The sequence below is a fragment of the Peromyscus leucopus genome, chromosome 13 (assembly GCF_004664715.2).
Source record: "Peromyscus leucopus breed LL Stock chromosome 13, UCI_PerLeu_2.1, whole genome shotgun sequence".
In the NCBI taxonomy this organism is placed as follows: Eukaryota; Metazoa; Chordata; class Mammalia; order Rodentia; family Cricetidae; genus Peromyscus; species Peromyscus leucopus.
This window is the reverse complement of record NC_051074.1, coordinates 1,062,232-1,132,450: the sequence shown is the minus strand read 5'-3', so window position 1 is coordinate 1,132,450 and position 70,219 is coordinate 1,062,232. Positions and strand designations below refer to the sequence as shown.

Sequence of the window (70,219 nt, the reverse complement as noted above, 5' to 3'; positions counted from 1 at the left end):
TGGGGAGTCTCATGTATTGGCAAAGATGTGAGTTTTTATTAAACAAGTCAGTTGGGAGGCAAATGTCAGTTCATCTGATTGGATGCCTGTCAATGTCACTCTGGAAAAACAGCTGACATTGATGGGGTAGTTATAGTGTATGGATCATGTTCTAAGCATGCACATGCATTAACCCATTGAATCCTGCTTGCAGCCCCACAAGACAGATTGGTAATGTTATCTGTCATGAGCTAGCCAGTGTGGTTTGGTTCTTAAAGGCTTTCTCCCTGCCTTTACTTTGGCTTCTAGCCATGGTGTATGGATGGTGTGGCTTTATCTAAGTCCAGATGCTCAAGTTTGAGAGCCACAGCTCACAACAGCTACAGCATGAATGCTGCTTGCTAGTCATTGCACAGTTCCTAAGCCAGAAACCCAGGGCTGGCTTTAGATTTTTTAAATACTTTTGTGGCCCTATTTATATCCATTTCCCTTAACCTTCCAACTCCTTTCACTGCTTGCTTGATGTCTTCCATCTGCCTTTTGCTGCTCCCCTTTCATGGGCCCTCCCCTATTTCATGATCTTTCTGGAAAGCTCCAAGGATTGACACACACTGAGGTACTCAGTGAGAGCTCTGGATGCAGCTAAAGCTAACCTGGTCTTTATGCCCAGTGTATCTGCTGTTTCATTTGGGATGGGATACCCAGTGACAACCAAGAAGCATCCACTTCCTCAAAGCCACAAGGGCAGACATGTTGGCTTATCTTTATGGCTTTTCAGCTTGGGATCTATCGAGCATGGAGAATGAGAGAATCCATTTGAATCTGGAAAGAAGAAAAGAACAATGACTCTAGTGGTTTAATTAGTTCATCTCAATCGTGCCACAGGTCTGTTGAGCCTGGACAATCTCAAATGGATTTTGGCCAATGATACAGAGATTTCTAGATCCTTCAGTAACAGAGTTGGTGCAGGCAATAGCCTTCAAACAACTAAAACTACCACTGTTCTTTAGTTTGTGGAACAGATCTCGCCTTTATAAATAGCAAAATCATTAAGCAGATGTATCCTGAACATGTATGTTCTTCAATTATTCTTCTATCCTTGACCTTTAGCTCACAATGGCCTTACTAAGCAAGAAAAATATAGTTGCATTTAAAAGCCTACCAACGTCCCTGAAAATTCTAAGGCTGCGATGTTAACTTTTTCCATGTAGTTTCCATACATTTTCATTGTTGTTGTCCATATTGTTGTTCCAAAATCGCAGCATGTCTTCAGAAGCCCTGTATCAAACTCCTCATTCAGAACACATACCTGACTCTACCTCTATAGTATAAAAGAAAATTCTTATGTGTAAAATCTTCAAATATACCCAGTCACCCTTTCCTACCTCCCCTCCCCTGCTGTGAGCCATGACTCTCACACTTGAGTTCACATCAGCTTCTGCCAGCAGGTTGTTATAGATCACTGCACCTTAACTTTCCAGCTTTTTAATTCAAGGCTTAAAGCGGGGCCCAAGACTTTGCCTTTCTGGTACATTCTCAGGAGTACCTTTGCGAACTCCTCCCTATAAGTGTATCTGAAATGACAGTTGCTGGAATGTCGTTCTGTCCCATGTTAGCTGGCCATGCTTCATCCTGCTTGAGTTCAATGCTTGCCTGTGTGCTCTGAGTTAGGAGCTTCTGTCCATCTGAGAAGTTCCCCCTAATTACTTGCTGTTTGTACATCTGCAGTGTTGAACATTTCTTTTACCGTATAAATAAATGCATCTCCTAGTGTAAGACAGTGAAGATTCTAGAAAGAGAGCAGCTGAAGCCCAAATTCAATGTCCTTGATCCCTTGAGGGAAAAGGTAATAGGAAGATGAAGTTCTCAAGGGATGCTATAGGAGCTGAGGAGTCCAACTTCTAGTCAGAAAGAAGGTTCAATTCCTGGAGAGCTGAGAACTTAAGGAACTGATAAGTGAGGGGTGCAAAAGACCCCAAGTTCATGGAGTTGAAGGGTATACTGTGAACATACCATACATGACCTCAGGAGGCTGCATCGTCACCTCATTTTGTAGACACTGGCTGCTCTTCAAGGGAGTTGCATAGTCTGGAGGCCCTAATCCTTTCTTGTGTGTCTGGAAGAGAATGGTTTTATCCTTCTCACACCAGTGGGCTCTGAGAAATCCAGACTGAGAGGCCTCTCTACTCTAGGCCACAGAAGACAGGACCCACCTGGCTGTTAATCCTGTCAATTTAAAAAGTGATGTGTCTTACTTAGAATGGAATTTGAATCTGGAGAGCACAAAGGTAGACCCTTTTCTGATAGACATAAACATGTGAGGAGATGGAGGTTATTGGAGGAAAGATGGTTGTTATGGAGAAAAGATCCAAGGGTTCTGAGGCAGATGCTCCAGAAGGAGAAGGGTCAGGCCAAAACAAGGCTGGCACCAAGTGACTATACAGGACCTCAGTAAGAGGAAGAAACCTGGCTTGCAAATGGGATAGATTCAGGGTGCCCAGTAAACACAATGTGCGAGTTGTCATTTCCTGGTAGACGTTCTAACTCCTAGCCTAAACCGAACGTTCTATAAGATTTTTTCATGGATTGTGCAGGTTGTTTACAAAACAGAGAGAGGACTGGGAGACTGGCAGCATGCAGCCATATTTGGAATGGTAAAGGACGGGGGTTAGAGGACCACCTAAATTTGAGGACAAAGGAAGGATAGTTCAGTTGGTGCATAAAAAACAAGAAATTGCCGTACACTCAATAATTCAGAAACCATGATATTACGTACCCTCTTTGGGACTGTGTTTGTAAGAAGTGTCCTCAGAAGACATTTAGATAGTGAAGGGGAAGAACAGGAGGGATGTGGGAAGACTAATTTAAGTGCAGGGAGTGACCCAGATGGATGAGAGCAATGTGACTGTGATAATTTAATGGTGAAGAGAGTCTCTTAGAATAGGCACAACTGCTATATTAGCTAGCTGCTGCCACGCAGAGGCTTACAATACACCAGTGGCTTAGGACACAGCTTTGAATATATATTAGTTCTGTCAGTTCAGGCACAGCTTAAGCAGTGCCTTGCCAGGGTCCTCAGGCCACTGTGCATGGAATAGACTGAGCTCTAAGCTAAGGCTGGAATCCCAAAGGATAAGCTCATGAAGACCCCAGGGCTGGACAGAATTCACATTCTTCCTTCGGGCTGTAGAATTCATGACAGCTTGCTTCATTTCTATAGCTCCAAATTTTCAGTGTCAGCAAAGGCCTGGGCCCTTAATGGCTTCCCAGTCAGGGTAGGCCCACTAGGATTTGCTTTCCAAGTAAGCCGATTAGGAACTTTAAATATGTCTTAAAAAGCTCTGAACTTTCCTGTATGCTCTGATTAGAAGGTCATATTCAGGGGGAGAGAATTACATGGGGACAGATCACAAGGGCTCATGGGGGAGGATTTAAATAGCCAAAGTAAAGTTCTATATCATTTTAATCAAGTCTCTATGAGGCGAAGGAGTCACACACACCTGTTAAAGACCTCCTCCTAAGAGCAGATAGCGCATTAATTATCTTTTTTGTTGCTGGAGCAAAATACCTCACAATCTCAATTTAGGCTGCACCTTCACAGCTTCATGCACTGGCCTCTCAGACCCTCCTCTCAGGAACTCCAACCCTGTCATATATTGCCTCGTGTTAGTGGCTCTCTGGGACTTCTGTCCCAAACTCCATGAACTCCTCAATCTTGCATTATCCATGCTTCAGAACCAGTACTATGCAGTTGATGAAGTGTGCTGTCAGTTTAGAATGAAGCCTGGCCCCTTGGACTGCAGTTATACGCATATCTTACCTAGGCAGTGGTTTTTGATCAAAGAATCTTCCCTTCCATGCTATTCACAGTTTAGTTCATGTCTTTCAACCAGATTTGCATTTTCACAAGGCACAGCTTTCCATGGGTGGGATGAGAGGAGTAGCCATAGCCATACCACAGCCCGGATGCTCTCCTATCTTGAATTTCTTCTGCCAAACAAATGAATCCACTACCTTAGAAATTAGTCTCCCAAAAGTCCTCAGGGCACAGAGAGAATGCAGCCAGATTGTTTACCAGAATATAACATGGTTTGGGAACCAGTGTTCCTGGCAGTCTTTGTTTCTCTCTGAAATCTCTAAACTCCTGGTGGAATGGCCTGACAAACTCTGTCCATAGCCTTCCCCAGCTTTTTTAGTCCCCAATTCCAAACTCTTTCATGTTCATCTTGCAAACTAACCTCAAAAGCCTAAGAACTGCCTGGTCAGATTTATCACAGAGACTACTCTATTTGCTTGGTACCAGTTTTCTATGTTAATCACTTTCCTCTTGGATGTGACAAGAGCAATTTAAGGAAGAAAGGAGTGGTTCTGGCTCGCAGTTTGAGGATGCAGTCCATCACGGCAAAGAAAGTATGGTGACAAAAAGATGAGGTAGCTGGTACATTGCATATGTACTTAAGCAGAGAGAAAATAAAATTCAAGCAACACTTTTAAATGGACTGGCAAGATGGCTCAACAGGAAAAGGTGCTTGCCACACAAGCCTGGAAGCCAGTGAATTTAAAAATTAAGGATGCTAGAAACATGGCTGGCTGAACAGAAAACAAATGTTTGGACACATCTCAATGCGTTCTACGGGAACAGTGACAATGAGAGCTCCGCTCTTCCCTGACTCTGCACGCTCCTCCACTTAGAGTTTCTTTTCTCGCTCTTCCCTGACTTTGCACGCTCCTCCACTTAGAGTTTCTTTTCTCACTCTTCCCTGACTCTGCACGCTCCTCCACTTAGAGTTCCTTTTCTCACTCTTCCCTGACTCTGCACGCTCCTCCACTTAGAGTTTCTTTTCTCACTCTCCCCTGACTCTGCACGCTCCTCCACTTAGAGTTTCTTTTCTCACTCTTCCTGATTTGCACGCTCCTCCACTTAGAGTTCCTTTTCTCACTCTTCCCTGACTTTGCACGCTCCTCCACTTAGAGTTCCTTTTCTCACTCTTCCCTGACTTTGCACGCTCCTCCACTTAGAGTTTCTTTTCTCTTCTGCTTTTCTTCCAAGTGTCCCGAGGACCGGTCCAGATAGCACCTTTATGTCCTTCCTTTTTATTTGTTTCTTAATCATTTTCAGCTGGCTCTTGTCCAGGGGAACCCACAGGGAACACATTGAAGGCTTGGCTGTGACATCCATGAGTCTTCCCCTTCACCCCTTTGCTGACTTGGTGTCCTTTGTCCATTGATCACTGACCCACCATGACATTGGCTCTGTCTGCAACTCACTCTTGCTGCCCTCCCTTTTCTCTCCCTGTCTTTATTTAGTCCTGGCTCTTGGGACACCATGGATGCTGTTAGGTTCCAGACCTCCATTCTCAGCTTCCCAGTCTCTCCTCTTTGCCCTCATCCACTCCTGTGTGTGCTTCCTTGTCTGTATCTGAAGTATTGATCTGCAAGCATGTGAGCTGACCTCTCTGATTGTCTTTCTATTTGTCTGGACAATCCCATTCAGCCTTGTGTCCCATTCCTTAATGGTTTCAGACTTCCCTCCTGCCTCTTGACATCACGAGCCCCGATGGCAGTGACTCCTAGGTTCCTTCAGTTCTCTGCAGCCCCCCATTATGGTGATGTGCACAAAGCAAGTCTTCAGAGGCCACATTTACTTAAAACTGTTGCTTAGGCTGGGAGTGTAGCTCAGAGGGAGAGTGCTCTCCTAGTGTTCCCCTAGCATGTGCAGGATCCTGGGGTCAATCAATGCTATGACAAACCCCAAAACAGACGAGCAAAAGAACCTGTTGTTAATCACATTAATTGAATAAAGAAAGCCAATTAGAACAGGTAAGATGTAAGTTTTTCCTGTGTTGCCTCACCCACATCAAGAGGAATGGAAGGGAGAGAGAAAGGGTGGGAAATGATGTAAATATAGTGTATTCATGTATGAAATTATCAACAAATAAAATATATCAAGGTAGCAAAAGAAAATGTAAGTTTCTACTATGGGCATGATGCTGTTAGATGACGTTTATACATTGATGGACTCAAGCAGCCTCCTTTCAGTCACAAATATTGTGATTCTTCCTTCATAATTTTAAAGCTAGTTAATGATGGATCTAAAATGACTTTTGTTTAGTGTTCATAGCCTCAGAAGTGTCAGAAAATCAAGGTATAGCTTCATGTTGGATTCATTTTTATTTCTTTACAGCAGAATAAACTTAATGATTAACCAATACTTATTTGGGATTTTTGTGACAAAGATTATTTATTGCTTTTGTGTGATGTAAAACTATGAGCATTTTAATCATTGGTATACTATTTTCATAATTAAAAACTGAAGTGTTTTCTTTCTAACCTTTGTCACCAAGAATCCAAAACTTATTTAAATTTTATATTAAATTTATTCTGCTATAAAGAAAATGGACAAAAACATTCATGGTAGACATATTTATCACAGTCCATTTAATTTTTATATTTCCTGGATTTTTTTTGGAGTGGGTAATGTCCCAGAAATTATATCACCATGTTAAAGGTGTGATGTGATCACACCTTTACTGTTGAAGCAATGATATTTATTTATTCATTTAGTTTTAGGTAAAACTATATCTTTTGTTCCATGCTACTTAAAGAGTGAAAAGAGAATTCTGGGCATTTTGTGTGCTTTTCCTGCACTGTGATCCATGCAGAAGTGAGTTAAATCCAAGTTTTCCCAGCTCTGTCCATCACTTCACTAGGAGAACAGGCTGCGGCTGGTGTGTGCAATAAGCTACATAAGGGACAGTAAGTCTATGGTGGAGATGGCAATTGTAATTTCTGAAATGGTCCAGAAGATGGTGAGCTCAGTAACAATTGAAAAACTGGGGAAGTATTCAAGGAGAAAGTAGGATTTGAATACAATAGGATAGCACAAAGTAAAACTGAAGTGCTAAGAACACAGCTGGGGTGGAGGATATAACTCAGGATAGAGTGCTTACCTAACAAGCTCAGGCCCTAGGTTCAATCCTTGGCATTGCAAATCTGTCAGGGACAAGGACAGAATCTCTAGTTAGTGGAAAAATACAGATCCGATAAGATAAGACAGGGAAATAGATCAGCTTACAGTCAGGTTGCCTAGCAACAGGACATTGAGTCAGAGCCTTGACCTTCTCACCCTGTAAACATCCTATACAAACATCCTGTTAGCTTGCCCCACCTCATGCAGATGACAGCTTCTTGCTCCCCCCACCCTGCAGGAACTATATAAACCTTTCTGGAAGGAAATAAAGTTGCACCTTGATCAGAATCTAGACTTGGTGTGTTTTTCTTTGTATCTCCTGTCCCTACATTCCCTCCTTAGGGTGGTCAAGAACCCATTGTAGCCCTGCAGGTGGGCACACATCAATAAAAAAATAGCAATAATCCTCCAAGAATATTTTTAGTTAATTGTCATTACCTAGTTTACTTTTCTGGGAGATAAAAAAAATAAATGATTTTCAGTTTTCAAACACTAATTTGGGACAACAAAGATATATAATTGGCACATTGCTCTTTGTAGTCTAGATCATTTTAAAACTAGATCCAGGAAAGAGCCCTATTGGAATAGAACATTTTCCAGAAACATCATTGTCCATCCCTTAATCTGGGAAGTATGAATTATTATTCATTTTGACTGAATTGTAGTTTATTTTTGCTTGAGACTAAACATGTTTCATAATAGTGTGGGCTTAGTCCCTTGCCAATGGGTGATGCATATGTCAGTCCTCAGACTTTGCTTCAATGTGGACCTGGTTTCCCTGACAAAATAGGATGTTTTTGAGGCCCATTTGGAATTTGGAACGATGTCTCATTCCTCTGGCAATCTCACCTGCATGTCAGCCAAAGTACACTGGCTGTCTGTCATCGTTCTTGTGAGGACAGGGCTTTGGTACTGTAGCTGCAATTTCTTCCATGAACTAAGATATGTGCTCTGCTCTGAAGGCGCTCAAAGATCTGTGGGGGAACCAAGGAGGAGAATGGATACATTGGAATTGGACCCAGGGAGTTCTGTGACAATGGAAATCACAGCAAGTTTTCAGTACACAATGTCTAAACCTGCTTTGCCTGGCAGAGTCAAGATTCCCTTTATAGGGAAAGGACATCTGTCTTGGGAATAGACTGAGGAGTTCAGTTCTGTCAGGCAAAGTCCAGTCCAGGAGGTGATGAAGGTAGGTATGTTTGGTCAGGGAGTCAGGATGCCTATGACAGTACTGGCTGAGCATCCCAAGGAATGGCAGGGAAGGTATGAAGGTGGCCCTAGAGCCCAAGAGGAAGGCTTGAACAGAAGCACCTGGGCATATCATGAGTAACATGGCCATCTACTCTCTATATTTAGTCTCTAGTGCAACGCTACTCTGTTCTAATGACCTACAGGGCAATGTGGCTATCTTTTTAAATAGAAGGATCACCAAGCTTAGACTAGAGAAATGCAAATGACTCAAGTGTGCACCAAGGACAATGAGCTCTTCCCAATTCATAGGAAGCATGTTTCTGCTAAGATGAGCTTTTGTCCAGCCTTGCTGCTAAAAATCTCCCAATAAATGCTCAGGTAACTGGAATGCCTTGTCTATCAAAAAAGAAAAGTAGCAGTGAATAAAATTATTGCCAAAGGAAAAGAAATCCTAATCCATGAAAGATTGCAATTGTATGCTTGTGACTTTGGGTGTTTTTATTAAGTCTATCTTCTTGGAGACTTTTAGGTCTGTGGATGTGGCATTCACAAGTCCCCATGGTTTAATCCCTAGGAACACATATACTGGCTGTGGTACTGTTCACTTGGAATCTCAGTACTTGAGAGGTAGAGGTAGGAGGATCAGAAGTTCAAGGTTATCATAGGCTACATAGTGAGTTTGAAACCAACCTGGGTTATGTGAGATTCTAATAAAAAATTAGATAATAGATAGATAGATTTATGATGTATAAATTTTGGCCTAGAATTTGCTTTGTAACCTTATTTGGCAAATGTAGTTAGTTTTATTGACCTGGCTGGAATGGCTAGCGATTGCTGGGTCCCAGTGAGCATGGCCTTGTTGTAGCTATTCGGGTCTGTTGGACTTCACCCTGAACTTTGGTGGTGGCTTTATTTTACATTACAGCTGGGTCTTTTTGTTGTCTGGTTCCTATTGATCAGCCCAGTGGAAACTTATGATCTTTGAGATAAATATTTTGAAGCAGAGAGGACTCTGCTGCTCCTACTCTTTTAATTGATTTTAAAAATTATTTTGAGATTATAACATAATTACATCCTTTTCCCCTTCCCTCTTCTCCCTCCAATTCCTCCCATGCATTCCCTTTACTCTCTTTCAGATTCTTGACTTCTTTTTTCTTTTACTGTTTATATAACTATATATGTTTATAAACATATATTAACACACATATACACATCTATATAGTTTCAAAATATATAAACACAACCTGCTCAGTTCATATAATGTTACTTGTATGTGGATGTTTTCAGGGCTGGTCATTTTGTGTTGGATATTCAATGGGTGTGTTATTACCTGAGGAAGTCTCTCTCTCTCTCTCTCTCTCTCTCTCTTTCTCTCTCTCTCTCTCTCCCTCTCTCAGAGAGTTCTTGAATTTGATATGGAGCCAAGTATGGCTTTAAACTTTTGTTTCTCTTGCCCCAAAGTTTGGATTACTTGTGTATGCTGCCATGCTTGGTTTCTGTGGTATTGGGGATCAAACACTGGGTGAGTTACATCCCCAGCCTCTAGAAATAGAAACTGAAGGAGAGATCCTGTTCACCCAAATGAATAAGAAAGTTTCACATTCCCCAGACAGGGAGATTACCTTTAAGGCCCTGGACACAGAGAGGGAGTTAGGTCATGTTATAAGTGACTGTTTCCTGCAGGTATGAGAAAGCTGAGATCTGAAAAACACTTAAGAAAAACCCCAGGCATGATGCTGAGCAATCCTTGAATATTCTAAAATGCTCTGCTCAAGTAGGGCATTCGTGTGGATGTAGGCAGGAAGTTCTGCTTTATTTTCTTCTGTTCCCCTTTCTTGAGCCTGGTTTCTTAAGGCAGTGACAAAGAAAGGAGAGGAGAAGGCCAGCAAGATGTCAGAGCCCGCGGGATGAGTCATTGGGTGTGGCAGTCACTTGTGCAACATGAGCTGCTGAGGAAGTGGAGTGCAGGGGAAGTCAGCATCGGATCAGATCGCTGGGATTTGCTTCATGCTGATTTTTCTTGAGGCAGTCAGGGAGAATGAGCATTTCATTGTTTACATTCTCACCTAGATCAGTATGTAATTTCTCTTCTACTCCAAAGGATGTGGGATGAGGAGAGGGAGATGGGAAAAGGGAGAGGGAGAGAGGAAGGAGGGAGAGAGGGAGGGAGGGAGGGAGGGAGGGAGGGAGGGAGGGAGGGGAAGAAATCTGTGCATCCCTCTTGTACTCTGGCCTTCTAGCAGATATCCCACCTCCCAAGTCGTGCTGGGTTTTTCATTTATTAATTAAAAAATAATATATATTGTGAAAAGGGTGGGAGGGGTAAATAAAGCAGAAACACATAGCTGTGAAATGAAAGCAGTCTGTTTTGGAAGTAATCCAACCTTACTCAGACATTTGCAGTACACAGGAAAACATATCCTATTTTTCCTTTTACACAAGCGAAGTCTTCCATTTTCTCCAAGCACTTACTTAAACAATTAATTACATTTATTTATTTGTGTGTGTGGGCATATATGTCACAAGTACATGCAAGGAGGTCAGAGGATATAGCTTGTGGGAATTGAACTCATATGCCCAAGCATGGTGGCAAGCCCCTTTACCTGCTAAGTCATCTCATTGACCCCTTAGATCTTTATGCCTTGTCTTTTGTTCAGGGGGTGCCAAACTCCATGTGCGGCTCTGAGGTAAACTCTCCTGCCAGTGGATACTTTGAACAGGGATCACCTGTGGATCTGAGTACCAGCTCCTTTCCTTTGCTGCCTCAGTTTCCCCTCCATGAGATGGGGAATGAGGGCCTCTGTCTCCTGGGTGTTGCAGTGAGGAATAAATCAGACATAAGGCACACAGAGAGGGCTTGGGACATGTGCTGTCAGGGTGCCTAGAAACTTTAGCATGTGTTGATTTTCTTTTGCATGTGAGGTCCAAGCTTGGAGAGGCCCCCTCTCCCCTCTTCTTGTCTCCAAGTAGAGCTCGAACCCTTGGAACAGCTGGCTCCTAATTTTTACCTTTGTTGTTATTCAGCAATGTTGAAATGATGTGGGATGTCCTCCTGTCTGCTGTGAGTATGTGTTGCTCTCATTGGTTGATGAATAAAGCTGCTTTGGCCTATGGCATGGCAGAAAATAGCTAGGCAGGAAAGCCAAACTGAATATTGGGGAAAAGGGTAGTGTTGAGGGAGACGCCATCCAGTCACCCACCGAGCAAGGTACCAGCAGACCGGTAACACCATGGCCACATGGCAAAATATAGATTAGTAGAAATGGGTTAATTTAAGTTGTGAGAGCTAGTTAGTAATAAGCCAATGGGAAAAACATTTATAATTAATATAAGCCTCTGAGTGATTATTTTATAAGCGGTTACAGGACCGGGTGGGATACAGAAAGTCTCCAGCTACATTGAAATGTTTCTCAGGCTTTTTTTTTTTTTTTTTGAGACTCAGCAGTCGCCATTGAGTTTTTTTTTTTACATTCATTGAGAATTCTATATATACACACAATAATAATTGTGTGTATATATAGAATTATAGAAATAAATATATAGAAATAAACTATTATCATATATACCCCATCTCCTCCCCAATTCCCCCATGTCTGCCCAATACTTCCCTCTAACTTCATGTTTTCCTTTTCTTTCTCTGTTTTTGGGTAACTCATTAAAGTCAATTACTGCTGCCCATATGTGCATGCGTGTGGGGGCCCAGCCATAGAAAAAAATCTTAATTTTCAGGTTTTGGATTTCTATGTCATAGGCTTTGGGATATGCAGAGAAAATGCAGATAAGATTTCTTAGTAGAGCCTATGGGCAGGGGTTAAATTTGTTATTTTCTAATGATACATTTTTATAATATTCTAAAGTGAGGAGTGTACACATACATACTCATGTGCATACAAGAACAGATGTACAAATACACATGCACACATAGACACCCATGCACAAACAAGCACACACATAAACACCCACACATAGACATGCATTCACAGACATGCACACACCCACACAAATACACACACAGGCATACACACACAATACACACATGCACACATAGACATGCACACACAGGCACACACATACATGAGACACACACAGAGGCACATACACATGCACACATATACACCAAGAACCTGTCCTAATACTGTCACATGCTGGTGAAGCACCTTCCTTTTGAAGACTACAGGGATCGGAGAGTACTCCATGGGTCACCCTTTCTTATTTGCTTTTCTGCAGGAACACACTGTGAACTGTACAAGGACCCCTGTGCTAACATCAGCTGTCTGAACGGTGGTACCTGTGACAGCGAGGGCCTGAATGGCACATGCATCTGTGCACCAGGGTTCACAGGTGAGCGATCCATGAGTGTGTTTTCAAACTCACCACATAGTCCCCACTGTTTCCGAGGCCAGACAATCCCAAGCCCTCTGCCATGAGCAATTGCAAAGCAGGGGTGCTGTTGAGAAATGTCAGGAGACATGGCTTCAATGAGATCTATTTTAAAACAATAGACTATGTTGTCATTAAACTAGGTGCTTCTGAAGCCAGCATTTGTTGATTAGATTTGCTGATACTGCCATCTCTGCACACTTGCAGAGTAGGAGCCTTTATGAGAACACTTGGCAGTGTTAGTGTTAATGTAGTATGAAGTGGGCAGGAAGGATCGAGTGTTTTCTGTGTGAACTCCATTCAAACACTGTTTTATTTTTATTGAATGCTGTAGAAGTAAGAGTTTTGAGAACTATAGTCGGTGGGTGGTGTTGGGGAAGGAAGGTTTCAGGATCAAATGGGAATGTGGGGACAGACTGGAGTGCTAGCTAGAGTGGGCTGGGACAGCTGCGGACACAGGAGCTGGGGTCACCCTAGTCTTGATGGCTTCTGAACACTGTCAGGGAGTGGCTTCTATATTGGGGGAATCCAAGCTAACATGGCTTTTGTTTTTGTCCAAGCCCCCACCCTCCTGAGTTCAGGGAGCTTGCAAATCTGTGAATGTAGAAGTAAAATGTTATGTTGGATGTGTGTGCTGAGGAGATGTTCTCAGTTTTTATCAGATTCTCAAAGGAAGTCTGAAACCAAGAGAGTCCAGAGTATTCCAAATATTAACCTTGATTTTCCCCGCAGAACTCAGAAGTCTTGAAAACTAAAGAATAAGATCAGGGCTGGGAACACAGCTTAGTGGATAAAATGCTTCTGTACAAGCACGAGGACCTGAGTGATGTCACTGGGACCCACATACAAAAGCTGAGCAAGGGGCACACTTGTCCTCCCAGAGCTGGGAAGGGGAGACAGGCAAGTCCCCTGAGCTCACTGACGAGCTAACCTAGCCATTTGGCAAGTTCCAGGCCAGTGGTAGATCCTGTCTCAAAGCAGAAAGTGATTGGTGCTTGAAGAACAACATTTAAGGTTGTCCCTTGGGGCCCACATACATGAACACACATGAACATTCATGCACAAACACATGCATGTCCATATGTTCATGCAATACATGATACACACATACATGCACATAAAAGGAACACAAGATGTATTCTTTTGGTATGTTGTTAAGTCACTAAGGTGGAGGATTCCTCCACTATAGGTCTGGGAGAAGACTGCACATGGAAGAAGGCAGATGCTCTGCAGAGAATCACGTGGTGTCCTCTGCTGGGGACTACCTAGCTAGGCTTGACCTTTCCTTCCAGGACACTGTGACCCCCTCGAAACTCTACAGCACTTTGCCGAGTCCACTCTCTAGTCCTTCCTGGGGAAGCCAACAGCTGGGGGAGGATCAACTTCTGAGTTTTCTTCTATTTATCTGTTTCACACCCTGTGTTTTCCTTCCGGATTGTCCCGAGACTGAGAAGTGGGCTTGCTCCAGAAAATGATTTGCAGATGGTTTTGTTTATCTAGTGCTTTGTAAACACAGAGAGACATTTATATATCAGTTAGTGGAGGCAAAAATATATTGGGGGGCAGATTCCTGGGTCTTTTCCAGATTTTTCTGTCTTACCAGTAATAAAAAAATAAAGCATAGAAGAAATTAGGAGATATAAAGCTATTGAAATAACTCACTGGTTAATATCATAATGCTGGGAAATAACATTATTAATATATTGACATCCAAGAGTTTTCCTGAAGGTCTATGAATAGAATATGCATATATGTATGTGTGTACATGTATGGACACAAATGGAATAATAATATCCATGTTACTTTGTAGCCTACTTTTAATGTAGACTAAATAAATAATTAAATAATAAATGTGTTTCCATACCAAGAATTACACCTTTAAAATATTTATTTTATAAGTGTGTGTGTGTGTGTGTGTGCTTGCACATGAGTGCAAGTACCTACAGAGGCCAGAACAGGGGGGGGGGGGGGGGGGGGGCATTGGATCACTGGAGCTAGAGTTATAAGGTGGTTGTGAGCTGCCCAGTGTGGGTGCTGAGAACAGAACAAGGATCTTTTGGAAGGGCATCCCAGGTCTTTATTTTTAAAGCATTTTTATTGGTTGGCTTGTAGTTCATTCTATGAGATGTCATGATTTATTTTTAATTCATTTTCAATTTATTTTTGGGAGTTAAGAATGTTTCCAAATTACAAATAATAATGTGTCTGAGATTTAATAAAACTTGCAATTGGCAAACTAGTGTTTGAGAACCTCTTCATTAATGGAGCAGAGTGAGTTAGATAAATAATAGTCATCTAAGTAAATACTCAATCCAATGTCCCATTTCCCTCCAAACTGAGAGAGCTTCCCTGCTCTTCAAGCCTGGCATTCCGCACAGCTCTCTCCAAAGGACCACAACCCAGCATCCATCCTCTCCATCATTCAGTTATTGGCTTGGCATCCACCCTTTCCTCCAAGGCTTTGTTAATCTGTTAGCTGTATAGTGAGAACTCCCTATGGCCTTAGCTTGAGTTTCTCTATGGCAAAATGATGATAAACATTTTTATGTTTTTTTAAAATTTTTGTTATCTGAATATCTTCCATGGCAAAAGATCTCTTCATGTCTTTTGTACATTTTCCAATCCTGTCACACCATATCAAGGCCTCCTGCTATCAGCATAGTTCATGGTTACTGATGGCTTTTGTCACTAGTTGAGATGGTGTTCATTAGGTTTTCCACCATTTCATGTTCCCTCTTGTACCATGCTGCACTGTGTGGAAGGAAGTGACTTGGCATAGCTAACCCTTAATGAGTAGGGGCTGTGCTCCCCTATGAGGGTGGGGTAGCTAAAGGACTATTTGCAATTCTTCCCCATGAGAGATTTATTTATTCTCTCTCATTTATTAGTTTGTTCAACCATTTATTTATATGAATTAGTGTACTTAGTGTATGATTTGTGTTACAGGACAACACTTTTTAGTTTGTTTTATTGCTTGCAGTGTTCCCACTTTGGGCACTTGGAGGTCTTTCATTTGACTCCTGTGCCCCTTCCACATATCCCTGTGTGTGTGTGGGAGCTGCTGCTTGGTTGTGTTGTGTTTTAGCACTTGCATACTTCCTGATGTTTTAAGACTCTTTGGTCTCATCTCGTCTATTTCCTGCCCTCATCCTGGAGTCATCCATTTCTTCAAGGTCCCCTGGCTCCTTATTGGGGAATGATTGAAATAAACATCTAGGCCCTAAAAGTACTTGATGCTGTAAGATGTTACTGCTTTCAGAGCCTCTTGGCTGACAAACAAGAGAGTCTATGTATATATACTAATGTGGGCATATGGTGCACATACATCTTACTATGCAGCACTCTATACCTATATTAAGTTTAATGGGAATTCATGGTGAGGTTCAAACTCTAATCCTGCATCACTGGGATCATTTTGGTCTTTAATTTATCTATACCCTCCTCAACACACAATAATAACAACATATTAGTAGTTCCCACTATCCATTCACTTCATTATTCAATTCCAACATGCACAGTATCAAAATTGCTACCTCATGTTCTTTTAGAAAATCACTTTTCAAACTAGAATACAGGGTCTGCTTATGGTTCATTTTCATTTAGTTTAGCCAGGCCTAAGCCACTTGAACATAGTGGTTCAAGCCTATATTCACAGCACTCTAGAGGTAGAGGCAGGAGGATCACAAGTTCAAGGTCATCCTTGGCTACATAATGAGTTCAAGGCCAGTCTGGGCTACATGAGACCCTGTCTCAAACAACAACAGCAACGTCCCACTGCAACTCATTTTCAAAGTTACTAGGTCAGCAGCTCCCCTTCTCTTCAGTGAGGCTCCTCTGGTCTAGTTACTTTTCTTCATAGACTGCGTTCCACCATGGACTTTTCCAACTAGATGTTACTTATTTTTTCCTTTTAAATGTTGCTTCATTAGTTAAAAAGGCTATCTGTTTCTTTTTCATTGAACTGTTTTTGAACCTTGGTCAAAAATCAGTTGGCAATATTTGCGTGGGTCTATTTTGAGTTCTTCTTTCTTCTTTGTTTATTGATGTATCTGTTCGATTGCCATGCAGCCTTGATACCTAAAATCTACTGTAGCCACATGGCTTTTGAAAGTGGCTGAAGGACTCCTACCACTTTATCCTCTCTGGCCCCCTTTTCTCCAAATTTGTTTGGATGCTGGCCATTGTATGTTAACATGGTGAGTGACATGACCATATTTTTTTTAAATGCTAATCTTTTTATGTTGATCATTTTTGTTTCGACCCTCTACTGTAGTGATTGTTATGTCCTGCTCTTAAGATGGGACACTTAGTGGCTTCACTGATGCACTGTGTGTAGTGAACCTTGAATTCCTCCTCATCTGATGCAAGTTTGGGAGCTGTTGGTCTCTCACTCTAGTTGCCAGGGTTCTAGAATTCAATGCACACACACTATTTGATAGGAAACTTTAGTGAGATAGCATCATTCTGGGATACAATGTGCTTTAGTATTTCACATGCTTTATTTAGCTGAGGGGCACTGTCTTCTGTAGTAGCATTCCCTACATATGATTGTGGCCTCCATCAGTTCCAATCTTTGTCTCCTTAGCTCAGTGAAACCATTGTGTTTGAGATCTGGCTGCAGGTGGAAGTCCAGGGAGACTGTGGTGCTCAGCTGCCATGTTTTGCTTCTTGCAGCCCAGGACTGCATGGTGTCTAGTTATTAAAAGAGTTTTATTTTTCATATATTTCGTTCAGTCTTCTAGTTTATAGGTGTAGTGAAGACAGGTTCCAGTTTTTTCACTGTGATAGGAAAAGTTCTAAATAATGTTTTTGAATCTTGCTTCATCTACAATAAAATTCTATTAAAGTATGAAGGAACAAGCTAAAGAGTCTGCCTAGAGCCTGGCATGTGTTTAATGTAGATATTGTGGTTGCAGGGATTGTCATCTATACCTTTGAGCATAGACTCTGCTAACTCAAAGCTTTACTAACCATAATGACTTTGGATAGTATTTGGTTGTTTTACATTTCCTAATTTACCCAAGGAAAGCATTATAAATGAATCAAATGATTATAGCCTTCTCTAAGTACTACCCAGTATACATATTATCCACATTGCATCTTAGAAAACAGTATATTGAGAGTTTGGCAAGTGGCTCAGCTTTTCAAGTGCCTGCCATGCAAGTGTCTGAGTTTGGATCTTCAGCACCAGTGTGAAAAGTGGGGCACTGGCAAGGGGAAGGCAGAGAAAGCAGGGGAGTCCCCATGGCTTACTAACTATCTAGCCAGTCTAGCTAGTTAGTGAGTTCTGGGTTCAGTGAGAGACCTCGTCTCAAAGAATAAGATGGAGGCTGGAGAAATGGCTCAGCAGATAACAGCACTGACTGTTTTCCCAGAGGACCTGAGTTTGCTGTCCAGAGCCCACATGGTGGTTCACAAACATTTATAACTTCATTTCCAGGGAACCCGATACCTTCTTCTGGCCGCTTCTGGCACCAGGTATGCATGTGGTACAGACATATATGAAGGCAAAACACTTATGCACATTAAGAAAAATGGACAATGATAGAGAAAGATGCTAAACTTCAACCTCTGGCTTCCACATATATGTAAACCTACATGCATCTACATGCACATGTGTGTATACAGGAGTGCAGAAAGAGATACTGGGAGGGAAGGGAGGAGAGAGAGAGGAGAAGAGAGAGAGAGAAAACAATAGATTGAGAGGAAATTGTAAAAGACTTGTTCAGGTCTAATTTGCTATTCTTAGTCAAGGAGAAAAGTTGTTTTGCACCTCTTCACAAATGCTATTCAAGAATAGCAGTCATTTAAGAGCATTGCATTTTTTTTTCTAATTTAGGTGAAAGAAAATAATAAGCAAGTCAGCTAGAAAAACAACTGTCTCAGACCCACAAAATCTCAGACTCATTAAACTAACAATTAGAAAATACACACACAACCAGCACTAAGAGCCCTTCTAGTGAAATAAGACAAAATGCATGTTGACTGGAAATAATGTCAGTGTTAAAATGCATGGAAAGATTGATGCTTGCCTGGGTGTGGTGGGGCCGTGCTTGCAATCTCAACACTTGGGAAGCTGAAGCTTGAGGCCTGCCATGAGTTTAAGGTCATGTGGTGCACAGAGGGTGTGGCATTGACCTTGGGCTTGCTGGAGCAGAGTAGGGCTTTGGGGTGTGCCCAACCGTGACTGTGAAGGTTGGGAAGAGCCAGGCTGTTTCTATCACCATTGCTGTTCAGGTCATGGGTGTCTCATTTCAGAATTTTCAATGTCTGGATTCCCAGCTGAAGCAAGCTATTGTTCAGTAAATATCTCCATTAAGGCTGGTTTCCTAAATGGGTGGAAAGTGGCACTGATGTATTTATCTGTCAGAGCTTTGATTTTTGTCCTTCAGTCTTTCTCAATTGATGTGTTTTTCAACCAGTCTACCATGTGATGCCATCTGTAATGGTGTAGTCAGTCAATGCCTTCTCCTCTTAGAGTGATCACCCCACCGAGACACAGAGATCACATTTTAAACAGGTTAAAACAGGTTAGCGTGAGGCAACCAAATTTTGTCCTTTCTATTGATATAAATTACTATCTTTATTGCAAGAAACAAATTTACCCGATGTGACTGGATTGTGATCATTTTAGGATGACCCAGAGACAGTGAGTGTTGTTCAACAGATTTGATTTGCAATAGTGGAATGCCAGGTACACAAAGAGTGTGAAACAGAACAGACATGAAATCTTTCAGTGTGAAATTCTTCCTCTGAAATAATATGTGAGTAACATGTGGCAGTTTTATAACGTGAAGTAAACCGACAGTAGATAGAAAAGCAATTTAATGCTAAATAAGCCTGGAAGTAATTACCTGCAGACACCGAAATGTTGCCTTCTGAAGATGGGAACAAAATATTTGGTTTTGCTGTTAGTTGATTGTGATGATTAGAGTAGTGTTGTTGTTTTTTCTTTTCTTTTTTGCTTTCCTTTCTGTATGTATCTAAGCAAATGAGGGCTTGTTTTTAAAAATCATCTTTTCCATTTTTTTCCTTTTAAGAGAGATTGCCTTAGTGTAAAGTATCCTCTTCAGCTTTGATGAGAGGCCCTTAGGTTTAAAGAGTGTATTCATCTTGTATCTCTTCCTTGTGATGGCTCTAAAATTGTTCAAGGATGTCTTTTGTTTATGAAATTTTTGCCAGCAAGATACTTCCTATATGGGGATGTTTGAATCACAGTGATATTGGATTGTATGCTAGTTTGGCATGTTACAGCAGGTTCTGTAGGCAGATCAGAAAGTCTAGGATGTTGGGTCTCAGCAGGGTCTGGCCATTTTTGTTGGGGAAGAACAGACCAGAGTGGATGTTAACACCCTTTGGACCACCAGGAAGGAGTGTGTCAGATTTAGGCTAATCTCATGTTTGTAATTGTCACTCTAATCAGGCCTGAGGCTCCCCCTGAAATTTTCAGTCCCCTCCCTGCAGAATCCAAGCATATAGAGGGATTAAGAAAGGAGAATCAGTTTTCACAAAGGACTGGAACTGAGTATACAACTGTGTTCACTAAAGAGCAAGTGTCCAAACCAGCACACTCAAATACTTGGCTACAAAATAATAAACTGTGAGTGTTTTGCTTCCTGGAACTTCAGAAAATAGCATGAAATTCAGCTACTGACTCCAAAGTAGAGTAGACTCATCAACATTGGGGACCTATGTGTGCTTTTCAGGTCAACCTCCAAAGGTTTATTCAGATGTGAGAATAACTTTACTTCCTCATGGACTTAAGGAGAAAGTCTTCTTAGCAATGCCTTCGCTTTATTCAGTTTTACTTAAGTGAAAAATTTCTTGTCTGGAATTTTCAGAGTCCTTTACTTTGTACAAATAATAGGAAGGGCTCTGTGGCTAGAGGTCATGATCATCAGCCTGTGTTTTTGTCTCCTTCTCTTTCTTTTTCTTTCTTTCTTTCTTTCTTTCTTTCTTTCTTTCTTTCTTTCTTTCTTTCTTTCTTTCTTTCTTTCTTTCTTCCTTCCTTCCTTCCTTCCTTCCTTCCTTTCTTCTTTCTTTCTTTCTTTCTTTCTTTCTTTCTTTCTTTCTTTCTTTCTTTCTTTCTTTCTCTCTCTCTCTCTCTCTCTCTTTCTCTCTCTCTCTCTCTCTCTCTTTCTTCTTTTTTTTCAAGGAACTCATGGGGAATATGGGTACAGCCAATCACTGTACTTTTCTTTATCCTTTAGGTGAAGAGTGTGACATTGACATCAATGAATGTGACAGTCACCCTTGTCATCATGCTGGAACCTGCTTGGATCAGCCCAATGGTTATACCTGCCACTGCCCTCATGGCTGGGTGGGAGCAAACTGTGAAATCCGTAAGTATTTCAGCTGTGGGCTATTTAGTGTGGGTTTTTCCTTCAGCAAGAAGAGGATACTAACTATGACCATAAAGCCCCCATATCACTGACAGTTAAGCCATGAGACTCAGAAGGACCACTTCAGTCGTCCCTGTCTCCAGAGTCCAAGTAGTACTTTTGTCTCTTGCTGTCCAACATGCCTGCTCCTTGAGATTGTATCCAGCCTTTCCACTGGTGATGAACATCTTCAGATGTCATCAAAGTTCACTGCTACTCAGCCAAAAATGTGCTTAACAGACAAGTATTAAAATATTAAAAAAAATGCACCCTCTGCTCTGGAAAGTCTAAAAAGCAACACAGGATTTGAATTCATGTTGCCTCTTATTTTCAAATGTCTTTGAATATAGCAGGTTCCTTCAGTTGCTTGAAGAAAGAAAAGTCCAGTAAGGATGAACATGGAAAGAAGAGCTGAAAAGCAATGGGCTGTGGGTGAATAAACTGAACTTTGGATATGTCAGAATCAGGGTTTGATGTACTAGAATAGTGTCGCACCCTGATGGAGGTGACAATGACTGACATGGGATTTTGTTTTTATCTGCTTTGAAAACTGACCAATATTCACCATTGAGAGGCATTTTCTTATTTACTCAGGGCAGAAAAGTTTCATCTTATTCAGCCAGGCTGGCTTGGGGAGTGCTGCCTCCCAGTTCCAGACGACTCTCTTCATTGGAACGGTGTTCAGCGAGTGTTTCTTCCTGAACTTCTCACTGCTGACTGTACTCTCTGAGGGATAACAGGGCTTGGGGGGTGGCTCAGTCAGGAAAGTGCTTTCTAGACAAGTATGCAGACCTGAGTTTAGGTCCTACATAAGAAGCCATATATGTATAACCCTAATGCTTTGAGGCAAACATACAAGGATCCTTCAGGTTTCCTCACCAGTTAATTTAGCCAAATCTGTAGATGTAACCAACCATCTTATTAAATAAGAAACACAGAAAACAATGTAAAAGAGAAAGCCAAGAGGTCAGAACTCAGAGCTAAAATCTTACCCTTCCTCCTGCTGTGTCCCAGCTTCTTGAAAAGAGAGCTATTTTCTGTGTGTAAATCGTTTTTTCTAGTCATTCTGCCTTCTCATTGGTTGTAAACCCAAACACGTGACTGCCTCGTCACTATCTGTATGTACAGCCCCCCAGGTCTTAAAGGCATATGTCTCCAATGCTGGCTGTATCCCTGAACACACAGAGATCTATGGGATTAAAGGCATGTGCCACCACCGCCACACTCTGTCTATGGCTCTAATAGCTCTGACCCCCAGGCAACTTTATTTATTAACATACAATCAAAATCACATTTCAGTACAATTAGAATACCACCACACAAATCCATGACCCACAAGTTCCAATCATAGACCCTGTCTCAAAAACAAACAAACAACAAAACAAATCAAAGTGGGTGGCTCCTGAGGAACACCACCTGAGGTTGAGCTCTCCTGGTCAAGTGTGGTCCCTTCCATCTTTGACATCAGTGTCTCAGCTCCAGTCCATTCTGTAAGATGGTCTGACAAGGTGGCAAAACTGTGTGCGATCTTTTCTTGATAGACAAGTTCCTCTTCTGGCCATAGCAGGACTTTGGGCATTCCCTTCAACCAGAAAGAGATTCCTGGGCAAATTACAGTTTGTTGGAGTCTACTGTTATAATAGTATGACAGCCAAAAAGAGAGACACAATTATCTCTCTTTAGTGTACTTTCTTTCTTAACAAAATGGTTACAATTTGTTTTAAGACCTCCATCTTGAGGGATTTGATGAGAAAATTCTTGAAATATGCCCATGCCTGAGACAACTGTTATAAAAAGAAGAGCCAAGATTAGAAGATAGTATCTGGTAGCCATCCATAAGAACCACCTCACCATAGAATCTTGGCTTTAGTTACTTTTGAAAGGGTTGGCACAAGTGACTCCATTTTTGTTGGCTGTAAGAGATGGTCTTACTATGAAATCCAGACCATCCTTAGACTCATAATCTTTCTTCATTAGCCTCTCTGGTGAAACTGGCTGAGCATGACATTATTTCCATTCTGGTAAATCTTCCTCTATTATCTTAGAACAATCTTCTGTGAAGACATTATGATTAGGAGATATGCTTGAACATCAGAAGATGAGTCTGTTTGTGATCATTCCCTAAATTTGTAAGAGGTCTGAAGTTTTTATTTTTGTCAGTGATGCAGATGTATTATTCTACCAAGCCAAAGATTCTAAATTTTATTTCAAGAGTAGAAGCTTAGTTAATGTATAAGGAACTTTTGTGTAGTTTTCTGTGGACTGATGCTAACTGTTGCTGCCTCTTTTGTATGTTAAACATACAAACAATGGTCTCCTGAATTGATAAAGCTAGTATGCTTCCATCTAGAGCTGGGATGGACGCTAATCCTTCCTAGGATGATGTTCATGTACTCCTAATTGGGTATAGCAATCTGGGTTGACATTTATCACTTTTAGGCCTTGAAATCTATTGTTTCATGAGTCCCTGGCTTTGAGGGTTGCTGATAAGAGATCTAAGGTTATTCTGGTGTTTCTGCACTTGTAGGGGAGTTGTTTCTCTTACAGCTTTTAATAGTGTTGGTTTGCATTGTATTTTTGACATCTTGACCATAATCTGTTGAGGAGATGTACTTCTCTGGTCAGTCCATTCGGGGTTCTATATGCCTCTAGTGTTTGAGTGTCTGATTCTTTTCCCAGACTTGGGAATTTTCTGCTATGATTTTGTTGGCTATAGTTGCTATGCCTTTAGTGTTCATCTCAATTCCTTCAGCCCATGGATTCTCAGGTTTTGTCTCTTGACCATATTCTAGAGTTTTTAGATCTTGTGGTCATGCTCTTTTAATTTATTTACTTTTTGTTATAGATGTTTGATTATAGTGTTTCTTCAACCTGCCCTCTACCCCTTAGAGTCTTTTTTCCTGCTTGGTTGTCGCTATTGGCCATGCATTCCATTGTTGTTTTTAAATTTGATTTTTGAGGATTTTTTTGTTTCCAACATCTCCATTTGTTTATTTTTTCAGAATCTCCATTTGCTTGCTGAGACTTTCTTCTGTGTTGCTGACTTTTTCATCCACATGGCTGATGTTCTATTCGTTTTCCTCTCATTTTCCCTCTATGGTGCTGACTTTCCTCTCCAGGCCCTGGACTAGATTCATCTCTTTGTTTGTATTCTTTCACAGATCACTCATTATTCTTATCAGAAATATTTTGAAGTCTTCACCTGGCACTTTGGGCAGGTGAGTTCAGTGGTTGTGGAGTTAGGATCATTTGGAGGAGTCAGGTTGCCTTGGTTTCTTATGTTCCTTACACTTCTTTGTTGCAGTCTATGCGTCTATTGGTTTGAATAGCTCTTCTGTGTTTAGGAAGTGTGTTGTGTTTTATCATACAGCCTACTTTGAAGGCTCAATTCCCCAGTACAAGTAGGTGGGAAGAAAACAAACTATTTTGAGAAACAATTACATCACACTATATAAAATACAGAAATAAACTTAAAAATCAAATATAGCGGCAGGTAGGCCCGCGGCGGTGGCACACAGAGATAGACGGGTCCAGCAGCGGCCGACAGGGACATTCAGGCCTGGCAGCAGCCCACAGAGACATTCAGGCCCAGCGGTGGCCCACAGAGGTAGACAGGTCATGTGGAGGAGACAAGCAGACACAGGTAGGTCCCCAGCGGCGGCCCGCAGAGGTAGATGGGCCCACCGGCGGCTAACAGGGACATACAGGCCTGGAGGCAGCCAGCAGAGACATACAGGCCTGGTGGCGTACCACAGAGGTAGATGGGCCCGACGGCAGTGACAAGCAGAGGTAGGTAGGCCCGCGGCGGCAGCTGGCAGAGACATACAGGCCTGGTGGCAGCTGGCAGAGACATATAGGCCCAGCGGTGGCCCGCAGAGCCAGACAGACCCAGCGGCAGCTGACAGGGACATACAGGCCCGGCGACAGACCTGCAGAGGTAGACAGGCCCAGGGACGGAGACAAGCAGATGCAGCTTGGAACAGGGACACCACTAACCCCAACACCTGGGGAAGAAGCTATCTCCATGGGATGGAACCAGAACGAATCTGAACACTCCATCTGAGGACAAACCAGGGCCCAGATGCTGATCCTGTGAAACCCAACTACTTGGAGGTGTTGGTGAGACTACCCCGCTCAATTGAAACCCATCTGGGAGAGGTTTCAGATGCCTACAGTTTGAAGTCTGAAAAAACAAGATCAGCCAGGAGTTGACGAATGAACAAAACGTGACCTGGGAACACAGAAGAAGGCGCTACCCAGCCACCAAACCAGATCACCAGAATAATAAGTATATACTTCACCGACTGAAATCAGCTGCTCCTGAAGAAATAGCCCAATAGCACCAATTTAACCAAGAACCCCTACTAAACCAAGACTAAAAATTAGAACTAGAGAGGCACTCTCAGACACAGACACCATCTGCACTGCACAGAGGAAGAGATGAGTAGACGCAAGTGCAAAAATACAGGCAACAACATAAAGACCTATATGGCAACATCAGAACCTAGTGATTCTACACCTGCAAGACCTGAACATACCAAGACAGAAGAAACAGAAGAAATCAACCCTAAAAATGACTTTAAGAAGATGATAGAGGCCCTTAAAGAAGAAATAAAACATTCCCTCAAAGAGGAAATAAAAACTTTCCTTAAAGAGGAAATGAAAAACTCCATTAAAGAGGAAATAAAAACTTCCCTTAAAGAGGAAATAAAAAACTTCCTTAAAGAAATGGAAGAAAAAATGAACAAAAAATGGGAAGAAATCAAATCAAGCCATGAAAAAGCAATTAAACAGATGAAAGAAACATTCCAAGATCTGAAAAATGAATTTGAGACAATAAAGAAAACACATGCTGAAGGAATGATGGAAATAGAAATCCTGACTAAACGAACAGGAACTACAGAAACAAGCATAACCAACCGATTGCAAGAGATGGAACAGAGAATCTCTGACACTGAAGACACGATAGAGAAAATAGATTCGTCAGTCAAAGAAAACACTAAAGACAAAAAAGTCATAACACAAAACGTCCAGAAAATTTGGGACACCATGAAAAAACCAAACCTAAGAATAATAGGGATAGAAGAAGGAGAAGACTACCAACTCAAAGGCACAGAAAATATATTCAACAAAATCATAGAAGAAAACTTTCCTAACCTAAAGGAAGAAATACCTATGAAGATACAAGAAGCTTACAGAACACCGAATAGGCTGGATCCAAAAAAAAAAAAAAAGTCCCCTTGCCACATAATAATCAAAACACTAAACACACAGAACAAAGAAAAAATATTAAGAGCCTCAAAGGAAAAAGAACAAGTAACATATAAGGGCAAACCCATCAGAATAACACCAGACTACTCAATAGAGAATATGAAAGCTAGAAGATCATGGACAAATCTCATGCAGACACTAAGAGACCACGGATGCCAACCCAGACTATTATACCCAGCAAAACTCTCAATCACCATAGGCGGAGTAAACAAAATATTCCAGGATAAAACCAGATTTAATCAATACCTGTCCACAAACCCAGCCCTACAGAAAGCACTAGAAGGGAAAATCCAACCCAAAGAAGCTAAACACATCCATGAAAAATCAAGCAATAGATAATCCCACACCAACATAAAGAAGGACAACACAACACAACCACAAAAAATAAACAGGAATTAACAATCACTGGTCATTAATATCCATCAATATCAATGGTCTCAACTCACCTATAAAAAGACACAGGCTAACAGAATGGATAAGAAAACAGGAGCCATCCATCTGCTGCATACAAGAAACACACCTTAACTTCAAAGACAGACACTACCTCTGAGTAAAGGGCTGGAAAAAGGCTTTCCAAGCAAATGGACCTAAGAAACAAGCTGATGTAGCTATCCTAATATCTAATAAAATAGACTTCAAACTAAAATCAATCAAAAGAGATCAGGATGGACATTACATATTTATCACAGGAAAAATCTACCAAGATGAAGTCTCGATTCTAAACATTTATGCTCAAAATACAAAAGCACCCACATTCATAAAAGAAACACTACTAAGGTTTAAAATGCACATCAAACCCACACATTAGAGTGGGAGATTTTAACACACCACTCTCACCAAAAGCTAGATCTACCAGACTGAAACTTAACAAAGAAATAAAGGAACTAACAGATGTTATGACTCAAATGGACCTAATAGATATCTACAGAATATTCCATCCTAACACAAAAGAATATACCATCTTTTCAGCACCCCACGGAACCTTCTCAAAAATTGACCACACGCTTAGCCACAAAACAAATCTCAACAGATACAAAAAAATTGGAATAACCTCCTGTATCTTATCAGACCACCATGCCTTAAAGTTAGACCTCAACAACAACAAAAACTATAGAAAACCCACAAACTCATGGAAACTGAATAATGCCCACCTGAAACATCAATGGGTCAAGGAAGAAATAAAGAAAGAAATTAAAGATTTCCTAGAATTCAATGAAAATGAAAATACAACATACCCAAACTTATGGGACACTATGAGAGCAGTGCTAAGAGGAAAATTAATAGCTCTAAATGCACATATAAAGAAGATGGAGCAATCCCATACCAATGAATTAACAGCACAACTGAAAGCTCTAGAACAAAAAGAAACAAACTCACCCAGGAGAAATAAACGTCAGGAAATAATCAAATTGAGGGCTGAAATCAACGAAATAGAAAACAAGAGAACAATACAAAAACAATGAAACAAAGAGTTTGTTCTTTGAAAAAAAATCAACAAGATAGACAAACCCCTAGCCAAATTAACCAAAAGGCAAAGAGCACCCAAATTAGCAAAATCAGAAAAGAAAAGGGAGACATAACAACAGACAACAAGGAAATCCAGAGAATCATCAGATCATACATCAAAAACCTGTACTCCACAAAAATGGAAAACCAGGAAGAAATGGACAATTTTCTGGATAAATACCACATACCAAAATTAAAACAAGACCAGATAAACCATTTAAATAGACCAATAACCCATAAAGAAATAGAAACAGTCATCAAAAGTCTCCCAACCAAAAAAAGCCCAGGACCAGATGGATTCAGTGCAGAATTCTACCAGACTTTCAAAAAACTAATACCAATCCTCTTCAAAGTGTCCCACACAATAGAAACAGAAGGAACACTACGAAATTCTTTTTATGAGGCTACAATTACCCTGATACCCAAACTACACAAAGATGCAACAAAGAAAGAGAACTACAGACCAATCTCCCTCATGAACATTGATGCAAAAATACTCAACAAAATATTGGCAAACCGAATCCAAGAATACATCCAAACAATCATCCATCATGACCAAGTAGGATTCATCCCAGGGATGCAAGGATGGTTCAACATACTAAAATCAGTCAATGTAATACACCATATAAACAAACTGAAAGAAAAAAACCACATGATCATCTCCTTAGATGCTGAAAAAGCCTTTGACAAAATCCAACACCCCTTCATGATAAAGGTCTTAGAAAGATCAGGAATACAAGGAACATAATAAAGGCAATTTATAGCAAGCCAACAGCAAACATCAAATTAAACGGAGAGAAAAAAAGTGATACCACTAAATTCAGGAACAAGACAAGGCTGTCCACTCTCCCCATATTTATTCAATATAGTACTAGAAGTTCTAGCTAGAGCAATAAGACAACAAAAGGAGATCAAAGGGATACAAATGGGCAAGGAAGAAGTCAAACTTTCACTATTTGCAGATGATATGATAGTATACATAAGTGACCCCAAAAACTCTACCAGGGAACTCCTACAGCTGATAAACTCCTTCAGTAAAGTGGCAGGATACAAGATCAACTCAAAAAAATCAGTAGCCCTCCTATACACAAATGATAAAACGCCTGAGAAAGAAGTCAGAGAAACATCACCCTTTACAATAGCCACAAATAATATAAAACACCTTGGGATAACACTAACTAAATAAGTGAAGGACCTTTTGGATAAGAACTTTAAATCTCTAAAGAAAGAAATTGAAGAAGATATCAGAAAATGGAAGGATCTCCCATGCTCATGGATAGGTAGGATTAACATAGTAAAAATGGCAATCTTACCAAAAGCAATCTACAGATTCAATGCAATCCCCATCAAAATCCCAACACAATTCTTCACAGACTTGGAAAGAAAAATATTCAACTTCATTTGGAAAAACAAAAGACCCAGGATAGCTAAAAGAATCCTATATGATAAAGCAACCTTTGGAGGCATCACCATCCCTGACCTCAAACTCTACTATAGAGCTATAGTAATAAAAACAGCTTGGTACTGGTATAAAAACCGACATACAGACCAATGGAATCGAATTGAAGACCCTGACATTAATCCATGCACATATGAACACCTGGTTTTTGACAAAGGAGCGAAAACTATACAATGGAAAAAAGAAAGTATCTTCAACAAATGGTGCTGGCATAACTGCATGTCAATATGTAAAAGATTACAAATAGATCCATATCTGTCACCATGCACAAAACTCAAGTCCAAGTGGATCAAAGACCTAAACATAAATCCAGTTACACTAAACTTAATAGAAAAGAAAGTAGGAAGCACTCTTGAATGCATTGGCACCGGAGACCATTTCCTAAATAAAACACCAACAGCACAGACCCTGAGCACAACAATTAATAAATGGGACCTCTTGAAACTGAGAAGCTTTTGCAGGGCAAAAGACACAGTCAATAAGACAAAAAGACAGCCAACAGAATGGGAAAAGATCTTCACCAACCCCACATCTGACAGAGGATTGATCTCCACAGTATATAAAGAATTCAAGAAACTAGACATCAAAATACTGAACAGTCCAATTAAAAAATGGGCTTAAAAACTAAACAGAGAATTCACAAAACAAGAACTACAAATGGTTGAAAGACATTTAAAGAAATGCTCAACATCCTTAATCATCAGAGAAATGCAAATCAAAACGACTCTGAGATACCACCTTACACCTGTTAGAATGGCTACGATCAAAAACACCAATGACAACCAATGTTGGAGAGGATGTGGAGCAAAGGGAACACTCCTCCACTATTGGTGGGAATGTAAACTTGTACAACCACTGTGGAAATCAGTATGGCGGTTTCTCAGAAAATTAGGAATCGAACTACCTCAAGACCCAGCCATCCCACTCTTGGGCATATACCCAAGGAATGCTGATTCATACCATAAAGATACATGCTCAGCTATGTTCATAGCAGCACTATTTGTAATAGCCAGAACCTGGAAACAACTTAGATGCCCATCAACGGAAGAATGGATGAAAAAAATGTGGTACATATACACAATGGAGTACTACTCAGCAGAGAAAAACAATGAAAGCATGAAATTTGCAGGCAAATGGATGGAACTAGAAACAAATCATCCTGAGTGAGGTAACCCAAACCCAGAAAGACAGTCATGGTATGTACTCACTCATAAGTGGATTCTAGATATAAAATAAAGAACAATCAGACCACAACCCATAGAACCATAGAGGCTATATATATAGCATGGAGGTCCCTAGGACGACTGTGGCTTATAATAAATTTTGGTTTTACTCAATTATTGAAAAAAAAAATAGCCAAATGAATGGAAACACATGAACTATGAACCAAAGGCTGAGGGGCCCCCAGCTGGATCAGGCCCTCTGAATAGGTAAGACAGTTGATTGGCTTGATCAATTTCGGAGGCAACTAGGCAGTGGGACCAAGTCCTGTGCTCATTGCATGAGTTGGGTGTTTGAAACCTGGAGCTTATGCAGGGACACTTGGCTCAGTCTGGGAGAAGGGGACTGGACCTGCCTGGACTGAGTCTACCAGGTTGACCTCGGGGGAGGATTTGCCCTGGAGGAGGTGGGAATGGGGGGTAGGCTGGGGGTAAGGGGAGGGAGTGGGAAGGGAGAGAATAGGGGAACCCATGGCTGATATGTAGAACTGAATGGTATTGTAAAATAAAATATATATATATAAACAAAAAAAGAAAAGATAAAAAAAATCAAATATAGCACATCAATACATCATCAATGAATATAAAACTGAAAATGGCAAAACCACTGTAGACTCTGACACGAAGGTAAAAATTTACTGTAGTAAATTAGTGTGAAAGAGCGAATGAATGAAATAAGGAAAGGAGTTGAGAAAGGAGTGAAATGGGAGAGAGAAGCAAGGTTAAATCATCAGAAGGAGAAAGGAGGGAGGTGGGCGGAGAAGCTGGAGAGAGGAGCAGAGAAAGTAATTGAAAGAAAAGGAAAATAAAAAATGACTTCTCATTAATGACAAAGCTCAGAAGGTAAATTAGGAAGCTAAAAGGGGAATAAAATATTAAAAATGATAGTATTAAAAGCAATGAATATAGAACACTACTAAATGTAGGTGGTTGGTTTTTTTTTTTTTTTCTCTTTGACTTTCTTGGGGGCCCACCACCCAGCTCCCAAATAAATGCATGGAGTCTTTTTCTTTCTTAAAAATGCCCAGCCTTAGCTTGGCTTGTTTCTGGCCAGCTTTTCTTATTTTAAATTATCCCATCTACCTTTTGCATCTGGGCTTTCTCCTTTTCTTTTATAACCTTACTTTCACTCTTACTCCATGGCTGGTTGTGTGTCTGGCTGGCTGGCCCCTAGCATCCTTCTCTCCTTGTTCTCTTGCTCTTCATTTCCCAGATTCTCCTTCTAGTTGTTCTCTCGGCCTGCCAGCCCTGCCTATCCCTTTTCTTGTCTCCCTATTGGCTGTTTAGCTTTTTATTAGACCAATTGGGTGTTTTAGACAGTCAAAGTAACACAGCTTTACAGAGTTAAACAAATACAACATAAAAGAATACAACACAGCCGGGTGGTGGCGGCGGCGGCGGCGGCGGCGGCGGCGGCGGCGGCGCACACCTTTAATCCCAGCACTCGGGAGGCAGAGCCAGGTAGATCTCTGTGAGTTCGAGGCCAGCCTGGACTACCAAGTGAGTCCCAGGAAAGGCGCAAAGCTACATAGAGAAACCCAGTCTCGAAAAACCAAAAAAAAAATTAAAAAAAAAAAATTAAAAAAAGAATGCAATACATATTTACATTATTAAACAAGTGTTCCACAGCATATACAAATGTCTACAACAACTAAATGTAGAAAAAAATGAAAAAGCAGGAAACAGAGAGGACAAAATAGAGAAAAATAGAAAAAAGAAAAATATTCCCTTTGAATGGACAGAATTAGATAAAGACATGGAGGGGAATAACAAATAAAAGCATAAAAACTCTTAAAAATACAACAAAGTAAGACTCATCTAAATACATATACAGTAAGAGGGTGGGGACTGGTGAGTTGGCTCTGTTAAGAGAACTGGCTGCTTTTTCAGAAGGCACAGGTGGTTTGGTTCCCAGCTTCTACACACCAGCTCACAACAGTCTTTAATTCTGGTTCCTGGGAATCTGGACCCTATTCTGGGTTCCATGAGCTCTGCATGCATATGGTACACATACACACATGCACACAAAACACCTATACATGTAAAATAAAAGTCTCAATAAGGGAACATTTCAGGGGTTACCAAGAAAGAACAGAATGATGAAGTGTTGGGCCAGCTTGTTTGTTGGTCCTTGAAAATTAGAGTGATGTGGTGGATGTCAGTTAAACTGTGGGCTCCTTAAAGTCTGAAGAGTAGTCTTGATGGAAGCAATTTTCATTGCACAGGGACCTCTCTCTGTGGACCATATTCAGCTTTCCTTTCTGTATAATGTACAGACTCATCTCTTGAGACTCCTCAGGTCTTAGTCCTCCAGTGGCTGATGTTTTAGTTGGAGATGTCCCCCAAGTGCATAGGTGTGTAGGTGACAGTCCTGGCACCAAGACTGGTCTAGGCAGAGGCCCATCTTCGTACTTTCAAGACCTCCTGAGTATGAATCATCCTGCTGGAGGAAAATGGCTCTGGGAATCCTGGGCACCCCGTTCTGGAACTTTAGAGTTCTCAAACTTGACAGCTGTGAAGGACAGACATGTGGCTTTAGAATCTGATCAACTCACTGGCCTCAAGTTTAGCATCATCAAACCCCATGCTCAGAGCTCAGCTGATGAGCTCTGCCCACAGTTACCAAAGGCAGGCTACCTCTCCATATGCACCTCTCAGCCTTAGCCAAGCCCTGCTTTCCCCTGTCCTTTCCTTTGTCATAATCTACTCCTCTCCTATTCTCTAGAACTGCCTCTCTAGGCCTTCCTCACCCAGGGGCAATGGCAGGCCAAATGGAGAGTCTCCCTGACCTGGGAATGTTCTCTGACCCCACTGTAGCTCAGTTTGTTGGCTTTTTAATTGTTATTTTATGTGTTTGCGTGTTTTGTCTGCATATTTGTCTGTGTATCATGTTCATACCTAGTACCTGAAGAGGCCAAAGAGGGTGTTGGATCCCCTGAACTGGTGTTACAAACTGTTTTGAGCCACCCTGTAGGTGCTGAGAATAGAATCTGGGTCCTCAGCAAGAGCTGCAAGTGCTCTTAACCACTGAGCCATCTCTCTAGCCTCCTGTCACTCACTGTTTTAGCAAGAGAATCTCTCTCAAGATGCTACCTGACTGCTGCCCCTCAAGTCATACAGGGTGACAATAAGGCATTTCTCTCTACTGCTGACCCACCTATTAGAAGAGCCCACACCATTTATTGAAGATACTTTCTGTTTTCCTTTGGCACAGAGTAGAGAACACAGAAATTAACCCAATTACAGCCAAACAGTTTTATTATGTTTGATTACGAAGTGTGATGCTTTAGAACCAGCCAGATACTACTACTTATTACACATCATCTTGGGCATGTTGCTCTTTGTAAGGTCTCAGTGGCTTCCCACATAACATGGAGATGTCAGTGACATCTATAAATGAGCAACACTTGAAATTCATAGAGTTGTGCCCAGCATAGACAGAACTCTCAATAAATGCCAGCCTAAAATTAATAACCAAAAACTTTTGTACAAGTATAACTCTCTGGTGTCACTGTCGCTGGGGTACCTTAATGGCATCTCCAAATCATTATTTAAGAAACAGAGCTGTGCATTTCTGGCTTGCACCTGGACACTCTGAGGTGACTCCTACTCAGCCACAGTACCTCATGCATCCAGTCACACAAGGCAGGAAAGTGAGAGCAAGGAATCATTCTTTCCATGTCAAGGGCCCACACAATCAAATTCCCTCTCCAATGTAATACTCACTTGCTGCTCTGTGACTCTGTCCTCACCACCCAGCCCAAGCCATCATCAGCTCTGCCCCATACTTGAGTAGCCCTAAACTGGCTTCTGTACTCACCCTTCAAAACAGTGGTTCTCAACCTTCCTACTGCTGAGACCCTTTAATACAGTTCCTCATGTTGTAGTGATCCCCCAGCCATAAAATTATTTCAATTGTTACTTTATAACTCTAATTTTGCTGTGGTTACGAACTATAATGTGAATATCTGATATACAATCCCCCAACAGAGTCATGACCCATAGGTTGAGAACCACTGCCTCAAAGCCTTTCTTTACATGCAGCCAGGCACATCTTCTCAGTGTGTATGTGAGCATTCAGACCCTTACATCCAGCCATGCCCAGGACTATTAAAATAAGAAATTCCTCAAGATCCAAGGCTATGCTAATTGCCTGGGTAGGGTACCCTAGGGAGGTGCCTCTCCCTTCACTGGACTTCTCTGCCTCAGTCTCTTCATGCTGACCTCCTTTGATCCCTTGTCCAGCTCTTCTGCTACAGGCCTGGCCTTATTCCGGTGCTTTGCCTGGCTTGTCTTCCCTCTGCTCTTCCTCGTCTCGGTTTGTGTCTAGTGTCCCCCACTACACAAGTTGTCTTGGCACAGTTAAGTGACCCCCGTCCCTTCCCTGCTTCTGTACAGCCTCTCCCATGCTGTCTTGGCATACCCGTACTTTCACTATTTGATGGCAGTTTGCTAATGCTTGTACTGTCAAAAGACCCAAGGCTCCAAGAGCTCACTTCTCCCCCAACTTTCTTCCTGCTTTACCACCACACACACAGTGAGCACTCAAGCCATAGGTGTTCTGTGAATGGGTTTTGATGAAGGAGAAGTGTGTTCCACTTCTGTCTTAGTCATTGTTCTATTGCTGTGAAGAGACACCATGACCTCAGAAACTCTTATAAAGGAAAACATTTAAGTAGTGCTTGCTCATAGTTTCAGAAATTTAGTCCATTATCATCATGGCAGGAAGCATGGTGGCATGTAGGCAGACATGGTGCTGGAGAAAGAGCAGAGATTTCTATATCCAGATCCATAGGTGGCAGGAAGAGAGTGACTCTGGGCCTGGCTTGGGCTTCTGAAACCTCCAAGTCCACCCCCAGTGACACATGTCCTTCGACAGGGCCACACCTCCTAATTCTTTCAAACAGTACCACTTCCTGTGAGCCTAGGGGGACCATTTCATTCAAATCAGCACACTTTACCATCTATCCATAATTTGAAGATCAACAATGACTGTTAATTTTTCTCAGGCTTATTGACTGAGTATTGTCCATACTTTCATTGGACAGCTCACCTTCAGCCATGGAAAATATGACATAATCTGAAATCTTACTTTGTGGTTGTAGGCAGCAGATGGCCTTAAGAATTGTTTAATTATTAAATGACATCATCACAAGCATGCTCCCTTCCAGTCTCTTTTGAAATAACACAGATGAGTAAATTTGCCAGCTATGTTCACCAAGATAGATTACAAAATAGATATGGACAATTTATTTTAGAATAAATTATGCAAATAAGCTGAAGTCTAATTTGGATCGATTGGTTTTGTCACCAGCTTGCCTGTTTCACCTTGAACAGCTTCTCTGCACAGCTCCCGCAGTTCCAAAATGTTCAGTGTAAACGCCCTTCGGAAAACACAGAACTTCAGACAAATTTAAACAAAAATGCAAATGATCCTTGAAACTTACAAGCGGGACATTTATGAAATTTTCCCCAAACAGCTCTCGAGCGAGCATTCCTGGTCGCACACCTGCTGGGGCCCATGAGATAATCCCATTCTGTATGTTCAGGTTTAAGATTTCTTCTCCAGGCTGGGCTGTAGCCAACACAGTAAATGATTCGTGCAATGGGACTCAGGGGATGTGGAAAATCCATGCCCTATGAAGATGGAGCCTGGATGGGAGATGGCGTTTGCAGCCACCTGGCAAGGGTACGTTTGATGATGTCTCTCAGACTGAGTGTTAGAGTATAAAGATCCAGGCTGGCTACCAAACCAATTAGCTTGCAAAGCAGCTGCCTTCACTTCTGTCAAGAATATTTCAGATGACAATAAAGACAAATCCAACTGTAAAGATGAGGGCAGAGGATAAAGAAAAACAGGGTTTTTTTTTTATTGTTGTTTGTTTGTTTTTTGTTTTGAGAATTGTGATAGATTTCTCCTTAATGTCTAAACACCTTGGAATGCAAACACTTGAGAAGTGGTGCAAATGGAGGGTCATGCAAACACATGGGATGATGCTGTACTGACCGAGTAATGAGGCACAATGTTTTCTTCACAGTAGTTCTCATGTGGGTGTGAACTTGTGCATGCACATAGTCAATATGGTATTCATGTTCTTTATACACAGAGCATGCATAAAGCTCAAAAGCCCTCCAAGTACTCCTGTGAGGGCTGGGGAGATGGCTCCGTGGATGAAGGTAACTGCTGCCAAGGCTGACGACCTGAGTATTACACCCAAGATTCACATAGTAGAAGGAGAGGACTGATACCATGGTGGAAGTTGTCCTTTGACCTTTGCTCATGTGCTGTGACATGTGTGCATGCACTCTTGAGTGCATACACACACACACACACACACACAAACACACAGATAAACATAATTAAAAAAAATTCTGGTCCTCCCTGGCCATCAGATCTGAGCACTTTACTAGTTGGAGTAGAAACCACCCTGGCCACCCTTGTGTTGATGCTAAATGGATGATAAAACATGTTCTGTTGTGCTTTGGACTCCAGCCTGCTGCTGAATTTTTAAGGGAATGAATGCTATAATACTTGGAAATCAAGTGAATCACACTTACTTTTTCAGCCAGAAAACAGAGTCGTCTCTCCAAGCAGGCAGTAGATATTGCCAAAAGAAAGGGCTGCTGACTTGGGGACTGAGCCTCAAATTCTGGTTTCACAAAACACCTTCTGCCACCCGTGGAAGACTGTTTCTTTGCAGTGTGTTATGTTGCTCTCCTCTTCTCCTCACTCGCTGAGGAGTGAGTACCCTGGGGATAAGGCAGCTTTTTGAGCTCCCTCTGCTGCCTTAGCGCAGGCAGTCTTGGATGGTAATGTCAAACCAGATGTCACAGGCCTCTGTGAGAGACTCAGGGATCAGATGATCTGACTGTAGGCTCAGAAGATTCTTCATTCATCCCATCTCTTTCTAGAAGCTTCAAGACCAAGAGCAGGGCCCACTTATCTGTTAGACTTGTAGGAAGTGGGTCTGCAGGCCTGGCCCTTCTCTGCCTGTCCATGTCCTCTCCTTTAGGATGTCCTTTTCAGGGTCATATTCTTGATTTCAAGGTCGATTCTCAGAGGCCATGATCACTGAAGCTGTAACTGGGTGTGTGACAGTATTCTCACATAATCAGGTTGGTGAAAGGTGCCTGGAGGTGTGTTCTTTTTCCCACTCTTCTCTGAATCCTCTATCTAGACACCAGGAAAAGTCCTACCGTGGCAGCGATGACCCTGCAGGGTAATGGTGCTGGTGATGGTATGACTACAATAGAGAAAGCCCAGCTCCTTTTGATTTGCAGTTTCCTTTGCATCCTGTTCATAATAGCTAGACATCATCTGACATTGCGGACTAGTGCCAGTCACAGAAGTGACATCCAGTCCTTGTCCCTGCTGACAGAGGCTAATGGAAGGTCAGGGGCAGCTGATGTTTTATAATCCTCAGCCAAGAGCATCTGCCTCAGAGGACAGTGTACTCTTCTCTGTCCTTCCTTCTTCCAGCATCGCAGCGGTCCCTTCTGAAGGATCCCCCCCCCCAAGTGCCTTTTCTCATTTTGCTTTTTCTCAGTTTTCTAGCTTATGCTTACAACAGATCAGTGGGGCAGGTATTGATGCTTCTCTGTTGTACATGAAGGGTCAGAGGCTCAGGGAGATGGATCAAATGTTGGAGCTGAGATAAAGTGAGGATGTTATGATGAGAAGGCCTATGCTCTTTCAACTGCTATGTGGAGACTCTCTTATAGGTGTTTATACCAATAACTTACTGTTCATTTCTTAATCATAGAAAGAATAGGTCATTTCTAAAAATGATAGAAAAGTATACAAAAGACCCTAAAATCCCCTATAATCCTGTCTTCTAGAGGCAATCACTGTTGATGCATACTGGACACACAGACCTCAGCCTCTCTCTTGCTTCCACTAAAGGGATGTCAGTTTCCTAGGCTGTTTCTCTCATGAGGGTGAGGTGGGAAAGATTATATATGATCTGGTAGTTATTAAAGGAGATGTTTCTAAAGATTTTAGCCCACCTAGGGAAGCAGTGTGAACTTGCTAGTGTTTTGACCTACTTTGAGCTTTTCAATATCCAAGTAATTATTTTAAACTCACTGTGATTGCTGAATTATTTTCACCACCTGAGCAGGTCTCGTTTGGCTGTATTTCTTTCATTTCTTTGTGCTATTAAATGAATATCTTTCTTTCTGCCTCATCAAGAGTTGAATACTTGGATTGTCTTCCTCCTCTTGACTCTTGTAAATTGTCTTGGGGTTGGTGGGGTAAGGAGAGGACATGAGAGTGGGGGACTTCATCTTTATCTGCAGCATATTATTTCATTTTAAAAACATGTGAAAGAAATATAAAGCCAAATGATAAGCCATTAATATTTATTGACTCTGAGAGGTAAGTACATAGGGCCTGACCTTATTTTCTGAGCTGTTTGTAAATGTGTGATGGTTGATTATTGAACACTTAAATATTATTAGCCCAGGATGAATGTCATTGTACACAGAGCTTTGCACATTTACAGGGCTACGTCCTCTGTAGGAAGTCTCAAGTGGCTAAAGCTGGGGTCAAGTTCTACCACTAAGTTCACAAGAAGGGTCAAGCATCAATTTTCAGCCTCCATTTCTGTGTTCTTGTCAACTGTGGTTTCCATCATTTTGAAATAATATTCGTACCAGGTAGAGGAATTGTGGTCTGAAATTAACTCTGGAGTCAATTACTTTTCTGGTCATGGCACAATATCTGAAGAGAAGCACCTTCAGGAAGGGAGGGTTTATTTGGCTCTTCATTGGAAGGGAGACAGTCCATCATGGTGGGGGAAAGCACATGAGGTCAGAAGCAGAGTGTGAACAGGAAGTGGGGCTGGGGTGTATAATCTCAAGCCCACCTTCCCCCAGTGACTCTAGATTTCTAGTAAAGCTCCACCTCTTAAAGGTTCCACATCCTTCCCAAACATGGCCACCAATTGGGAACCAAGTGTTCAAACACATGGTCCTTTGGTGACATTACACATCCAATCAAAGTAGGTGTTTTCTTGGTTTTTCTTTGTAATTTGTCAGTGACCCTTAGTGTTAAAGATATTGAATCTTGATTTGGATTATTCACAGAAAATAATCTTTCCTAGTTTAGATGGTCCTCATGTGGAGTTAGTACTGTAGCATGCTAACTGCTACAATTCATTCCTTGCCATGTCTCTGTCTCTGCCTTCAGACCTGCAGTGGAAATCTGGGCACATGGCTGAGAGCCTCACCAACATGCCTCGGCACTCACTCTACATCATCATCGGAGCCCTCTGTGTGGCCTTTGTGCTCATGCTCATCATCCTGATTGTGGGTATCTGCCGCATCAGCCGCATTGAGTACCAAGGCTCCTCCCGGCCAGCCTATGAGGAATTCTACAACTGCCGCAGCATTGACAGCGAGTTCAGCAATGCCATTGCATCCATCCGGCATGCCAGGTAAGCTCTGGGGGTCTGCAGTGAGGGAGACATCACACCTGGGCTCCAGGATTATGCTATCATTAAGACTTCACAGCCACAAGGGAGGGTTTTCAAAAATAAAACATGGGCTGAACAAGGTACTGAAGACAGAGTTCTAGCCCATTTCATGAGCAACCCTTTAAACCTGTGGCTAGTTATGTTTACATTGAATATATTCATTCATCTAATTTGTATTGATCTGTAACTGTACACATATGGACATTTTTTAAAAATATGTATCTGTGTACATGTGTATGTATGGATGTCTGTGCATGCCATTTTGTGTGTGTGTGTGTGTGTGTGTGTGTGTGTGTGTGTGTGTGTGTGTGTGAAGGCCTGAGAGCAACCTGTGTCATCCTGAGGTGCTGTCTAGTTCCATTGAGACAGACAGGGCTTCTCAAATTAGAGACCTGGAGCTCACCAGTTAGGCTGGATTGGCCAGCCAGTATGCCCTAGGAATCTTTCTATCTCTACCTCCCCAATGCTGGGATTACAGGCCCATGCCACCAGGCCTAGCATTTTTAGGTGCATTCTGGGATTGAAATTAAGTCCCGTGTGTGGCAAGGCAAGTATTTTACTGAGACATCCCCTCAGCCTGATAATTTCTTTCTTGCTTTTAAAGCAGTCAATATGAATATAGATTATCCTCTTGGATTCCAGTGTCTACAAAAGTCATGATGAATCACTGTCATCTGATGCTTAGAGTTTGTGTTTTGGAATCAGTGTCCTTTCCTGGAAGAAATTCAGGAATTGGTGTGTGAGAGGGAGAGCAGAAGCATAGTGTGATTGGAAGTCTCATTACTACATTCCCTGACTATATTCCATCCAGGTCACTCAACCTTCCACAAGCACAGTTCCCTCCACTCCCCCTCCTTAAAGAACATGGCAATTGTTAAATTACAGATATTATTCTCTAAGTAGATAATTGTTGAATTACAGATATTATTCTATAAGTAGATAATTACATATTTACTTCTCCCAGATCTATCTATATTGTTGGTCAAGAAGTTCAGCTAATAGCTCACTGACTTTTGTAAGGGATGCCATTCCAAAATTAGTAGCAATATTATTTCCTATGAGTTGATGGAATAATGTGAAACATACAATTCAGAAAGTCAGTGTACTGAGTTTAGTTTTTAAAAATAAACATACATTTTAGGTTTTATTCGTGTGTGTGTGTGTGTGTGTGTGTGTGTGTGTGTACATGTGCCTGTGTGAAGATGTACATAAAACCACAAGATATAACAAGAGGGTGTTGTATCTCCTGGAGCTGGAGTTACAGGTCGTTTGGAGCTGCCTGAAACCAAACTCCAGTTCTCTGTGAGAGCAGCAAGGGCTCTTAACCACGGAGACATTTCTCCAGCTCCCTGGAATTGGTATTGAGAGCAGGACCTGTGGAAACTGTTGGCAGTATTATTTTTATTAGGATGATGTATCAGTAAAGACACAGTAGTCCCCAAATCTGTAGAGTGGCAGCAGAAGATAAGAGCTTCAGAGTTCCTCCCCCAAAGGAAGTCCCCAAATCCAAGTTTCACACCTTACAGTGACTGTTGCAACAGAAACAGGAATAGAGCCTGGTTCCAGACAGAGGATCCAGAGATGTGAATTTGGATGACTTGGAGCATCTGCCCCAATGCCTCACCAGGAGCTGCACCCTGGAGTACTTGTGGCTGTGAGGGAGAGGAACCAGTAGACTCAGGACCCACCTCATGGCTGCTCACCTAGATGCTTCCTCTCAGGGTCAGCTCAGGCAACTCAATTTCCAGAAAGCCCAGGACCAATCCACACAAGCCCCACTGTTTATTTGAGTCTCTCCTTTCAGTTCTGTCTCTCTAACAGGTCCTGGCATATAGCAAATGTCACTAAAATCTGAAGTCTGACGGAAAGGATGACCTCAGTTTGTGTTGGCACAGTATGTTTTGTCTTTCTGAATCCCCAGTACTAGCTCAGTACATGGTCCCAGGCAGCAGGACTAGTTCCAGTATCTTAAATCACTGGGCTGGAGGCAGAAGATTCAAAGAAGAGTGGAGAACTAACAAGTTTCTTTGTTGCTGAAGTCTCCTCTCTTATGCTCCCAGAAGAGCTTAGCTCATAGGGGGAAGCAAGGGTACATAGCTTTATACTTGGATGTTTGGGAGACCCAGAGATAAGAGTCTCTCTCTCCCGGAGGATCTGTGGCTAAGTTCCTTTGTAATCCCCCTAACTGGACAAATATGGCATTTCAGGCCCAGATCATTTGAGAGGGATGCTGTGGAGCGTAATGCTTATACAGCTCTCTGGGAAGATAACTGAATACTCAGGCAGGCAAGAAGGGACATGATAGCATTCACACACCTGATTCCTATTTGTTGCCCATCTTTATCAAAATTCGAAGTGCATAATGCTAGGCATCGACCTCCAGTGTCCTTTAGTAAGTACAGAGGAAACAGTACACAGGAAGGCCACACCTTTCCAGGAATCTAGAATTCAGGATAAGTTCTTGCCTGAAGGGCTCTGCAGCTTACAACCTGATCTGCATGCAGCCTGTCCCAAAGAGGCTGTAGCCAGACCTCTGGCAAATTGGCCTTTGTTCTCTGTTCCTGGAAACTCTAGGAAGAGCTTGGCCAAACTTAGTCCTTTTGATGTTCCCTTTTTCTAGTTTCCAAACATGGACTGTAGCAAATGCCCATTTCACAGGCTGTTTCCTGGATGCTAGCCTGGAAGTGATACTGAGTTGGAATGACCACAGCCCAGTGGCCACACAAGATACATTCCAAATGGGTCACCTGAGATGTTCATGAGGGACCAAGAAAACATCTGGTGTCTCTGATGTCAGCTATCAGCTGGATTGAGAAGGCGTTTCCTCTCCTTTGTCCCAGAGGCCACCTGTCCCACAGCTGCTTTGCCTATGTCAGGTAGCAGAGCGATTGTTACTATCAGCAGGGGCAGACACATGGCTCACCACATCTGGACAGTGAGGTTACCTCTTGGTGCCTGGGCACCAAGTGTTTACCCACAGAAAGCAGGAAAAGGAGAACACAAAGACATTCTCTTGTCCTCAAAGAACAAACTTTCAGATTCAGGCCTTGCTTATGATCAGATCCACCTGACATTCTTTATGGTGTTGTTTTGACTGCTTTTAGGGGACATTGAGCTAGGAGAATGTGTTTTTTTTTTTTTTTCTGCCTTATTTATGACTGGCAGTAGTATCTTTTGTTCCTTCAGAGAATGAGTTAGATGCACAGGACTTATTACCAAGTATGTTTAAGATACTGATGTGACATTGATAGTATTTGTACTGAGATCAACTAGGGTGGGCCACCCATAGCCCATTGGCTGTATAAGGCTCAGGAGAGCTATAAATGTAGTCTAATACAAAATTGAAAACTTACTTAAAACACTATATATATATATATATATATATATATATATATATATATATATATCCCTTTTGTTGGTGTGTTTTGGTAAATTGTGTGGTTCTTGAGTGTGAACTTTGTAGGTGAAAATGCAGTACAGAGAAGTGAAAGGGTGGGGCACCTCTCTTGAGAACCTCTGGAGTGGCCAGGATTTAGAGAACACAAGACCAGTACTGGGGAGCAAAGGAGATATGAAAGGCAGCTAGCATTTCAGCATGACTATTAATAGACATTCATTCACCACCTTGAGAGGTGTAGGAGAGTCAAGGAAAGTCTTGTCTCAGCTTATGGGTGCTTACAAACCTTAGTGTCTGTAACAGACACACTGTTTTCGCTTCCATATGGTAGACCCTGCACTTCAATTTTAACTTTGTAGCTCATTCAAGGAAACAGTTTACACTAATTAGGGAATTGAAGTACAGGGATAGCAGCTCCCAATGGTCCACTCTTCTTGTCTTAGGAGTGTTAGTCTGACCTCCACCAACTTTTGTCACCAGCTTGACACTTTCTGACCCAGGCAGATAACTTCATTGGCATTGTGCCACATAACCAAGTAAGTCTGGACACAAGGCAGGAAGCCCTGTTCAGTCATCCTCTGCGCGTGTGCAAGAGAGTGGGCCTAGCCTTTTGCTGTCATGCTCAGGGCTCCTACAACACTCTTTCTCAAACTTTTCTTATTTGTCTTCAGCTCCATGGTGACACTGAAGTTCTCAGTCATTTGAATTACTGCTTGTTAAAACATGGCACAAAATGGAGACATTTAGTTTTCCAGATTTTAAGAAGACAAATTCTTTTTCAAATGGAAACCACGTAACAAGTGGCTTTAAGCGGTGCATTGAATCTGTTCAGTTGTTTCCATTGCCAAAGAATTGATTAATCAGCTAATGAATATGATTTATTCTCAGTGTTCCTATAGGAAAGCATCCCAGGGCCACTGGGGCTAGGCAGGGGAAGTTCTGAGTTGTTAGCTTTTCTTCTAAATCATCACTGTTATTACAAATGCATCTAGCTAGTTTATGAAAAATAATTTGTCAAAATTTTCTACCACAGAGTAGCCTCCTCTGCTTTCACTTGGGAAAAAGTATAGAATTTAGCAATTGTTACAGTGTGGCCACTTTTCCTATCCTAGGATGGCATGGGCCTTATCCAGGTAGATTAAAGGCTATACGCTGAGGTCCGAACCCACATCAGTGTTGGCACAGTTTGTGGGTGTTCAGTAAGGCCTTGCAATCCAGAAACAGTTCTACTTAGGGCCTTTTTAATATTGTAATGGTCACTGTGGGTCGGTGTTGGCAGAATGCATTAACTCTGGCCCTGAGTTTTGCGTGGTGCCCCCTTTGTGCTCCTGAAGGCCAGTCAGTCTTGAGTTCATTGGAAAGCAACTGATGAAAGTTTAAAAATCAAAGATCATTCCAGGCATGGTGGCAACTACACCTGGAATCCCAGGACTTGAGGGCTGAAGCAGGAGGATTATGGTTGTAGAATATGATTTTAAGGTGTGTTACTTTTGTTTATGTTGCATTTGTTTAACTCTGTGAAGCTGTGTTACTGTGCCTGTCTAAAACACCTGATGGTCTAATAAAGAACTGAGTGGCCAATAGTGAGGCAAGAGAAAGGATAGTCAGGGTTGGCAGGCAGAGAGCATATATAGAAGGAGAAATTTGGTAGGAGAAAAAGAAGTAGACAGAGAAGGAGGAGGACTCCAGGGGCCAGCCACCCAGCTACACAGCAAGCCATAGAGTAAGAGTAAGATTACGTAAGTAAGAGAAAGAGAAAAGCCCAGAGGCAAAAGGTAGATGGGATAAGTTAAGGAAAGCTGGAAAGAAATAAGCCAAGCTAAGGGTAGGCATTCATAATTAAGAATAAGCCTGTGTGTGTGATTTATTTGGGAGCTGGGTGGCAGGCCCCCCCCAAAATAACAGAAACAAACAACAGCTCACTATGAGTTTGAGGCCAGCCAGAATTGTATAATAAATCTCAGACCAGCCTAGGCTACAAGAGCAAGATCTTGTCTCAAACCCATCCATCTTCCAACTCCCAAATCTTACTTGAAGAGTGCTCTCTTTCTCATTCCCCACTTGCTCCTACTTTTTACCTTTGTATGTGAGAAAGCCAACATTCAAAAGGTAGTAAAGAAATAGAGGAGAGGATGGAGGGAGGGAGCCGTGGTAGATCGGCCCCTCTGACTCTTTCAGGACCCATCTTAAACTTCTCAAAATTTAGGTGGTTGTTTTTGAAATCTCTTTTTAATGAGTCCTGTTGGAAGTAAAATAATTTATTTTTTTAAAGCCATATAGGAGAAGAAACAATGGTAGGTTCCCATGGAAGACTTTAAACTGTTTCACTCCAGAGGCCTTGGGGAAAGTGAGCTCTCGAGTGGGAAGAGACCACCTAGAAGTTGAACTGGCCAGGTTTTAATAATTTAATAATTTAATAACTCTCCAAAGACTGGTTTGGCAGAAAGTCTTGCTCTTGGAGTTTTGACTCCTCTGGCTTCTGGGCATCAGTCCTGCTGCTGAGGAGACGTTGATATGCATAAATCTGTTGGGACAATAGCTTGGTACTCAGAGAAAAAGAATGCTCCTGGGGGCTGAGAGAACTGAAGAGTAGGATTTGATGGCAAGCCCCGGCAGCATTTGTGGACAAACACCTCAGTGTTTTAGGTGATTGCTTTCTGCTGTGTTTTTGGGGTTGGCATTTCAGATGACCTCAGAGCCTTTACAGTTTATTCCCTCCAAGACCCCAGGAGAGAGGCTGAGTGCTACTCAGAGACCATTGCCATTGTGTATGCTAGTCATGAGAGTGGATATAAAACAAAACTGTCTTTCCAGATATTTATGGGTCTTAAAGAAAAAGAGAAATTGATATGTTTTCTTAAATCTGGTGTGGCACTGTCCTGCCTGATTTAACTTGGATGCTTTAACATTAATCCGTTTTTGTCTCCTGAACTAAAGACTAATGTTTATTTCCAGTCAGTGTTAATATCAGGATGCCTTAAGTTTTTATACATGCTAAAGAATATACTTAAGAGTGTTTTTATAGTTCCATTAGATTCTTGAATGTTATTTTTTGTGTGTAATATATACATATATATGTAGGTATGTGACTCTACATATATGCTTGTATGAGTGTATATGTGCTACACATAGGCATGTGAGTATGTGTGTGTGTGTGTGTGTGTTGTATGTAGTTTATGCATGTGTATGTTGTATGTAGGTATGTGTGTATATGTGTGAGTGGTATGTGTTATGTGTAGGCCAGAAGTCCCATGTGCAGCTACTTTCTTGGCTGTCCTGCCCTATTAATTTTTGAGCCAGGGTCTTTCACTGAACCTAGAGCTCACCTCAGCTCACCAACTGGCTAGGCTGGGTGGTCAGTAAGACCTGGGATCCATCTTTTCCCCTCCTTGCCTCCAGTACTGGGTTACACCAGCACCACTGCCCCAGGTTTTCCGTGGGCACAGGAAGACCAAGCTTAGGTCCTCATGTGTATGCAGCAGGTACTTGATGGAAATTATTCTTAACATTCACCTTTAATAGAACTTGGAGTCCAATACCCATGTAACCAGAATCCTCTCTGTGATTTCAGGTTTGGGAAGAAATCTCGGCCTGCGATGTACGACGTGACTCCTATTGCCTACGAGGATTACAGCCCCGATGACAAGCCCTTGGTTACACTGATTAAAACAAAAGATTTGTAATCTTCTTTTTTTTGGGATTATTTTTCAAAAAAGATGAGATACTAAGATCATTTAAATATTTTTAAGAAATTAAAAAGCTTAAGAAATTTAAAATGTTAGCTGCTCATGAGTTTTCAGTAGACTACCGAAGAACTAAGGTTCTGCAGCTTTTAGTTTGAAAAAAGTATTTTAAAAAACCAGAATTTGTGAAATCCATAGACCATGTTTTAATGTACCTTCAGCTCTCAACACTGTCTGCTTCAACAAGTATGGGCTCTTTTGACAGTAGACCCTACCATGAAACCCAGATGGACTTCTGTGGTTGTTACAGAGTAAGTCTTACATAGGAAGAGTTTCTTGTGATGTGTGAGTGCCGGCTTTCTGAGTAGAGTTAGGAAAATAAGTAGAGTATGATGCATAATCCAGTATATAATCGTTACTTACTATGATGTGCCGTCTGAGATGTCTGTTTTGTGAAAAAGAAAACTAGTTAAATTTATTATTCCTAACCCGAATGAAATTAGCCTCTGCCTTATTCTGTGCATGGGTAAGTAACTTATTTTCTGTACCGTTTTGTTGAATTCCGAGGAAATAATGTTCTTTCAAGTTTTAGTCATTTTTGTAACAATCCTTGAACTTGACCTTGTAAACACAAACAAGGGAAGGGCCTAGGGAGGCAAATACTGATCAGTTTCAACCATTTTTTTTCTTTTAAAAATCAAGTGTTTTTCTTTTTAATTGTAGTGGATTAAATTACATTGCAGGTGTTTCTTGCTAAGAGGTAGTGACATGTAAGAGGTGCTGGGCCCTTCTGTAGTGTTTCTCATAGTGCACCTTTATTTATACCCAAGACATTTTTGTGGCTGTATTTGATTGATATGTGCTTCTTATGATTCTTGCTAATTTCAAAGAATATTGAATAAACGTTAGCAGGGCGAGGACCTACTTGTCTCATTCTTTAAAAATTAACCTAAAATGTTTCAGATATGATATTGGCTGTCAACCCATCCAACTGTTTGACATTTAAGAAGCCTGAGAGACAGCTTGGATATGGTTTGAATGTATCTCTAAGAAGTTTGCGTGTTAAAGATATGATCTCCAAGAATTGACATGGGACCGTTAAGAGGGTGGAGGCCTGGGTTGAAGTCTTTAAGTTTTGGAGCTGCCTTTGAAAAGGACTAAGGTAGTTCTCATGAAAACCCATTATAAGACAGTTCAAATCCTGAGTGTCTTTCTGGCTTCCTTTATGACACCAAGACTCCCAGTATTAAGACACTATCCACCATGATTCCTTCACAGAAGGCTACCTGATCTTAGAATTTGAGCCTCTCAAATTAAACTAAATAGGCCTGTCTTTCTTTCTAAAACTAGCTCACTCAGATATTTTGTTTTATGACTAACACAGCATCTCTATGGCTGCTAGGGCTGTTCTCTGCATTCTGTGAATCTTTATTACTTCCTGGTGGTGGGTGCTGTTTGTCAACATGAAGAGTGGGACAAGAATCAGAGAAATTCTTGTCTAAAGCCATGAATCTACATTGAATGAATCTACATGAAATGCAGGTTGTGTCAATGTTGAGGGGCCTGAGATCCAAGGATCTGTCCATTCATAATGGGCAGGTACCTCAAGAAATATCTTCCCTGCCGCTCTCCTTTGTAGGTGGAATAGAATTGCCCAGAGAATGGCTCCTCACCCTTAGAAACATGAAGGCAGTTCAGTGTCTCTCTGCACCCATTTTCACCCTTCTCCAATCCCTGCATTGAAGTCCCACTATCATTTTCAGGGGAAAAATGCATCTTTAACTTGACATGGAACCATTTGGTAAGGTCAAAAGACATCTGGAAATCAGGTGCGAGGGTGGGCATTAAGGAAAAAGTAATTTCAGGTGCTTCTCCATCCCTCTCCACCCTCAGAACATCTGTCCCTGATCTGACAAATAACTTAGCAGCACACCTACACTCATTATTAAACAACACAGTGCAATGTGCTAACATTCTAAGTGTTTGGAAATAAAGTAAGAATAAAATATTAACTCTCAGTTACATAACTTCTGGGAACATACTGCAGAGTAGTTTTAGATAAAGACCCCTGGATGGAAGGAGAGGACTTGACAGAGCTGGCTTTAATACAACTCCATTTCTCTTGATTTCTCCAGGGTGCTCCAGGGCAGTGTCCATAGGGCTGCATGTCCTCTCAGGTCATTTCCATCCTCTCTGATTTTTAAAACATCTGTGTCTCTCTGTCTCTGTCCCTCTGTGGCTGTCTGTCTCTTTCCTCTCCCTGTCTGTCTGTATGTTGTATGCGGGTGTGTGCCTGTGCATGTGGAGGCCACAGAAAGGTATCAGGTGTCCTGCTCTTTCACCCTCCACCTTTTTCTCTTGAGACAAGTTCTGGAGCTCACCAGTGTTTGGACAGGCTGGCCAGTCAGCAAGCCCCAGGGATCCTCCTGTTAGCCCCTCTTGCAGCACTGGCCTTGCAGGAAAATGAGGCCATACCTTGCTCTTACCTCGTTGCTGGGGATCCAAACTCAGGTTCCCATGCTTAAACAGTAAGTGCTTTTGCCCACTGACCCATCTCCCAACCATGACGGATACTTACTTCACTGAGCACTAGTTGGGCAGATATGAACAGCAAAAGCCACTGGAAAGAGTTCTCGCTTCCAAGTCTGGCTTACTTTATACCAGATCTTTGTTTAGTAAGCAAATACATATATAATTACCCATCTAAGAACATACTGAAGAGAAGATGAACTCTGATCTGTGGCAATGTATTTAGAGTAGAGCAAATTAAAACTTTAATCATTTACTTGAAAATGGCTTTGGGCAAGTAACTGTGTGGTACTTAAGCACAATTTGGAAAAGAGATTTTGATAATGATCAAGCAGATTGCATGTATATTGTGTTCCCACCTCCAGTGTATGTGAAGCATTCAGCATGTCTGTTGTTACTATGGTTGCTCTTGCTCTTATTTTTAGATGTGGCTATTATCACAAAGTAGGTTAATACATACTTTTTGATGTGCTTACGGCCCACAGTGTGTTCTGATATGCTCACAGTGCTACAGTAGGGGGCATATTCTCTAAGGTCTCAAGTCATCCAGGGCCATACTGAATTTGTCACTCTGTACCACTCGTGAAGTCAGCATTTGATAAGCCAGACAAACTGGTTGGGGCTGCAGGAGCTTTTGATGGCTTCTGACTTCATGGAGTCAAATCAACCTTGTTCTATTCATATGCTCCCACAATGCTGTGTGGACAGTCGTAGCTCTAGTCTACAAATGGTGCAGCAGTGTCTCCAGCCCACTGGGGTAGGGGGATTGTCTAAGCTTGCCTTTCTTGCAGTGAAATGGAAGTGACACCACACCAGTAAGTTGCTCTGCAAGGTCCTTGGCAATTGGGTGCTTGTTTCTTGATACACCTACAGTCTCCACTTAGCACAAGGAAGCTTAGAATTCCTGTCCTCAGATTATCAACCTTTATCTTTGTCAAATAGTCATTCTACATTAGTAGCTTCTGTTTAATTCCATGAGGCTATGTATATAAATCATAATTTATTTATAATTTATTTAGTCTGGTTATCTTCCCCACCAGAACTGGGGGTCTGGTTAGATCCTTTCCTCAAATGAAGTTCTACAGCAAGCTTTAAAATAATTTTAGGCACAATTGCAGTGAATTAGAATTTTTAATCATGATAGATTTTATAGTTTATTAACAGGGACAGATGTGAAGGACTGCAGCACAGAAAAATGTATGCTAACTAATTGGAAAGTTTTAAGTAGCTATTCATAACCACTCTGTATTGTAGGCTGCCTCCACCCCAGCCATTTCTTGATCCCCCCCCCTTCCTAATGCATCAGAGAACTCACAATGCCAAGCGCCATCTTTCTCAGTGCCCTTTGCTTTTCGAGCTGAACACATGGCTTTGGTGTTGGTCAGTGGGACCTTTAAGGAAATCTCCTGAGACTTCCTAAAAGTATTTCACCACCACCACCACCACCACCACAAGGGGTGATGGGGCTACTAGAGAATCCTTGAATGTTTCCAAGTAAGGGGAACTGAAACTCTCTTCTGCTAAACAGAAAGGACCCGGACCTTTGTGTTCATCACAGTAGGATTCATCATTCCTAGTATGACTCCACTGTTACTCAACTGCTCCTTCCCCAGAGTGAAGAAGAAGAGTAAAAGTGGTTCATTTAGACCAGGTGTTGGTAAACTCTGGATCCTATACTCACTCTTCCGAGGCAAGTCTCAACTGAGGTGATTTCTCAGATCTTCCTTGTTTTTGATGTCCTTAACAGTTCTGAGTAGTATTGGCCAAGTATTGTATGTATTGTTCTTCTGTTACACTTTTGGATATTTGGCTCACAACTAACCAGGGTCTATGGTTTTGGGGAGGAGGACACAGAGATCAAATGTAGGTTTCATAGTACCCTATCAAGGGCACCCACTGTCAACATGGCTTGCCTACATTACCTGCCGAAGCAGCGCTTACCAAGCATCTACACCACAAAAGTACTCTACTTCACCCTCTTCTCTATTGCACTCTTTGTCTGTGCTGCCTCCATTTAGGTAATGTCCATTTAGGAGTTATGTCTACCTCATTAAAGGCAGTATCTCCATAAATTATTTGAAATTCTGCTTGGGAGATTCATCTATTCTCTCTCTTATCTGGTGATTTATTATACCAGTATGGATTTACAGTTATTGACATTTTGGAGTATAACCCAACACTATATTATTGACATTTGCAACTTTATTATTGATTTGGCATGCTCCCATCATAGTGTGTGTGTTTGCATGCACACCATTTTTTGCTTTCTGGAATAAGAAAATGTTCAAGGTCAGTCTTTCCTATTTCTGCCCCAACCTTGAATCAACCATGGTTCTTTTGATGTTAGTTAGTAGCTCCTATGGAAGGGTACTTCCCAGAAAAAATGTTCCCTATCCCCTAGAGAATTCTTTTCATTAGCAAATTTAAATATGAAAAAGGATTCTCTTATTTTGCTGTTCACTGATGAACATCTTGTGAGTTCTTATTTCTTCCTTGCTATCCAAAGAGCTACATCTTAGTTTAGGAAAGTTGAAAATACTGAATCATTGAACCTTTGTAAAGTTGGCTAGCCTCTGTCTGAGCAACTTCCACAGTAGTGGAAGTCTATAGGACAGGTGAGTACACACCTCTCAGAGCCAGCACAGTGCATATATACTTCAAGTATGGGTTACCGCTCTCTCCTCACATGGCAAATCCCTCCATAGATTGACTCTCCTTTATTAAACTTTAATAAGTTCCCCAGTGTGTGGCACTATCTTCAACACTCAGCACATCTTTTGTTCTAATTGATCGAATAGCACGGAGAAAGATGGGCTACAGATGAGAGAGAGAAGATTGTATGTCAGAGAACAATCAATATACTACAATCTTTGAATGAAGGCAAACCTCACACAAACACACTAACCACTGGGCTTATGCAAAGCCTTAGCAAGTTTTCTGTTCCTTGCATCTGTTGATCTGGTGTGGGTATTGAGGCTAATAAAAAAATTACTATTTAAGTTCCTTCAATTAATTATGTTCTCATACAAACTACTATAACGTGTATGTGATTCCATAGACTATTCATGACTTAAAGGTACCCCTCTCTCTCTCTCCCCTCCCCTCCTCTCTCCTCCCTCTCTCCTCTCTCTCTCTCGATCTCTCTCTCTCTCTCTCTCTCTCTCTCTCTCTCTCTCTCTCTCTCTCTCTCTCACACACACACACACACAATCAGTGTTCTGGTTTACACTGAAAACTCACACTGTCCATATGACAGCAAGTGGCTAAAATGGAAGTGAAGCCTTCTAGATCAAGGGGCACAGTCCTGTCCTCATTGTAACCCTGCCATTGATAATGAAAGTCAGTTCCCACGTATGACCTATTTGCCCAACTACTTTTGCTTCACCTTCCTTTGTAATACACACTGCTCTGCAGCTAAACCACCAGAGAAGGCAGATGAGCACTGTGTGGAGTGAGTGCAGTGTGCAAGGAGCAGTACTTCATTGTGGACATGAAGTCTGTTTGAATTTGTTCAGTATAAGAACACCAGATGAAGTGGTGGCTTCATGGTGCATTCCAGGCACCTGGGGGATATTTAAATTTGAGATCTCAGGACTAGATTAGTGATTTTTCAAAACTTATTTTTTAAAGGACTTTGTTCTCTTACGATACATTTCATGGAAGTATGGTGTTAAAAAAACAACTAAATAAGCAAGATTCTCTCTTGAATCTGATTGAGGGGCTCTGGTGCTCAATTTCTCTGACCTCTTCTTGCCATACCTAATTTCAGTGGTTTCTAGGGGACCATGACAAGGCATAAGCATTTCAAAAGACTTGTCAGTCACCAAGGCTTCCTATCCTTCAGCTCATCATTCATCTAACAGGCACTAACAGAGCAGTGTGCTCAGCATGTATGAAGCTGGTGCCTACAGCTAACCAAGTCAGCTATAATTACTAACAACCAAGTGGACATGGTGATATAGGAGGCTAAAATTAATACAGATACATAAACAGGTCATATCAGGCCCTGCTAACAGGATATCACAAAAACTCCCAGCTAGAAGGCCCAGGTAGATCCTATGGAGATGAGCAAAGTATTCACTGCTGTGTGACAACCATGTCAGAACCTGAAGAAGGGGAAGAGATGACATATGTAGAGGGTAGGAAGATTGTGGAGTCTCAGGTAGGCTCACATTCTCTCTGAGGAGCTGAAGGTCAGCCAGGTGGCAGAATCAGTGGCATCAAAGCAGTGCAACTGCACAGCCAGCAGCTTCTCTTCTGTGAATGTGTCTCCTCTAGAGCAAGATAAGCATGATTTAGAAAGTTCCATACAAGAGTGTTTACAATTATTTTATTTACAGTGGTCCCCAGATGCTACAAAGGCACTTAAAAGTAAAGGACAGAACTTGTGAGACACACAGCAGTGCATCTGCATCCTGCAGGTGTGAACACCCAAAGAGCAGGCCTCATCAGACAGACTTCCATTCCTGTGAAATGCCAGACTCAGGAAAATCAAATTATAGTGATAAAAATCCAAACAGCATTTGCCTCTGGATACTGAAGGTGGGAGTAAGAAAGACTGGAAAAGGGGACTGTAGGAAGTGCCTGGTGGGTGGAAATAGTCCATACTGGAATTTTACTGACAGTAAGAAGAAAAATACACTTGTCACAAGCCATCCAAGGATAGATGTGAGATCTAAATAAGTATTAAAACACCAAGAAAGTTTAAAAAGATAGAACCAGTAAAAAAAATTCGCTAGAGTGGGTAACATTGAGGACAGAGAGGTGGGTTGAGGCAGAGGACTTCTAGAAGGTAGGAAGGAACAGGGTAGGAAGAGAGAAATGCCCCATGCTGGGGGAAGGGACGCAGTGCAGGGCTTTGTGCTGAACTGTGGCTGGGAAGATGGTTGAGTGATTAGAGAGTTTGCTCTGGAAACCTGATGCCCTGAGTTAACCATGTAAAACATGCAGTGGGCTATGAATGTATGAGCCTAGCATTCTCCTCTGAAGGGATGGGTGAAAGAGGCAGGAGAGTCATTGGGAGTTCATGGGACAGGTAGCTTGGTCTCTGCACCTGGGATTGTACCCCGACCTCTCTATGTGCACCATGGCAGGTGCATCCCAGAACTTATACGCAGGTGAACACACACACACACACACACACACACACACACACACACACAAGAAGAGAGAGAAGAGAAGACAGACAGACAGACAGAGACAGAGAGACAGAGAGAAAGACACACACACAGAGAGAGAGAGAGAGAGAGAGAGACAGACAGACAGACAGAGACAGAGAGAGAGAGAGAGAGAGGCAGAGAAAGAGAGAGATTGAAAAGGGTGTCTTAGGAACTTCAGTTGCTGGTCAGAGTGAGGAGCTTCCTGGTTTATAATATAAGTTTTGCCAAATGAATTTCCACATTGGTTATTTAAATTTTCTAATCTGCAGATTAAAATTTCTCCCACAACACATTTCCTGGCTGTGGTAGGCAAGGGAGGCCAACAGACGATCAATTGTCATTTTCCTGCTGGCTTCATTGAAAACTCCAAAGTGCTAAAGAGAATGTTCACGAAATTGAAATCCTTTTCTTATTAAACTACCCTGTGTGGAAAACACTCAATGGGCAAATTATCTTTTAATAGGCAATTTCCTGCTTTCTCAACCCAAAAGGCCCTGAACAATTTGAAATTCAAATATTGTGGCTTCCTTATACTGAAGCCAAGCAACGCTTGCAAGCTTTCTGAGATGTGGCTCCCACTGGGAATTTCAAGTTAACTCCTGGGGGAATGCTCTTTCTCACAGATGAGCTTCTGTGGAGCCTTGATGCAAAGAGCTTGTGAAGCACACAAAGAGGTCCTTAGTTGAGCCAAGTCTGAGGCAGACTTAACCCCAACATGCATGTTGGTGTGTCCTAACTGCTTTACAAAGACAGAAATTCTCTCTCTGTCTCTAACACACACACACACACACACACACACACACACACACACACACACACACACACACCACGTAAGCTGGTCTGTTCTTATGCCTTGGCCATCTTATGCCTTACAAAATGCCATACATACCCCCTTGGTCTCTTAGCACTGGATACCAGCAGCACCTCTCAGTTAAGGTGACCAAAACTGACCCTGGAGATTGTCAAGCAGCCTTTGGCTAGTAAATCACATCCAAGTGAGAACCACTGAGCAGACAGTGTCCCTCCCTTGGAGCCTTTTCATGTTGTCCATCTGTCCCCTCATTCTGTCTCATTCATTCCACTCATTCTGCCCATTCAGACCACGAATCTACCTGGAACCCTACCATGTCCCCAGTGGGTAGGTTCTCAAATGCCCCACCACTTACGGGTGTGGCACTTCTGTCTAGGTATGGATGCTGGCAGTGTGCTACTAACTCTGAAGAGTTGGCTCTGAAAACCATCTTGCTTCTTGATGGTTTAGAGATCCAAGGTTTTCTTTGTAAGAACATGTCATGTACTCACTAGTCCAATGCAGATTCTTAGCATTTATTAAAGTCAGCTTCATACTGGATGGAGTTCTAAGAGGTTTGTGAAAATTCTATCCTTTAATCCTCACAGTGACCCTTTGAGAGAGGAATCCTTATTACTTTCTGTCTTGAGAGAGGAAACTAAGATCTAGAGGGTTTATATAGCTTCCCAAGGCCCACAGTTTTAAAGACATGGAGCCATTTTAGAAGCCTCTTCCTAGTCACTACCCACCTGCCCATCCACCCAGGAGTGTTCAGCCTTTTGACTTTGCAATATGACATTACCATTTCCAAATTCACTGGAACACTCTGGTTAGCTTAAACTGTCAACTTGACCCAAACTAGACTCACCTGAGAAGAAAGTCTCAAGTGAGAAATTATGCAGATGAGGAATTACATGGACATGCCTGTGAGGAACCATCTTGATTACTGAGATGGAAGGTCTCACCGTGGTTGTGGGTGGGACCTTTTCATGGACTGGGCCTGAATAGAAGAAGAGTGAAAAACAAACAAACAAACAAACAAAAAACTAGCTGAGTGGAAGCAGCAGCAAGCAGGTGATACGGGTGCATTGGGTTTTCTCTGCTGTTGACTGTGGATGTGATGTGACCAGCTGTCTCAGGCGCCTGCCTCTGTGACCTCCCTGCAATGGTGGATTGTAACTTGGAGCTGTAAGTCAAATGAACCCTTTCCTCCTCTAAGTTGCTTTTGGTCAGGATATTTTAATCACGGTAACAGAAAGGATTGCTTTGGTAACTCTCTGGTAGACTTTTGGGAAAGCCTCTCTGGTGATTGACATTTAGTTGATCAATCTGAAGTCTGGAGGACATGGGGGGCATCTGTGATCAGGAGCTTCCAGACTGTTCTCTCACTGGCTTCTTTTGTACCTTGCCTTGGAACTGAGCCAGGCTCTGGTTGTGGCTCAGGGGCTGAGCACTTCCCACTGGTCTGTGGGAGGTCCTGGGTTCCATCCTTACCTCAGTTGCTCTCTGGCCATTGCCTCAGAGAGGGCAGTAGCTGTTTATTCCTAGTTCCTCTCCTGATGCCTGGTAGGACAGCAGTGATGAAAGTCTGGTAGACAGGGCTTGTTCAACATGCATCCCCAATCTTTGGGGGTTCCGTGGGTGGGGGAGCTCAGCGTTGTCTAGTACAAAACTGACCACGGAGGGACTTTGTTCTTAGTAGTCAGTGGCTCTAAATTGTATGAATCACTACATTTTTCAAGGAATTTACCACCGCCCTTCAGATTTATATTATTGTAAAAACACTGCATATTATAATACTATATATATATTATACTTTACTTTCTCTATATAAATTATATATGTATACATATAAATTTTATTTATTATTATTATTATTATTTTTACAACATGTGCTTCTCCCTGAAATACAGCCATGCACACAACTTGTGATTTGCTTTGGTACTACATTTATCCCTGTGTGTGGCCACCTAATGATCTTCTGGCCATTTTCAATAAAGCCACAAATCTCTATTAATCATTAAAATCTCCTATGATTGATTTAGGGAAAGTTGTAAGGCATACATGTATATTCCACCATATAATGAGGCTGTCAAGTTCTACTATGCTTACCTCCAGGTCCCCAGGGTCAGAACTGACATGGTGCAGACACACAGTGAAAGACGATGGGTAATTAACTATCCTGTAGCTGCTCTCTTAAGGTTTTAATGGTGTATCAACAGGTGGATGGTAAGGGGATTTCCAGTGTCCCACCTTCACTAGTGAGACTCTTGTGCCCACTTCCGGGTACAGCTCTGCCAGCCTCACTGCTTCCTCAGCCAGCTGACTAGATGTGGTTTTTAGGAGGGCATACCGAATCCGCCCGTGGAGTTATCTTCCTACCATCTGTGCTGCCTACCTCTTTCCCCAGATGCCAAAAACATCCTTTTATCTCACTTCAGACATCACACCTTCCTTCCAGGAGGCCTTCCTCTTTGTCTTTCCACCTTTTAGATTTGTGTGTTTAAGATTATTGAGGCCAGCATGTGTCTCACTCATCTGCTGCACAGATTTGGCTAGTGTAGAGCTCAGAACACATTGGAACATGTCAAGGAATGTCTGGTGAATGACCCCAATGGGTGGCAAGAGGGGAAGGAAGAGCATCTGTACCCTGAGGAGTTCAGACCCTGTCTCATCAACTCTCCAGGGTGGCCTGGCACTGTGACGCTGTCCCTGCCGGCCAGATGGTGTCCTCACACATGGAGGCCTTGTGGGTGGATAGCTACCACATGAGTCACTGTGGCCACTGATGGCTGCCAGCGATCTCAGGCAGCCTCATGAACTGGGCTGTTTGCCCCAGGAAGGATTTTGTGTCTTCCAAGGTTCTGAGAGAGCCTCAGAGAAGAAACAGAATTTCATAGTCTTAACCTCGGAGGCAATGAACGTCTTGGAGATCTTTCTGGGTTGTAATTGATCTTGTGGTCAGGAGGAAGGCACTAGAAGTGAGTGAGGGCTCTCTCTCTCTCTCTCTCTCTCTCTCTCTCTCTCTCTCTCTCTCTCTCTCTCTCTCTCCTCTCTCTGTGTGTGTGTGTGTGTGTGTGTGTGTGTGTGTGAGAGAGAGAGAGAGAGAGAGAGAGAGAGAGAGAGAGAGAGAGAGAGAGAGAGAGAAGGCTGAAATATCTGTCACTAGTGGAGAACAGGGATGATAGGAGCTGGTAGCCTGAGATACCCAGCTTTATTCCCAATTCCTTCACCAGGGCTCTTACAGCTCTCCCAGCCACTACTTTCCCCTCTTTTCACCATTCATTTCCTGTCTTGGATATGGTGTCTATTGAAATGAGAGCTAATCTGTGTTGAATAGGGCAGAGCGGAACCTACCTTAGTTTTCCATGGCTACTTGTTTTATGAGTAGAAATCTGAAGGAAATAGTAACCAAATAGGAAAATGCATGCTAGGAAAAAAACCCTTCTGTTTACAGAACTGTAGGGATGGGTCACAAGGATATTAAACCAGAGCAGAAGCACCCAGAAATTCCACCTGGTACTAACTTAATCATTTGTAAATCATAAATGACTTTAGATATTCTTTTTTTTAAGGTACTTACATCAAACTTTAATAACAAGTTAAAAGAAGGACAGGCATGCTGGTGCACCTACAACACCAGCACCTGGAAGGCTGAGCAGGAGACGGATGAATCTGGGGCAAGCTTAAACTATATAGTGAAACTGTGTCTCAAGAAAGAGAAGTAATCAACAAAAATTACTTTGACATAAATATATTAACAATTATTACATAATTTCTGTATTGTATTATATATCCTAATTGACCAAAAGTAATTGTATGAGGTAAATTATGGATGTCAGTAAATAAATATAAAGAGAATACTGCCCTTTAGAGGGCTTTATAGATGAATTATACATATAATCATTACTAAAATTTAGATATTCTTGAGCTCTAGGAGGGTAGATCTGTGGAATGATTTCCTTAGCATGGCTGTGGCCACTGATGAAGTAAATCAAGGTACCGGCCAGTGGCTACTCTCCTGGGAATTTGCAGTGATGGTCACTTGTCAGTATTTTCTCTGCCACCCTGGCCTTTCTGTCTAGAAAAGAAACTGAGTCCCACGTCTGGCTTTTCTCTTTTCATCATTTTAATGTTTGTTGCTCCCACTAACATAGGGTATTTTCTTCGACTGAGCTTACAACTTTATTCTCTGGAGCCTGTGGTATCTGGGTAGTTTCCCACGGCCCCAGTGCAAAGGTGACTGTCTTATTTTAAATAAACCTATGTATCTGCTACAACTTTCAAATTGCTTCTTCTCTGGTAAAGCTACTAATTTTTCAAACTCTTATGTTATGCTTTTTGTTCCTAAGTCTCACTGTAAACCTGGCTGAGAGCATCCAGCAATAACCACACTACAGCTTAACTGTGAAACTGCCTTGAAATTTCCTCCATCAGATTAGTTAGTCTGTCACCTTGATACTTAGCCTTCCCCAATGTTTCAGGACATAAACAACATGTAGACAATAGTTTGCCTGAATATAAAAGAAGTAGCTGATAGACTATTGATCAACAGAGTCCTTGTTCCCAAGTGTAATCTTTGCTGTTTGGATGTGATTGACATTTCTGTCTTCTGCATTCAGAATCACCCATCAAGTTCTGCCAGAGAATTCTAAGACTTCTCTAACTTTTATCTACAGACTCTACTAAATTCCTTCTTAATGCCAGTTCTAAAAGTTTAAGACCCTCGTAATCAGGTAGTCACAGCAAAGACCCTACCTGGTTGCTGCCAGCTTTCACATTAGTTACTTCTATCATCACCGTATCCAAATATGTGAGAGAAAGGACTTACCGATGAAGTATTTACTTTGCTTATGCTTTAAAAGGGAATGTGTGGATGAACAGTTCTTATTGTGGTGAAGAGCAAACGGAGAAAGAAAAGGCTGCTGATGCTTACCTCATTCCCTCCTTTAATTCCTTCTAGACCCCAGCCCATGGGATGATGCCACCCATACTCAGGGTGACTTTCCCCTTTCCTGTTAATCATGTCTAGAAACACCCTCAGAGATACTTTAAGAGGTATGACTCATTAATCTTCCTGAGTGATTAAGAAAATCCATTCAAGTTGACAATGAAGATTAAGCACAGAATATCACTGACAAAACTTGAATTCAAAGGAGCGTCTTGATTTTGAAGTGCTGCTTGGGTCCCCTCGTATCCAAAGACTTTCTCTGAAGTCCTGTTCTTAAACTTGGCTATTAAGTTTTGGTGGGGAAGAGAAGTGAAGCAGATAAAATTCAGAACAAATATGAATTGAGACAAAGAACAAGTATGTCCTTAAAAAGTATGTCTTATGAAATATTTAGGGCATATTTATACTAAACAATTTATTAGTTGTTATCTAAAATTCCAGTTTACCTAAGCCTCCTGCATTTTATTTTCTGGTTCTGTAAAGGTCTAACATTGAAATCATCTGGGAGATTAAAAAACACGATCAGTTAGGACAGTTGAATGGCTGCCAGGACGTGGAGAGTCACTTTTCTTTGGGGGAAAGTGGCCAATGTTTATAAACAACAACCATCTATGTATTTCTGCTGTAACTATTATTTTAATCTAGGCATGGACTGGAACCTGTGGACTGTTTTCTTTCCTTGCAGACTGGGCCTGAATTTGGTCTGTTGCTCACACTCCAGAAATTCCTCTGAAAGATGTCAGTCCCAACTCTTGCGCCATCTCATGCCTGTACATCCTTCCCAGTCTGTCTCCAGTGATTCAGGATTGTAACTGTCAGATGTGTGCATGCCACTTGGGGTCATGGTTGCTCTGTGTTCGGGCTACAGTGATGGCTCAGCAAGGAGCTCACATGAGCTGACCATACATGCTAAGGAACAGAAAAACTTTACAGAGTGGTCTGGTCAGTTAGGAAACTGGTTCACCCAGGGAATTGCTAGTGTTTACTGAATTGTAAATAACATTGAACGGAGCTCTTCTTCTAATAGTTTCAAAATAACCTGACATAGCCTACTCAGTGCTTTGAGGAAATTTCAGTGGAGGACAAAGTAAACTCGGTTGGTTTTGCTAATAAGATAAATAATTCCCCAACTCTCAGATTGGCAGAAGCCCTACTGGCTTTCTCCAGGACTCCACAATATCCTTAAAACCAGCCTTATGGAGAGGTTAACGATGTAAACCATGGAGAATAGGAGCATTGAGTTTGGAAGCCTCATCCCCAGTGGAATCTAGACCTTGGGATCCCTGAGTGTAAAGTGGAATAATACAACAGGAGTCCAGAGCTGCAACCTTGAGTACACTTGAAAGCCAACTGCAGACTTACCCAATGACCCGTTTCATTTCCTGATTGCAGGGTGACACAGTCTAGAGGGAGCCACTGTGGCTGGCTGGATCATTACCAGCTCATGGGGGTTAAAACACACCCAAGCCTCATTAGCAGAATGAAGGATGAAATTTCCCCTGCCCTTGGTGGAGGCAGCAACAGTGACCCTGGGTGACCTAGCATGGCTACTGCTCCTGGTCTGACAAAGATGAATGGGAGTGCCAGTTCTGCATTTGATTGATGAGACCTGATGAGGTGGTGCCTGCATTTTCTCAAGGTCATAAGTAAACACTTTGCCTTTGCCAGAAACCAACATACAAACACAAACTCAGAAGAAACATGGGTGTTAGGAACAGCCTGTCTGTTGACACATGAACAGCTACCCCATATGGAGAAAGAAACCCTTCTCTCAGACTCTGTGGTGCTTATTTTTAACTCACAGTATCTGATGTGAATGCCATTCAATTAAAATCAAATACTCTTTTAAGCTCATATCTTCCCCATCACAGAAGTAAAACCATACTGTGGATCATTGCTCAGGAATGAGCCACATACTACAGTACAAGAGGAAAGTGCCAGGAGACAATATGGAGACTGTGGATTGAGGGAAAGGAGTGGAAAGAGGCACAAAGAGGCTGTTGTAGTTCTTGTCTGTGGCTGTGATAGACACTCTGACCAAGAGCAACTTGGTGAGAAAATGGTTCATTTGGCTTATACTCTCAGGTACCACCAGTCTGTCATTGAAGGGAGACAGGGCAGGAAGTGAAGGGCAAGCCACGGAAGAAAGCTGCTTACTGGCATGCTCTCCAGCTCATGCTCATCTACCTTTCTTTCTTGTTAAAAGACTCACTTATTTTTATTTTGTGTGTGTGGGTGTTTTGTCTTCTTATATATGTCTGTGTACCATGTACATGCCTGATACCCTAGAGGCCAGAAGAGGGTATCAGTCTTCTGGACCTGTAGTTACAGATGATTATGAGCCTTCATGTGGGACTTGGAATCAAGCTTCATCTTCTGGAAGAACAGCCAGTACCCTTAACCAGCAAGCCATCTCACTGGCCCTTTGCCATCTTTCTCCCAGTGCAGATGCCACTGACGTCAGCATGGTTGGTTGTTTTCCAGCCTCCCACACCACACTGTGGATTCCTTTGATGAAGTAGAATGTCTATCTTGGTAGCCACAGGCTTCAGTACACAGGAAGAGCTCCATTCAGTTAGTTACATGGGACTGAATGGGACCTTTCATTGCTTAGAGGAAGTCAGAGGTGTTAGCATTTGAGGAGGATACAGAATATGGTGTCCAGGCAGAACAGTCAGCCCTATGGGCAGATCATGTGAGATTGCTTCTGCTTTAGCAACTTGCTCCAAAAGGCTCCTCTCCCTGCACATGAGATTAATGACTGTTAATGACAGTAAGTATAATTATCTAATGATATTCATAAGTATTTGAAATACTTGGCTCAGTGCCTGTAACAACTTGGGGGTCATTTCCCATTTATATCTTGCAATGAATCTAATTTAAAATTAACAAACCAATCACCAGCAACAAAATTCATAGATTAGATAGGCATTTTGTTTTCTTTATTATGCCTTGGAGGCTGTGTGTGTAGGTTTCCAATTCTGTATATAGGCAAATCCCCCATCTCTGAGTTATTTTTCCTCTTAAAAAGACTAGAGCTGGAAGAAAAGGGAAGCCTCCTTGGAACCCAAGTAGTAAGAAATAAAGCTTTCAGTAAGGATATAATGCACAGACATGCACAGGAACTATCTACACCTTTTATGGAGATCTTGCCTTCTGCCTCTGCCTCCACACATCTTAATGTGGGGAGAAGGCAGTGCTGGAGGATGGAGGAGCTGTAAATACTGGTGGCTATGGTTGGTGGACAGGTGGCTTCTACCTAGTACTTCCATGTCAAGAAGCTTTAGATAATGGGAGAGATCCCATATGAAGATAAATCATGGACCTAGGCCATATCCTCTAAGAGGTCAAGTCAACTTCAGAAGGACCATCTTGCTGAGGATGCTCATTGCAAATAGGAAAAGCAGTCTCCTTAAGAGACAGTGACCGTCATTCTCAAGGACTCAGATATAACAGGAGTGGTTTCCTTCTCTATATTTAGTTACAAAAAGGCATCTGTATTTTACTGAATCCAATCTAGTTTGATTTAGTCTTAGTCTTCCAAGGAAGAGTCTGGAGTTTTAAGAGTGAACTATTAAGTCCTCCAGAAGATAGAGGACCAGGGAGACAGGTGACTGCCCAAAGCCTCTTAATCAATAAGAGACAGGTAGGTCCCAGGCACTCATAGACACTTCTAATGTGGGCCACTGGCCTCCTAGTCCCTCACTAGCCAGATCAATCCAACAGTACAGTGGCTCCCAATGAGGCTCAGCAGAGAAGTTGCCACATATCCATACAACTGTGCAACTTTTGCATTGGTCACATCAACACCACTAACATTAAGAAAGCTAATATAAGAGGATGCTGTCTCCAAGTCTGGTGCTCCGAGAATGCCAAAACCAAAGAGGAAGTGAAACCACCAAACCAGATGTGAGTGAACAAATAAAGAAATGGGGAACCCAGGAGGGGGAAACAAATGAACCCTCTAACCACACATGAGGCCAAGACTCGGTGAATTATGAGAGTCTCAGCCTTATGAAGAACCCAAAGGTTATTTCTATAAGCACTGGATGAAGGAGACTGCTGGGTCAAGCAATGGGTAGGTGCTGGGGTATAAAAGTTAATTAGATCTCAACTCACATCACAGTTATGAGACTTTTAGCTGTAGAATCACCACAGGCCTCTGTACAAGGCACAGGTGCCATTAGGAAGAAAGTGACTCCATAGCTTGTGGGGTCAGTGAAGATACATCACATATTCCCAGATAGTCTTTGAAATGTAGATAGAATTGACTCCAGCCTCTTAGTTCATGAGATGCAAGAGCTCCTACCATGTTCAGAGCTTCTGCTGATTTCCAGTGTCTCATGGGTTCACAGTTACTTTTAACTCTGGAAACCTAACAGATGTGTGACCTGAAGTCTATGTGCTTTGCTTCTTTTTCTCTGCTCTGCTCTGCCCCTGAAATTGAGCTCATTCATTTTGTACAAAAACCTCCCACACAAGCAGGAATTATATTAATAGATAATGGTTTGGAGTGAGTCTCTGAAAAACAAAAGTGAAGCATCTCCAGTAGAATTGGCCCTGGCTAGAAAAAAAATCTCACATGGCTACTTAATCAAATGAAAACCAGTGATCCACTCAGTGTACCTGAGGGTACACTGGAACTTAATGAAGAGGTGAGGGCACAAGCTTTATATTTAAATGACTCAAGATATACTATCACTGAGTCCTTGAAGTCTTTAGACATCTCATTGTAAGTATCCTGGTGGTCCTCACTGGTGCCCTTCTCAGGAGATCCCTACCTTCCTCCATGTTGCCAGTCATCTTTCCTTAAGGGCTTCTTTCCCAAGTCAGGCCCATTGCTCATCAGGCTCAATGTTAGCAGCACAGCTGACACATGACAAGATGCACTCATTTTAAGAGTACACCTTGGTGAGACTGACAAGAGTTTGAGTTCATTTGAGCATGACAATCAGGATAGAGAACACAGCCCTCGTCCTGCAAAAGGCTTCCTCATGACACCCTGTGATCAGTATCCTCCCCTCTCTCCAGGCCTTCAAGGACTTGTCTGCCACTCTAGCTTAGATACAGCTGATTTTATGATACACACATGGGATAATACAGGATGACTCTTTTCTGTGTGGTTATGAATCTCTTTATGAGATTTAATGATGCCATTGTTTGCTCCCTTAACCTACTTAATATTATAATAATGCACTGAACAAACATACCATGTTTACTGGATAAGCTTATGAACATTTAGACTTTCACTTTCTGAACTGTTCCATAAAAAGTTATAAACAGATGTATATAGACTTTTATGAAAAAACATGTTCTCACTTTAAGAAACAATTAAAAGAGGAATAACTGCTGGATATGGTAGGATTAACCTTATACAAAGCTACTAAACTATTGTCCAAAGATGTTGGACAAAAGACTGAACAAGAGACTAAGAGGAAGTTGTTAGGATCCTGCCCTCACTCCTGCACATGTGCAGCTCGGTGTCTTGAGTCTTACATCATCAGGGGGCGCTGGTGACTACATAAGCACCTTAAAAAGCGGGATGCAGACCCCATGCTCTCTCTCTGCTCTCTCTCTGTTCCCTGCTCTGCTCTGCTCCCCCCCTGCCACCATCTTTCTCTCTCTCTCCAGGCCTGGCTCTCCTCTTTCTCCTCCCTCCTAATAAAGCTCTGAATACTAATACTGGGTTCTGTTGTGACCATGACCTTTCCACGCCTCCACCAGCGCCATTTATCATCCATTCAGAGATCATTTGGTATACATCTACACCAAAATGGAGTGTGTTTTGGCTTTTAAACTGTAGCTATTCTGTTTGGATGTGCAAATACCACATATTATCTTAACTTGAAGAATGATTTGAGCATGGCCATTTGTCGATATTCTTTTGTGAAGGGTCTAATCAAAGCTTTTGCCTTTCTTAAACTTGAGCTATCTTTTTATTATTAATTTGTAGGAGTTCTTTGAGTATTCTAGACATTAGCTTATTATCCTTTGCCTGTTTTAGAAACATTTTCAGCAGCACGGTTTTTTTTTTTGATGTTCTACTGAAGAGTGTTACATTCCTATTTTTTCATATATTCCAAATTAAAATTTCCATGTTGTGATTTAGAAGTTTTACCTCTAAGAAATCTCTTCCTTCTTGCAAATAATGAAGATCTTTTTTGGTCTTCCTTAGATGTTCTTTCAGACAGGCCTTTGCATGTAGGTCTAGAGCACTGTAGCTGGGCTAATGGTTGCAGAAGTGATGTGGCCAGAGCCCAAGTTCAACTTTTTTTCTCTCTCAAATGAACTTTTGGCTAGAAAATAATTTTAAATAGTGTAGTATCTTTGCCAAAAATCAGCTAATACATTTTATTTTATCTTTACTTAACTGTATGTGTGTGGTAGGAGTGGTACCTTTGAAGATTGTGTGTTAGGTTCCTTGGAGCTGGAGTTACAGATGGTTGTGAGTGGCCTGACATAGGTGCTAAGAACTGAACCTTGGTCCTCTATAAGAAGAGTAAAAGCTCTTAGCTCTTTAGTGCTGAGCCATCCCTCCAGCCCCTTTTCTTATCCTAAGGCCACTGTGTCATTAAGAAATCTTGTATTCACTTTGAACTCAGGTAGCCAATCCTGCCCCTTTCTTTCATAACTGTTTTGGCAATCCTGGGTCCTTTTATTTCCATGTGCATTTCAGAACCAGCCAATGAAAGTCAAAAGACAAACCTTCTGGGATTTTGCATGGGGTTGTCTTCCATCTACAGATAAATTTGGATAGAAATGATATTTCACCAATATTAAGGCTTTCAATACACTCAATTTTTCTTGGCAACAGTATACAGTTTTACAATTATAATACTTCCATGTGTTTTATTAAATCTTTGGGTAATTATTCTATACTTTTATAAAAGCCAATGCTTGAAATTTCAGTGACAAACTCAGCAGTGATTATGTAGAAAGATAATTGATTTTTAAATTAATTTTGCTTGTTGCATTCTTGACAGATTTGTTCATTGGTCCAGTAGTTTGTCCAAACTTTAAGAATTTTTCATAAGCAGCCTCATGGCACCTACCAATGAAGGATATTTTCTCTTTCCTTTTCATTCGTCCTGCCTTTTGCTTCCTGATAAATTGCTTATGGCCTCCAGGACAGTGTTACATAGACACAGTCTAAGTGTTTATCCTTGTCACATTTCTGGTCATAAAGAAAAAAACATGCAAAACTTTACCATTAACCATGACCTTAACTGTGCTTATTCCACATAATGCTTTGATCAGATTTTGAAAAGTTCTTTCTATTTCTTATTTATAAGAGTTATCAATATTTTTTTTCATAAATATGTGTTCAATTTAACCAAAATTTCTCTCTTACATAGGGAAGTGATTCTTCACATTGTTTATTGATGGACTTTCCTGAAGCTGAGTTAAAGTTACATTTCAGAGGATCAACTATACTTGATCATGAGATACTATTCTTTATTGGTGTTTATATTTTTAGATTAAAGATTTGAGGGTTTACATTTATGAGAGATATCAGTTTGTTCATTTTTTTTTCTTTAAAAAATTTTTGTTTTTATTGTTTTTTATGAGCCACCTGATGTGGGTGCTGAGAATCAAACCCTGGTTCTCATGAACAGCAGTACATGCTTTTAACTAATGAGTCATCTTTCTGTCTTTTTCTGTTTTTTTTTTACTTTGCAATGTCATAAAGTGATTATGTTAATTTTTTGGTGTCTTCCATCATAAAACTGTTTTCTTATTTTCATAGTCAAGAAATAAAGAAAACCATAATTTTTTTTTTTTTTTTTTTTTTTTTTTTAGACAGGGTTTCTCTGTGTAGATTTGGAACCTGTCCTGGATCTTGCTCTGTAGACCAGGCTGACCTTGAACTCACAGAGATTCTCCTGGCTCTGCCTCCCAAGTACTGGGATTAAAGGCCTGCACCACCACTGCCCGGGCCCTTGCTGTTTTCTTATAATGTATTTCTCCGGCTTTGGTGCAGGGGATGCTAGCATCCTCTAATGAACTGAGAAGTTTTCCTTCCTGTACTTTTTATTTTTTCTCTGTGGACAATTTAAAAATTATAAATTTAGTTTGTTTGAATTCAGTAGCTATAAGCCTCTCAGGCTGGCTTTGTCTTTTGGCATGTGTTGTACATATGTCTTCTAAGGAATAGACCACTGCCATAGAAATGTTGAAATATCTAACACAAGATTCTTTTTCTTAAAGACATTTATTTATTTTATGTGTATGAGTGCTCTATTTGCATGTACAAACCTTCTGCCAGAAGAGGTCCCACTATAGATATTTGTGAGCCACTATGTGGTTGCTGGCAATTGAACCCAGATCCTCTGGAAGAGCAACCAGTGCTCTTAACCACTGAACCACATCTCTTCAGCACCCCCTTAAAAAATTTATTTATTTATTAGCACAAGATTCTTAATGCTCATCACCCTCACTATCATGCTAGTTACTTTTCTCACCACTGCAACCAATATGAGAACTAGACAAGGAGTGAGAGTGAGGCTTTGTTTCGGCTTGTGTTTCAGTGTATCGTGGTCAGGAAGGTATGACCAGTGAGAGGTGTGGGAATAGTTGTGAGAGTCCGTGGAAGAGGAGCTCTCATCTTTGGCAGGTCAAGAATCAGAGGGAAACCAAAACAAGGCTGAGTTACAACCTTCAAGGCTCTTTTTTTTTTTTTTTTTTTTTTTTTTTTTTTTTTGGTTTTTCGAGACAGGGTTTCTCTGTGTAGCTTTGCGCCTTTCCTGGAACTCACTTGGTAGCCCAGGCTGGCCTCGAACTCACAGAGATCGCCTGCTCTGCCTCCCGAGTGCTGGGATTAAAGGCGTGCGCCACCACCGCCCGGCTCAAGGCTCTTTTATTAGCCTAGTCAGTCACCAGGCTCTTTGTTTGTGGAATATTACTACTTTTGTTTATTGCTCTGAAACATTTGTTCAATGATGCAAAGATGTCTTATATTTTGTTTGATTAAATAAAATTTACCTGTGGTCAGGAGGCTGAGTCAGCAACTAGCTGACAGGAAGTGGTAGGAGAAGCCAGGAGGAGAAGGGCTTTTAAGTGGGCGGGCGAGGAGAAGCAGAAGCAGGAGGGCTTTTCCAGGGAGACATGAGCAAGGAGGGGAGGTGAGCACCTTGCTATTTAGCCTCTCTGAGGAGCCGAATTTCACCTCATCTTTTGAGTCTTGAGTTCTTTAGCGGGACAGAGATTTAGATAAGTTCCTTGTAGCTTTGAAAGAGTCAGTGCCCCGAGGGAACAGAATTCCCCCAGGCTGTGTGTGTCTTGCAGCCCAAACAATGCTGGTAGCGGGTGGAGTTTGCAGCTGCTGATTAGGGCAGCCATGGCTAAAAAAGGCAGCATCAGTTTAAAAAAGAGGACAACAATTGTAGTTTGTCTTTTTTCTTTCACAAACATTAAACGTTCTCCCTTTCTTCCACTGGGTTCCTTTGATTTATGCATCCTCTACATTATTTTCCTCATGCTAATCCTGCTTGGGTTTGTTTCAGCTTCTTGAACCTGTGGGTTTATAATTCAAGAAATTCTGAAGACGTTAGCCCATTTAAAAATTGCTTTTACCCAGGAGTCAGAGCCAGGTGGATCTCTGTGAGTTTGAGGCCCGCCTGGTCTACAGAGTGAGATCCAGGACAGGCACCAAACTAACACAGAGAAACCCTGTCTCAAAAAACAAAACAAGAACAAAAAACAAACAAACAAAAATTCCTTCTGTCCATATTTCACTGTCTTCCTTCTTTGTGTGGCTTCAATTACAGTGTGGCTCTCATAGGTCACTAAGTCTTCTTTCATGTGTTTTGCTTTTCTTCTGGGGCTTAATTTTGGGTGTTTGTTAGGCCTTCCGGTTCATATTTGATCATTTGAAGTG

The 70,219-nt window shown here is 41.7% G+C and overlaps 1 protein-coding gene across 1 annotated transcript; it reads left to right on the top strand.

Moving 5' to 3' along the window:
• Nucleotides 1-12,267: 12,267 nt before the first annotated feature.
• Nucleotides 12,268-47,833, top strand: LOC119088881 (delta and Notch-like epidermal growth factor-related receptor). The gene is made up of 4 exons (XM_037210034.1): nucleotides 12,268-12,481; nucleotides 20,731-20,862; nucleotides 39,548-39,794; nucleotides 46,802-47,833. The coding sequence occupies exons 1-4, from the start codon at nucleotides 12,283-12,285 to the stop codon at nucleotides 46,911-46,913; spliced, it is 690 nt and encodes a 229-aa protein (XP_037065929.1). The 5' UTR covers nucleotides 12,268-12,282; the 3' UTR covers nucleotides 46,914-47,833.
• Nucleotides 47,834-70,219: the final 22,386 nt, after the last annotated feature.

Excerpts from the sequence above, each read along its gene's own strand:
- LOC119088881 (XM_037210034.1), top strand. The coding sequence starts at position 12,283 with ATGCTGGTGAAGCACCTTCCTTTTGAAGACTACAGGGATCGGAGAGTA. Across the intron at positions 12,482-20,730 it reads CTGTGCACCAGGGTTCACAG|GTGAAGAGTGTGACATTGAC; the intron begins GTGAGCGATCCA and ends TTTATCCTTTAG. Across the intron at positions 20,863-39,547 it reads GGGAGCAAACTGTGAAATCC|ACCTGCAGTGGAAATCTGGG; the intron begins GTAAGTATTTCA and ends CTCTGCCTTCAG.